Source organism: Doryrhamphus excisus, linkage group LG3 (genome assembly GCF_037039965.1).
Source record: "Doryrhamphus excisus strain RoL-2023G ecotype Guam linkage group LG3, RoL_Dexc_Guam_v1.1, whole genome shotgun sequence".
Lineage (NCBI taxonomy): Eukaryota > Metazoa > Chordata > Actinopteri > Syngnathiformes > Syngnathidae > Doryrhamphus > Doryrhamphus excisus.
This window is the reverse complement of record NC_136359.1, coordinates 18,583,431-18,655,012: the sequence shown is the minus strand read 5'-3', so window position 1 is coordinate 18,655,012 and position 71,582 is coordinate 18,583,431. Positions and strand designations below refer to the sequence as shown.

General features: G+C 40.6%; 4 protein-coding genes across 9 annotated transcripts; 1 reads left to right on the top strand and 3 right to left on the bottom strand.

Moving 5' to 3' along the window:
• Positions 1 to 29,043: 29,043 nt before the first annotated feature.
• On the bottom strand, positions 29,044 to 49,978 carry slc33a2 (solute carrier family 33 member 2). 2 transcript variants are annotated; one of them, XM_058071279.2, is made up of 6 exons: positions 49,746 to 49,976; positions 48,552 to 49,316; positions 37,522 to 37,669; positions 35,822 to 35,922; positions 34,156 to 34,265; positions 29,044 to 31,934 (listed from the first exon to the last, which is right to left on the bottom strand). In XM_058071279.2, the coding sequence occupies exons 2-6, from the start codon at positions 49,249 to 49,251 to the stop codon at positions 31,728 to 31,730; spliced, it is 1,266 nt and encodes a 421-aa protein (XP_057927262.1). In that variant the 5' UTR covers positions 49,252 to 49,316; positions 49,746 to 49,976; the 3' UTR covers positions 29,044 to 31,727. The 2 variants fall into 2 exon arrangements, with proteins under 2 accessions (XP_057927262.1, XP_057927264.1); XM_058071281.2 differs by lacking the exon at positions 29,044 to 31,934 and adding an exon at positions 32,565 to 33,109 and having other exon boundaries at positions 49,746 to 49,978.
• Positions 49,979 to 50,730: 752 nt separating this feature from the next.
• On the bottom strand, positions 50,731 to 56,714 carry anxa1a (annexin A1a). The gene is made up of 12 exons (XM_058071375.2): positions 56,360 to 56,714; positions 55,747 to 55,827; positions 54,213 to 54,303; positions 53,899 to 53,993; positions 53,709 to 53,822; positions 53,387 to 53,477; positions 52,746 to 52,825; positions 51,865 to 52,009; positions 51,690 to 51,785; positions 51,424 to 51,482; positions 51,213 to 51,335; positions 50,731 to 51,131 (listed from the first exon to the last, which is right to left on the bottom strand). Exons 2-12 carry the CDS (start codon positions 55,804 to 55,806, stop codon positions 51,072 to 51,074), a joined length of 1,014 nt encoding a protein of 337 aa, XP_057927358.2. The 5' UTR covers positions 55,807 to 55,827; positions 56,360 to 56,714; the 3' UTR covers positions 50,731 to 51,071.
• Positions 56,715 to 56,941: 227 nt separating this feature from the next.
• On the top strand, positions 56,942 to 59,248 carry LOC144898286 (uncharacterized). 3 transcript variants are annotated; one of them, XR_013627204.1, is made up of 4 exons: positions 56,942 to 57,094; positions 57,654 to 57,900; positions 58,639 to 58,806; positions 58,972 to 59,248. XR_013627204.1 is itself a non-coding variant. In XM_078789828.1 (4 exons), the coding sequence occupies exons 2-4, from the start codon at positions 57,933 to 57,935 to the stop codon at positions 58,998 to 59,000; spliced, it is 300 nt and encodes a 99-aa protein (XP_078645954.1). In that variant the 5' UTR covers positions 56,979 to 57,094; positions 57,654 to 57,932; the 3' UTR covers positions 59,001 to 59,248. The 3 variants fall into 3 exon arrangements, 2 of the variants coding, with proteins under 2 accessions (XP_078645954.1, XP_078645955.1); XM_078789828.1 differs by having other exon boundaries at positions 56,979 to 57,094; positions 57,654 to 58,035; XM_078789829.1 differs by lacking the exon at positions 56,942 to 57,094 and having other exon boundaries at positions 57,318 to 58,035.
• Positions 59,249 to 62,584: 3,336 nt separating this feature from the next.
• tmc2b (transmembrane channel-like 2b) lies at positions 62,585 to 71,137 on the bottom strand. Of its 3 annotated transcripts, XM_058070957.2 has the most exons (20): positions 71,042 to 71,137; positions 70,868 to 70,909; positions 69,056 to 69,461; positions 68,827 to 68,973; positions 68,340 to 68,430; positions 68,178 to 68,259; positions 67,992 to 68,098; positions 67,825 to 67,923; positions 67,565 to 67,707; positions 67,334 to 67,481; positions 66,990 to 67,184; positions 66,721 to 66,900; positions 65,777 to 65,935; positions 65,574 to 65,702; positions 64,244 to 64,311; positions 63,914 to 64,153; positions 63,727 to 63,852; positions 63,535 to 63,613; positions 63,315 to 63,444; positions 62,589 to 63,246 (listed from the first exon to the last, which is right to left on the bottom strand). In XM_058070957.2, the coding sequence occupies exons 1-20, from the start codon at positions 71,085 to 71,087 to the stop codon at positions 63,020 to 63,022; spliced, it is 2,844 nt and encodes a 947-aa protein (XP_057926940.2). In that variant the 5' UTR covers positions 71,088 to 71,137; the 3' UTR covers positions 62,589 to 63,019. The 3 variants fall into 3 exon arrangements, with proteins under 3 accessions (XP_057926939.2, XP_057926940.2, XP_078645953.1); XM_058070956.2 differs by lacking the exons at positions 70,868 to 70,909; positions 71,042 to 71,137 and adding an exon at positions 69,755 to 69,837 and having other exon boundaries at positions 62,585 to 63,246; XM_078789827.1 differs by lacking the exons at positions 62,589 to 63,246; positions 63,535 to 63,613 and having other exon boundaries at positions 63,357 to 63,488.
• Positions 71,138 to 71,582: the final 445 nt, after the last annotated feature.

Here is a 71,582-nt window from a genome sequence, read left to right as displayed (position 1 = left end):
GGATAACTCCAATCACTGGTTAAATGGGAGCGCACACACACACACACGCACTCACGCACGCACACACACAAAGCACATCTGAATTCTATGGCAATTATGACACATTTAAACTTGCATAAATCAACTTTAAATGCATCATCATGCTGCCATTCACCATATTTGAATGCTAAGACAAATGTATTTATTTGAAAAAATATATATTTATAATTCTTTAATTGAGATTTCAATTCTAAAATAATGACAAACAAACAATTCTCATGATCTCAAATTAAAAACTCAAATTAAATTAAATCAAACTATGTTTTAATTGATCTGCTTTCACTCTGTTTAGTTAAAGCTTCAGCTTTGTTACAATGGCACTATGACACAAAACACAAGAGGAATTATGGAATTTATTAGGGATAGTGGAGAGAATATGCCACCATATATCCTATGTGTGCCAGCTACACTTGCAAAGTTTTCTATAGGTTACAAAAGTACTCCATGACCTATACATTGTGTGTGTCTTGATAGCTTTAGTACCCGTTGCCGCTGATTCAAACTGCATGGAACATAGTAATAAATAATCCATGAAGTTGCGATGCTGTGCCTCGTGCCTAAATGCTAAGTGTGCATAGTATCTCACTTCATGGGGCGACGTACTTATCATTTCTCCAGAGGGGGGTCGCTGCAGGGATTTCATGAACACCTAATAGTCTAGTCCTTGAATATGAGATGATAGCTTATTAACTTAGACATGAACACTGAAATGAAGTGACAGGAAATAACTTCAATTTAGAGTTAATGTAAAAACAATTGAGCAAATACTTGAGCAACAGGGCTGAAGGTTTAAAAAAAAAAGTATGATGCATCCATTTGCTTTAACTGGTTGGTGTGAAAGTATGAGAGCCTATCCCAGTTGATTTGGACAAGAGGCGGGGTACACCCCGGACTGGTCGCCAGCTCACATTCATACCTATGGACAAGTTAGAGTCACCAAGTACCTAACATTCATGGTTTTGGAATGTGGAAGGAAACTGGAGTACCCAGAGAAAACCCACGCATGCACGGGGAGAACATGCAAACTCCACACAGAGATGCCCAAGCGGAGATTCGAACCCAGGTCGAACCCGATCTCCTGACAGTTTGGCCTACATGCCACTGTGAAACATAAACACATATTTCGTTTCCTTTTATGTGCATTATAACATTAGAAAATGTGTTAATTTCAGCTAGTTTACAATGAACATCATTGTTGTTTGATGTAAGCCGTGGTCAGGCATTAACCTGTACACTGATGATAACATGTAATAGCTGCAGTATCTTGCCGTAATTTGATGATTCAAAAACTACCCAAACTTATTTTCTCTGCGCATTGATACACATACTTATCACATACTACAGTATTAATTGGCCCTGTACCCTAGAAACCGCCCATGAATGATACGGGAAAAGGCCGAAATGATACTGTGTCAAAGCCCAGGGCAGTGATACTGATAAAATATAGAGTTTAACCATGTCCAGTATCAGCCCCCGTAGCTGTCCACTCAGAGCGCGCTGCTCTGGTATCGTGCCCATGAAACAATTGATAAGATAAGACTGTTGATAAAATATTATTGTTGAAATATTTTTGCAATTATTGTGTTTACACTGTTTAGATATAATACATGTAATGAACTGAAAATTTTCTGGAAACAAAATGGTCTTTTGATTAAATAGTACATGATAATAAGCTCATGATTAAATAGTATGCGATAATAAGATCATCACATGGTTTGTCTGGTATCAGGCCCAGTATCATGCCCTCGTGTGCCAGTATCAGCCCTCGACAAACCATGTGATAACCTATAATTATGCTAGTTCTGTCAACAACCTGCATGGGTGGATATGACCAGTCATTTTCAAAGCAGATCTGGCAGGATGAGACTGGAAGTTTGTTTTTTTTCTGTAAAGTGCTCCATCTGTCCTCTGAGGTGTCCTGAGTGCCTAGACCAGGGGTCAGCAACCTGCGGCTCCAGAGCCGCATGTGGCTCTTCAGCCTCTTTATTGTGGCTCCCTTTGCGATGCTTGAATATTTTTAACACCCGAGTGGGGAAAATGCACGTCTTTTGTAATGAGTTTTAAAAAATCCAACTTTGTCTGAGACCATGAATGCATCCTGAGTGAGTTCTGACTGCTATCCAGTTCAGTACATGAAGAAAAACAAGTAATACTTACCTACAAATCTAAAAAATAAATTCGAGATAATTTAAAAACAGCGGCATGGGAACTTGTTTTTACGTTTACAGTAGTTTACACATACATTTATGTAAGTTTATCTCCAAAACTAGCAAGAGTACTCCAACTCGTCTTTTCTTATCTGAACTACTTTGATACCCCCAAATTCCCTCCAATGTTGTTTTAAACATACTATATGTTTTGCGGCTCCAGGCTATTTTTCTTCAGTGGGCATTGGGTAAAATGGCTCTTTTCATAGTAAAGGTTGCCGACCCCTGGCCTAGACTAACCTACACATGAAGCTCATTCTTTGCTCTTATGTCAATGTTTCTCTCTCTCTGAGGCCCCCAACCTTCCTCTGTCTTGCAGGTCTACATAATACGGATGTAACCTATTCCATTCTATTTTACACACTAGGCACTACTGCACTTTGATGTGATCAAATTTAGATGAGAAACTAAATAGTCTTATTGGTATTAATAGCGATGCAGGTTAAGGGTTACAGTACAATAAAACACAAGCAAATGACACCAGCAGGCTCATATTTTATGGAATTAAAATGAGCTTAAAATGAATATTCAAAACATATAACTTTCACCTCTTCACTTATTCTTCCCTTCTTCATTGTGGTTGTTCATATTAGCCTGAGGCTGAATACCAAAACACTATCTACACCACAGCTGTCTACAAATGCACGCACGCATGCACACACACACACACACACACACACACACACACACACATATACATAATCCATTATCTTTTATTTGTGCAGCTCAGGAGATGTACAGTACATCCATCCATTTTCTATACCGCTTATCCTCACGAGGGTCGCAGGCGAGAGGCGGGGTACACCCTGGACTGGTCGCCAGCCAATCACAGGGCACATATAGACAAACAACCATTCACATTCACATTCATACCTATGGACAATTTGGAGTAGCCAATTAACCTAGCATGTTTTTGGAATGTGGGAGGAAACCGGAGTAACGGGAGAACACCCACACACGCACGGGGAGAACATGCAAACTCCACACAGAGATGGCCGAGCGGGGAATCAAACACAGTGAAAGTGAAGGTGATGAAGTAATGTGAGTGACTTGGGAGTTCATTTAGATATAATTTAGGTATCAATTTAGGTTCCAATTGACACTAAAACTCGACCGACATCACAGTATAGCAACGTAAGTCGAGGGCCGCCTGCATTTACAAATGTGTGATGTTGGCTTTGATCATATATGTTATGTCACACAGGAAGAAGTGTGTACATGTGGGTGTGTGTGTCTGTTAATGCGCATATGTCACAAACAGTGTTGTTTTTGTTTCACTTGTCCAATGTAATAGCGTCTTGCAGTGTCACACTGTGCATGTGAGGGTGGGTGTCCGTTTGTTGTATTTTTCTGTGTCACATTGAGTCATCAGTGCACTTCCCATTGCCATAGCGACGCTGGAATGACTTATCCTTGCTCACCGACTCCCTGTCTGACAAGTGCGGTACTGTGGTAAAATTCAAATGTTGGAACAAATCAAGTCTTCATTTTCTACCAATCAAATCATGTACGTGCCCATGAAGCAGAAAAAAACCTTGTGTTCCTTCAGAAAGAAGCTTAGTGAGAAAGAGACTGTTGGCATGATTTTCAAATATTTTTTTAAGAGTTTTTTTTAATGTGAGTTAATACTGTAATACAACAATGGTCACATGCAATAATAATATAATAATAATCACATGCAAGATCTCACCTAATGCGGTACGGATGACTCTGAGAAAAATCATGCATCAGACCAGAATTAATTACAAAGAGTTTGTAATTATGTCAAGGGAACTGGGACCACCAATTAAGAAAAGAATTAGTAAGAACACTGACTTACATCCTGAAATACTCAAGAAGACTCCTGTACAGGCCCGTCTTAAGTTTGCAAGTGAAGACCGGAATAGTTCAGAGAAGGCTGGTGAAAATGTAATGAGACCAAAATTTTGCTTTTTGCATCACCTTATTGTTTGGAGTTAAAGGAATTGAACATGACCCCAAGGACACCATACCTACTGCCAACAATCCTAGTGTGTCCCTATAGCAAGTCAGATAGACCTTAATCTTACAGAAAATCTGTAGAGGGTGCTGTAACTTTAAGTTGCCAAGCCACAGCCTCAAAATTTTCAGGATTTGAAGAGAATCTTGCAACAGAAATTGACCAAAAATACTACTGGAAACCAGAGGTGTAGACTCGAGTTATGTGACTTAGACTACAGTCAGACTTAAATGACATTTAGATGACGTCAGACTCATCTTGACAATATCATCAAAGACTTGACTTCAACTTCATTCATTTTCTACCGCTTTTTCCTCACAAGGGTCGCGGGGGATGCTGGAGCCTATCCCAGCTGTCTTCGGGCGAGAGGCGGGGTACACCCTGGACTGGTCACCAGCCAATCACAGGGCACATATAGACAAACAACCATTCACACTCACATTCATACCTATGGACAATTTGGAGTCGCCAATTAACCTAGCATGTTTTTGGAATGTGGAAGGAAACAGGAGTCCCTGGAGAAAACCCATGCAAACTCCACACAGAGATGGCCGAGGGTGGAATTGAACCCTGGTCTCCTAGCTGTGAGGTCTGCGTGCTAACCACTCCACCACCGTGCCGCCCTGACTTCAACTTAGAAACTTAAAATCCATCCATCCATTCATCCAGCTACAAACACTGACTTTCTCCCACCTCTGCTATGAGACCTCCACTATGGTTAAACGTGATAAAATTGTGGGAAAAAAGTGCAAAAATAATTGTATTAGCTCATACAGGTGTAGCGAATGTGGCCCATGGTTGCACATATAAAACAGTATGTCACATCAGCGTCACGCCTGCCTTTTACAAATCACAACAAAAAGCATCCTCGGTGACACAAAGAGTGTGTGCTGCTCTCTAATGGGAGGACAGACTGTGTAAAGAAACAAAATGTCACCAGGCGGTCTGCGCTCCCCTTCCAGCCATCTCCACACTCAGGGCATACTTAGCATTTAAAGCCTTCACCACCCCGCCCTGAAGAAGGCGTGCTAACATTTAGTGGTGGGGGAAGAGAAGCTATATGGATGCACAGACGGGCCTCTGCCAGGCAGGCAGCCGGCAGATTCCTCGGGCGCTGTAGAGGAGCCGTGGGGAAGTTTTTAATTCCTCCACCCTTATGGTTCATTTGTTCCGCAGATCCCCCCATGTGAGACTCGCCAGTGACCACTCATGTGTGCACTGCTGCTGAATTATTGACAAGAGATGGAAGGAAGGAAGGAGGTGAAGGGGAAGAGGAGATGGAGGTGAGAGGATGAGGAGGAAGTGTGGAGATGTAGAGGAGAGGTGAGAGGTGAGCTGAGGAAGAGAAGGGCCAAGAGAAGAAGGCGAGAAGAGCGATGGGAGGTTGGGGAGATATGGTGGCCGTATGAGACAAAGGAGGCAACCAGGACTGTAAAAAGCTTTTAAGATTTGTTTGGTAATATTGTAATTATTTCAAGCTTTGACTGCCATTGTGCTTTTGTTTTTATTTGCCAAATAAAAAGGGGACACATATGAGGCTTGGTTTACAGCAGGGGTCTCAAACTCGTGGCCCGCGGGCCAAATGCAGCCCGCGAGACGCTAGTTTGAGGCCCCCACCTTGACACCAAAGTTTAATGTTGAAATGACAGCTTAAAGCTGTGTGCACACCGGACACAATTAACATGATTTTGCCCCACCCTAACTTACCCCGCCCTGTTTTGCTTTGGATTAGCAATGAAGCTAAAGCTTATGACGCTGGGTACAAATAAATGCAGGAAATGATTTGGAATAAAACGGAAAATACACGTCAACATAAAGCATCTCATCAAACATGTTGTTAAAGTTACGACGCTGCTCCCAGATGGAACTGAGTACGATGCTAACTTGCTAATTGGGTCAAATGATTACGTTTCATTAATGTTCATGTTAAAGGTTAAATAACTGTTAATACTGTACATTTGAATCTGACAAAAATAATTTCTCTACCAACTGTATGTGGTTTCTAACGTTTTTCTTATTTGCTGTTTTATCATTATTTTACTTATTTATTACTGATTGATTGATTTATTGTCTTTATTCTTAATTTGTTTATTCATTTTTTTTATCTTATTTTGTGTATAGAAAAATAAAAATTAAAATATTTGAGAACAGTGGAATGTTTTATCAGATATTTTGGTGTGGAAAACCGGAACCAAAGTACTGAAAAAGTGTAGGGTATAGCAGAATCAAAAGCATTGAAGATAGTTTTTTTATTGATTTTTTTTCCAGTTTTTAATAAATGCATTTTGGGGTTTTTTTTGAAAACCTGATGCGGCCCGGCTTCACCCAGAACCTCGCTCTGGTGGCCCCCAGGTAAATTGAGTTTGAGACCCCTGGTTTACAACGTTCTGAGTAGGTGATTGATCAACAATGCTTTCATTGCAAAAACACGCTATTGTTGGCTAACCACGCCAAAACAACATCAGCAAACTCAAACTGTCCTCTCTCTAGACAGCCGTCCTCATGTCACAAAAACACTACACATAACTGGCAGGTTTCTGCTGTATCCTTGAGCATGTTAAAGGATCTGCTCCTATGATATTAACACTCATAACCAAGCAGTGTAGTTTTTTTGTTATTTCTGTTATGTTTAATTCTTGCATGTGTTCCATGGACACTGCGAGTGATGTGTTAATTTAGCTATGAGTCTTAGGCACCTGACGTACCACTGCAGTTTAAAAAACTCTAAACCTACTGGTAGATATAAAGCTAAGAAGAGATGTGTTTACAATTGCTATATAATAAAGACAATAGAGCATTGTGAGATATTTGCAGCTCTATAATAAGTAACAAGAACATATTCTTTTCCCTGATGTGTAACCAGAGTAATACATGTTGACCCAAATAAAACATTCCTTTTCCTGTGCAGGAATTGTATTATTTTGCCATGTTTAGCTATGTGAAAGGTGATACACTCAGTCACACAGTGACCCATTACTTTTCACTGTATTGTCTCATAGCAACCCCATTGTTACCGTGGGAGCCCGACACGTCACACAGATTCATTGTACTCCACTACTGTACTCTCAAAGAGGGCGGTGGGTCACAAGGATGCAATGTGACATCATCACTTACTAATAGTTATGTATGTGCCACACCCATACCTATACCAACCTGCTATGAATTTCCTACAGATTTGCAGTTCATGTGCATGTCGTATACACGTTTGTGTACAATTACGTCTGATTATCCCTACAATGATATCTTAGTACAAGGCAGATGAAGGAGGGTGATGATGAGTCTAGAAACGTGTGGGGGTGGCTATCATTCTAGAGAAGCCAAATAGTAGATCCCCCCCACCAAACACACACACGTACATACACACACGGTATCTTGGGAGCATGCTACAATAAGCCCAGGCGGATTTGAGAAAGCCCCGGATTGTTCATTAATAAAGAAAGAATGAAAACAGAGTAGTGTGTGTGTGTGTGTGTGTGTGTGTGTTGGGGGCAAAGAGAGTGAGAGATGGGAGGGAAAGAGGGGGGAAAGGGTTGCACAGTATTAGACTGTAATTAAATAATCATCTGTGTTGCTCTCGTTTATGCCCTCCCCTCTTTTTCCTCCGCCTTCTCCTGCAGCACTAGCGGCCACAACACCTGTCACAACCCATCACCCTCACACACACACGCAAACACACACATGCGCAAACACACATTTTTATTAAGTATATGTACGTATACATTACACAGACTGTTGCTTGTGTGTCTGCACATGCATGTGTTGATAAAACACAGAGGATTAATTGTATAGCATGTTTTTTTTTTTGTTAAGCGTTGAGATTTTGAACCTGGCAGTCCTTGAACACACCATATTTGTGTGCTGTGAGATGCACAAGTTAAACTCTTCATTTTAGCCTGACTGTCCTAATAGATCAGGGGTCTCAAACTCAATTTACCTGGGGGCCACTGGAGCTAGGGTCTGGGCAAGGCTGGGCCGCATCAGGTTTTCAAAAAAAAAAATGCATTTATTAAAAACAGAAAAATATACAAACTTTTTCAGTGCCTTGGTTCCGATTTTCTACAATAAAAGCTCTGATAAAACATTCCACTGTTATCAAATATCTTAATTTTATTTTTCTGCACAAAATAAGATGAAAAATAAATAAACAAATCAAGAATAAAGAAAATCAATCAATCAGTAATAAATAAAATTTATAATAATAATAAAACGGCAAATAATAAAAACTTAAGAAACCACATATAGTTGGTGGGTAGACAAATTATTTTTTTCAGATTAAAATGAACAAAGCATTATTAGAGCCCTGTAGACATGACAAAACACAACTATTGTCACATTTATACTTTTTTTATTTACAACATATTGCACAACTGCAGCGTCTTGAGACACATGCTAACTTGCAAACTCGAGAGGTAGCGACCTAAACGGTAGCCTTCAAGTTATTTCCTTTAAACTTAAATAGCCAAAGACTTACCACTTCCACACGGATAGGGAGGATAACTATTAACAGTTATTTAACCTTTAACATGAACATTAATGAAACGTAATAGTTTTTTCTGGGTACATGATACCATACAGCATCCATATCAAACTTGCGCGGGCCGCACTAACATTAAACTTTCATATCAAGGCGGGGGCCTCAAACTAGTGTCCTGCGGGCCACATTTGGGTTTGAGACCCCTGTAATAGATAATGGTCATAATCCAAAGTTGTGGTCCAGCATGAACAGAACACTATTGTTCTCACATCTTTCATTCTCTCTGTAAAAATAGCCTGAATATACATTTATAAAAGCTCAAATTATTTACCCAAATGCAAAGTGCATTATTATCTTTGCAAAAGACAGAATTTTTGCTACAGCTCTGGTGTCAAAGTTCCATCAATGTAGCAACCGTACCTAATACTGTGGCCAGTGTCAGATCTCACATTGTGTTCTTCAATCTCCATCCCGCTTTTGATTTACTCGTGATATCCTGTACTGGACAGCCAATCACTACATCCACACTGAAAGTCTGCAAGAAATATTATTACAGTCATAATATATGATGTGTAATTACAGCATAGAGCCATATAACATTCAATAGTGTTGCTGGGGATTCAGTGACTCATTCATCGATTCATTATTCTGCGTGCAGCCTCCCAGAGAGCCCTCCATGGCTGAGTTGTATGGCCATTTATTAATGGCCCTCAACAATGTGTGCTGCTGTACAGCAGGAGGTAAACAGGATTGTGATTAACATGTGCTGGGAATTACTCATTGATTTTGTCTCCTGTTTTTGTGGTGATTATAATGTTGCTGGAAACAATCAATCTGTCCTGTGCTGACATTAAAAGCCATAACAATTGGCACAGACAACTCTCACTCAAGAGCTTGTTGAAAATATCAAAATATAGAAAATACTGTATACTTTAAAACCATTTTCTGCTTTCGAGTCTATGGTGGGTCAGCCATATCCTCTTATAAGACAGAGAGGGCAGGGCAGAGCAGACAGGAAGGGACGTCAGGGGTGTGCATAGCCTCTCCCTGAAAGTCAGCTGTGATAGGTTCCAGCATACACTTCCAGAACTTCTGAAAAACCATGATAGAATAAAACCCAACATTTGTGGCAACAAAGTGGCAAGGGACAACTGTACTATTTAATAACCTGCATGGCGGTGGAGTGGTTAGGGCGCAGACCTCACAGCTAGGAGACCAGGGTTCAATTCCACCCTCGGCTATCTCTGTGTGGAGTTTGCATGTTCTCCCTGTGCATGCGTGGGTTTTCTCCGAGTACTCCGGTTTCCTCCCAGGGGAAATCTCTCGCCCTCTCAGCTGGGATAGGCTCCAGCACCCCCGCGATCCTCGTGAGGATAAGCGGTAGAAAATGAATGAATGATTAATAACAACATGGCGAGATTAACTGTGCTGTTCAAAAGTTTGAGGATGAGTAGACCGCAGACACCTAAAAAAAAACCCTTAAAAAAACCATTGCTATTATAAACTGAGAAGCAGAGCTTGGGGGAGGGCAGACCTAGAGCGTATCTGGCCTACAGCACACACCCATATAAGGAAGTCCAGCTCACTGTGCCATCACAGTGAGCTGTTAGAAAAAAAAAGTCTGAAACCGAGCGTTCAGGGCCATTCTAAACGTTTTTCAGGGGTCACTTCAAAATGCACAAACCTCATTATCTGAAACATTGGAATCATTTAACACAACAATCCAACATTCTAACTACATTTATAGGTCAGAAAAGTGGAAAAATCATAACAGATCCCTTTTAACATTATTACAGCCATCTCAACATGAAATAAGACCCCATAATCACTTTTACACCCAATATAGGACACGTAATCCGAGAAAATAAGCCATTTAAGACATAGATAAAAGTACTCATGTGTGCCGTAGAAAAAAATGCACCCTCATTACACTGGTATCGATTAGATTCCCTGGTTTCATTAATATTTACATTCGGATCGATCTGCCCTCTATTTTTTAGTTTCCCCAATGCAATTTGCTGCAATATATGATGTGATTTATAGTTTTAGGTTGCCACCCAGATTAGTGCGTATTGTGTTGCGTATACTATATTGCCACATAGATTAGTCTCATGTAAGAGTCTTTCCACTGTTACATATGCACACACACCTTCCTCAGAAGACAGAGAATTCCTCTCAGTTTACAATGGCTGCCTTGACCTTGTAGATGCCAGTGTTTGGTCAGCTCGCTAAAACATAATTAGTGGTGTTTAGGAATGTGATGCAGGATGGAAATATAAATAAAAATTAAAAGAATGGAAACACAGAAAGTGGATAATGTTAACTGTGAGAAAAGCCAGGACATGATTATTGGAAAGAATACGATTCTGCATCTATGTAACATAATGAAAAGGAAATATTCATATTAGGGGAAAACAAACTATTGAAAAGCTGCTCATTAAAGCTCATAAATAAATGTAAATCATCTTAATTAGTTCAAGGACCTTGGGTGCCTTTGAGCTTCTTCTCTCGCTTTTTTTTCCCTGTTGTTTGTTTTCTTGACGTTTTTGTTGTTGTTTTTGTGTTTCTTTTTTCCCCTCCATCTCCTCCTCTTCATTTCTGCCACCCCCACCCTTCTGGCTTGGTAGTTGGCCGTTGGGTCTGGTGCCACTTTCATCCTGCTAAAGTAGACCTGGCCTTCCCCCTCGTAGGATGCCTGCTGCTGGGGAGCGTAAGGGGGAAGTGTGGGGTGGGATAGTCAGCTTTTGGTGCGCTTTTTTGCTATCGCCTGAGTTAAAGCTAAGTCTCGCTTGCCATTGCAAACAATTGAAATGACCCCGAGGGTGCTTTAGGGGGTCATTTTAAGATTGCATTCATGGAGCTGGACCATGGGGCTTTATTAGGCACACCTTTCTGCAGTGACACATGCTGTTTGGAAAAGATGTAGATTAGACCCTTGTGTTGTCACTGTTCTACCTGTTGGTATTAGATTAGAGACACGTAATTGGTCTCTGGTCTATCTGGGATTCCATTCTCGAGCTCTAATAGGGCCTTTTGGTAGACAAGGACGTCGAGCAGTCTACCTAATTGGTCCTGAGGTGCCCCACGCACACGGCCACTGTATATGCTCAATTTGCAATTTACTGGGAGATGGCACACCTAGTCACAGCTATAAGGTGTCGTAAATCACTGTGCTCAGTGGGGAGAACCATGCAAGATGCAACAGACTTGTTGGTTCCATTGGCTGTTAAATGAAAATGAGTCAGACTAACAAATACCGGGCTGGTGAGCACTTCATCCTGTTGATTCCTAATGCTGTCTCCGTGGAATTTTATTGCTGAGAATGGGACCTCAGTGTTTGGACATATAAAAAAATATATACAGTACACACCGACCGACTGCAACACTATGGCCACTATACAAGAGCTGTATTCAAAATTCTGTATTTATTGAACAATATCTTTATTATTGTGGAGAAAAACTGCACTATTTCAAACCGAGAAGTGCTTGCAGGAGTATGTCACAGCAAAAGCAGAAATAGCCGAACCCAACATGAGAGTAGTGTTTGTACTGAGAATGTTTTGCCAGCAAAGCGTGCATTTGACACAATGACAATGTGTCCTGCAGAGAGGCATTATTTATTATATTTAGTGTCTTAACACATATAAACATGTGTAGTAATAAGAGTCAGGGATGTGTATTATGTCGATCGCAAGCTACTGGTCAACTGCCATTTGACGACCCTGCACCACCTGAAGCTCCGGTGTTCCATGATGGACACCCCTCCACTGTGCCGGATAGAAAACATTTCAGGTGGGATCTCCTTGTCATGCCAGTAATGTTGGAAGCTGTCAAGTTTTACATTTTTTGTCATCAGAGAATAAAACATTTTTCTACCTTTCAATGTCTCATGTTTGGTGCTACCTGGCAACATCTACACGGGCAGTTTTGTGGCATTGAAGGAGACATGGTCTTTGTAATAGTTTCTTGATTTTGAAACCGTTTTCCCGCAGATGCCGTCTGGGGGTTATTTCGCTGTAGTCGGCACCAGAAAAGACCTTCATTTGAGTCAAGGACCACCCTGTGTCTTGATGGACAGCCAATTGGATCCTCCGGTTCAGCGCAAGTGTAATTTTTTGGTGTCGACCACTTGACTTTTTTGTTCCGTAATGCTCAGGATCTGCATCCAACCTCAGCAGCAATATTACACTGCGAGAGGACTTCCTTATGCAGCTCAACGATCCAACCACGCTTTCTCAAGAAAATAAACCTTCTTAGCTTTAGCCATCAGGATGGCATGACCTTGTAAATGCCTGGCAGAAAATTTGAATTTTGAGCATATTTTGGCTTTTATAGCCTGTGGTCTTAAACTTCTGTCAGGTGAAAAACAACCTATTTCAGTTTATTCATATTTTTTTTCAATTACAACTTCCAAATGGTTCTCCCCGTGCATGCATGGTTTTTCCCCAGGTACTCTGGTTTCCAGAAACATGTTAGGATAATTGGCGACTCCAAATTGTCCATAGGTATGAATGTGAGTGGTTGTTTGTCTATACGTAGTATGTGTCCTGTGATTGGCTGGTGACTTCTCGGCTGAAGACAGCTGGGATAGGCTCCAGCATGCCCACTACCCTTGTGAGGATAAGTGGTATAGAAAATGAATGGATGAACTTCCAAATATTTTTGTCTCATTCCCCCTTCTTGCCTTTGCATATTATAGCTCTACTTTAAACCGCATTAAGTTCCAAATGTGCAAAATGCATATTCTAGCATTCTTAAGATTTTGATCAGGTCTGTATATTGGACCAAAAATCAACAAATTTGCAGGGTCATGAATGCTGAATCGTCATTATGTGGGGATATACTGTAATAAGATGAAAACAATCAAGGTCTGCATGCTTTGAAGACAAGGTGGAGAGAGTGGAGAACTGTGATGGGATCTCCGAAAGTCAATGTGTTATGCAACGCAATCACAGGGTGTGACCCCTGGTGTCGCTTACACTGGCCTACATGTTACATAGCACTGGCCACTGACACACATTGACACAGATAACACCCACTCAAAGGAAGTACAGGTGTTAAAAATGCATGCAAATTGTAGATAGATGGTGTTCACCTATCAGCCAATTGATTACATAAAGTTGCCTTTGTGAACATAAAAGAATGATTGGACTGAATGTGACTGACAGTGTGTGGGGTGTTGCTGGTTGCAGAGTAGCTGCATGCTGCAAAGTTATGATTATTTCAATGTTACAAAACACCCAGAGGAGGCCTAATTGGATTAAATGACCAATAAGTCAAACTTCTTAGTCACACCCCTCATAGACGGTCCTCTTCCTCCACGAGTTCCATGTTGTTATTCCCGTTACAATAAATTATTCAATATTTGCTTAAATTAATGAACATGAAAAAAATAGTCACGAAATGCTACAGTTAATTGAAATTAAAGGAAAAAAGTTTGAGCTTCTATTTTGTTGTTGTTGTGCTTCTTTTCTCTTGCACTCTCGCCTTTTATACTTTCTTGCATTGTACCATTGGACTTTTTCGTCTTTCATGTCAGTTCATTACATTTAATTTATTAATGTCCAATATTTAATGTGCCAAAAATGTCAGATTCAAACAGATGAAAATGGGGCATTTTCTCCTGGTACGGGGGATGCTCAAGCTGTTTGCTGCTTCTTGTTGTGACTCCAGGGGCTTGACGAGGGGTGGGAGGGGAAGAAAGAGAGAGACAGAGCGGCAGAGGGAGGGGACGAGAGCGAGGAAGAGTGAACTCTTCAGTCAGACCTGAAGTTTATCTTTAACTGAGCATCAAGCTCCCAAACCACAATGCTGCTTGGTGCCAAAAGGCACAACTTTACAGAAAGTAACCTCAAAACAAGGCTGGAGTTGGCGGGAGACACACACACACACACACACACACACACACACACACAACTTTAGAAACACAAACAAACCTCGCAACCTTACTGTAACTCCAAAAACAACAACTTTCGACAGATTAAACTCGCCGCTCATAACTACTCGACTTCTCAGAGATTCAACTCTTGTATCGGTGTGGAATCCATATTTAATAGACAAAGCGATGTCTTACACTCATTTTTATCATGAAACTTTTTATTTCATGAGCAGTCATGGCATCAAGAAGACTAACTCACACAGTGCGGTGGCAGGCATTGATCAACACACCCTGTGTCCTTGAGGTCTGTCCCACTGTCACTCTGTGATCGATGCCTCATCGACTCACTGGGATCACACACACACAAACACACACAAACACACACAAACACACATTAGCACCGAAGAGCATCAAGTGTTGAATGACTGAATGTGTGAGAGAGTGCTGCATCTTCCTTCCCAAATGTAATTTATTTGCTATTACAAGTATCATATATACTGACATATACTGACATATGACATATACACTGACATATACTGTATTTTGTCCAATGATGCATCAACAATAACTGACACACCAATGATGGCACATAAAGGTGTCACTTAAAGAAAAACTGCACTTTTGTCAATATCAACAACTTTAGATATTGACGGTAAGTTAATTACACATCATCACATGACCTTTTGTTTCGCTAGCAAAGTACCCAATGTACCCCATTTTGTTGAATTATTGAGTTGTAACCTAAATGTCAGATGAGCAAAGGTGGATATGCAACATTGCACTGACGTCTTTAATGTGAATAGAGCTTTTTAAATCTACGCGTGTAAAACGCCAACGCGGACGTGACATATACAATACGTGCCTGCTGTGAATTTGGGATAAGGGGCTATCCACACGGAAGTATTTTATGGTTTCAGCCTCTCATCCACATGGAAACGCTGTTGTGGGTGCCTTAAAACTGTTCATTCATTTTCTACCGCTTGTCCACACGAGGGTCGCGGGGGTGCTGGAGCCTATCCCAACTGTCTTCGGGTGACAGGCAGGGTACACCCTGGACTGGTCGCCAGCCAATCACAGGGCACATATAGACAAACAACCATTCACACTCACATTCATACCTATGGACAATTTGGAGTCGCCAATTAACCTAACATGTTTTTGGAATGCCTTAAAACTGTCTTCTTTGAAAATGTCTTCAAAGTGGGAAGATCTGAAACACGCCCCGTTGCCATCACATGACCAGAAGTGAGTTTTGACGACAAGCCAACATAATATTGGAATATTTTGACTCACCACAGTCGATATTCTCCTGGACTTCTCTTGTCTTATACTCCCAAAATGTAATGCCACTTTGTAGTCTAGACTTATGCGCATGTGTTCTTTCTTCTTCTATGGTTTGGTGTGTCACCCGCAAAAAAAAAAAACAGTGTTCCCATGTGGACAGGGCCTAAAATTGTAGCATCAGTTATACCTTATATTATTGGACTGCATTACATTCATGCAAGAGTGTGAGCAATTGACAGTAATTGAGTGGAAGTGAATATGAATATATAGCACGAGTGAGTGCTTGTGAGTTAGCAACTGACACAGCTAAGACACATTTACAGGACGGCTAGTGCATATGTGTGTATATATATGTGTGTGGTCAGCGATGATGCAACTGATGTGTGACTTGCAATGTGGAGGTTGAATAGGAGCATAGAAGAGTAGACACAAATTTAGACTTGTCATAATGACCACAGGCGAGCACAAAGTGTTCAAGAAGCGCTTTCTTCATTTGCCAATTTGGTTAATTATGTCTTTGTGCCCATGAATAGGCCCCTTGCCTTTTCCCCACCACCACCCTACCCCGCTACGGTCCTAACTCGGGCCTGAGTACGGCCAGCTGACACACACACTGACACACAATGTTTGGGGGGGGCTGGGTGCAGGATAACGGGGAGTGGGCGGCTGGAGGTAGGAACATAGTAGATAATGAGCCAGTGGCTGTCAGGAATGGTTAGGCGTCTGCGCATGGGTAGGCGGGGCTAGTGGACGGGTGGAGGTCTTCACACATCAGCACACACACAAACGCACATACAGACAAATAATGCTCAGAGTGATAACAAATGAGTTTGTTGTGCACAATTGAATAACTCTTATTAGGGATTTGATGACTTTTTCACTTGTATGCCAATTTATATCTTCGTCTTCATCTCATGTTCCTCATGCCTCTCAAACGCAACATTACATCATTTATCTTAAAAGATCACAAATGCTTGTATTCCAGAAGCCCTGTCCCACATTGCTGCTGCACCTTGTAATGTGGAGGCCTTCTCTTTGCCGCGTGTTGACAAGGTGCGTGCTTTAGTTCCAGTCAGCGAGTCCTGCTGTCCACTACATATGTTTGCCATGTTTCTCTGCCTCCATTACATGAATGTGCAAAGCAGCTCTCATACATTGACAACCATCTGTCAATAATACACACAAACATACCCCACCTTCTGAAACATTCAAAGCTCAGTCAGCAGAGGAAAAAAATCAATATGGTTCTGTCAGCGGCAAAGAGCCTGGGAGGAAGAGCAGCTGAAGGTTTCCGTTTGTGTCCAAACACTCCTGTCCATCATATGCCACAATAAAAGCGGTTGAAATACAGTGGAGCAAACACAAAACGCATGAAGCCTGATGGTGGCAGCATCAAGCTTTGGGGTTGTTGGAGGAAATTAGGAAAAGTTCCAGAAGCTGAAATGACCTTTTCATAGTCCAAAGGTTTGATCACAAATATCACTATATATACATGTTACACCTGCCACTAATTGACCTACGGGTATTCATATAGAAACCTGAACCCTGGTTTATGTAATGTAATGCACTAACATCTGACATACAATGTACACATGGAAAAGAAGAAGAATTGAACAAGAAAATGTGACTCTTTGAAACACCATAAGTGTTATTTTAAATAATATACAGTGAAATGTCACTGGAGCCTATCCCAGCTGTCTTTGGGCGACAGGCGGGGTACACCCTGGACTGGTCGCCAGCCAATCACAGGGCACATATAGACAAAAAAACACTCATACTTATGGACAATTTGGAGTCGGCAAATTAACCTAACATGCATTTGGAATGTGGGAGGAAAACCCACGCAAGCACAGGGAGAACATGCAAACTCCACACAGAAGGTGAAATTGAACTCGGGTCTCCTAGCTGTGAGGCCTGCACGCTAACCACTCGTGCAGCCCTACTTAGGTATAAGTTCTTGAATTAAATAGTTTTTCTCACCTTCTTTATCAGAGTGCTGCCACAACTTTCTTTGGCCCCATGGTTGGTTATTAAGCAGTCACACTCAATAAAAAAATCCCAGAGACTTGAGTCACCAACACTTGTTAAAAAGTGGAGTTCGGCAGTAATCCGGACGTCCTCAGGAGCACTTGAGCGTGTAACCAATCACAGCGGAGTCGACACTTTGTTCGAGTGTTCGATTCTGCATAATGATACGCAGGCAAATGTATGGTGCATGAAAACCAGAATGAAATTTAGTTGAAAACGCAAATCTTGTTTATCTTACATTCTTTCTGTTTTGTTATGTTTTATTCATATTCTATTATATTATATTTAAGAGGGTTTTTCTTTTTCTTCTGCAATTCTTTGCTCAAAGTCTAACTTTCATGTTGTTATAGGTTTGCATGGCATTTTTAAAGGCCTGTGTCAAATTTTTTTATAGCCACGTCAGTTTCTCATCTTTTTCATGAACTATTATTTGAAGTGCCTTCAGACAATGTATAAAGGGATTACTTTTTCTTTTGGGTGTATTTCCAAATGTAATTGCTCTTTCACCACCATAAACATGGATGCTTTGTGCACTAGGAGCGGACAGATGTGCTGTGAAGAATGTTTGTCCACAGAAGGATGGACCTCAGAGCACACTTGCACAGCTGAAATAAAGGCACAGATGTTATTAATTATCAAGGCCTCGCAGCCATCGAGTCTCTGGTCACGACCTCTTCTCTTTTTTAATTACAATTCTATCTCGTTTCTGGCACCCTTGCCTCATTAACAATTGGTATGTTTTCCTGTTTGTAGGTCCATATGCCTTTCATTGTCATTTCCTGATGATGCCCTTCAGCGACTTTCTCTATTTCTCTTCTTTTTCCTGTCTGTTCTAGTTCCACTGATGTGGGCAACATGATTCAGTGATGAATGTGTCAAGGTTTATTCAGTCTATTTTCTGCCTTTCTCATTTTTTTTCTTGGCAGCAGAGCAGCCTGTAAGTGATGGAAAGGGACTGTCCTTGTGCGAGAAATTCATGCCCACGCTTGAGGTTGTCAGGCGATTCTCATTCAGCTCTAGAAGATAGCATCATGGATGAACTTTACAACTGACCCTGACCTTTGAACTCTTACTATGGAAAAAAATTGTATCAAAATGACATGTCAGAAACCTGAGGATAATAGTGGACTAATGATGACACCGCTTGGTAAAACGTGAGAGTCCCTTGACTGGCAAGCAGGCCACAATGCTGATAAGGAGCCAGAAGATGATGGTGTGCCTATAGAGCCACAGAGGAAGTTGATGTCGGGAGTGGGCTGTCACTGAGACTCTGCTAATGATGTACAGATGGCCCGTGAGCCTCCCCTCCCCACACCAGTAATCTAATGAGGAGACGTGGATTACCGTTAACTCAGATTAATTTTTAACATGGTGGAGGACACGGTGGTGACAGCCATGATTATTGTCATTACCATAATCATTCCCACTTTGTCTGTCACTCAGTGAGTGTTGTCACGTGGGCTGGGTAAATACTGTACACTCGCTGGCACGAGGTTTTTAGGGAAGCTCATTCATTTGCATGGAGTCTAGACATGACATCACGTCATCATCCTTTTGTTTTTCATAAACAATATGCTATGACCCTCGGTCAGGACCGGGCAACATCTCAACATTTAAGAGCAGCAGGAAAACACAGCAAAACATAAAAGGCCTTTTGTTTTATGATGAGTACACGAGGAGGGGATGCAGGAAATGCATGCAGAAAACAGAATTCCCATCATGTTGCCTCTTGCAGAGGAGTATCATCATCCGATGTTAAGACTGCATGAGGAATGGAAGGAGAGGGAGATAATAACCTGAATGTTTTGTGGGGAAAATTAAATAGAACATTGGCAGGGCCGTGAACAGTGTTTCAGTGTGTTTCTTTACCGCGTATATAAAAATGATGCATTTTGAACACATGCATATGCAAGTCATTTCTGTTGGCAGGTCAATCTCTAACAAAATTTGCTCATATGTTCTTTACATTTCATGTCAGCATAAAATTGCAAAACACAAAAAAACTGGATGAAGGTGGGAGAAAATCTTACTTGCGTTGGGTTGCTGGTGTGTGTGTGTGTGTGTGTGAGACAGAGAGAGAGAGAGAGAGAGAGGTTGAAGGTTAGGCAGAGTCAGACAGTGTCTAATCCTCACATCCCTCTTTCTCTTAAAACAACAATAACACAGGATGAGACAAGATAAAAAAGTCTCAGTCATTGTTCAGACAATGAATGAAAGTGTTGTTCATTGTTTAACGGGAGCCTCACACAGGGCATGTGCCATATATACTAACTCTTTCTAATAATGGACTAGTATGGGACCACGTAGTGCAGTTGGTGAGTTCTCATCACCATTCCAGGAAATGCTTTGCAAAAGTGAAACTTAGATATCACAATCCAACTTCAAAACTTGCAGCAACTTGAATAAAAGTTAATATATGATCGTAGTAAGTCGCTACTGGAATTACAACAGGCAAATGGTGTCTCAGGGGTCTCAAACTCAATTTACCTGGGGGCCACTGGAGCTAGGGTCTGGGCAAGGCTGGGCCGCATCAGGTTTTCCAAAAAAAAAAAAAACGTATTTATTAAAAACAGAAAAATATACAAACTTTTTCAGTGCTTTGGTTCCGATTTTCTACAATAAAAGCTCTGATAAAACATTCCACTGTTCTCAAACATCTTAATTTTTATTTTTCTGCACAAAATAAGATGAAAAATAAATAAACAAATCAAGAATAAAGAAAATCAATCAATCAGTAATAAATAAATATAATAATAATAATAATAAAACGGCAAATAATAAAAACTTAAGAAACCACATATAGTTGGTGGGTAGACAAATTATTTTTTTCAGATTAAAATGAACAAAGCATTATTAGAGCCCTGTGGACATGACAAAACACGACTATAGTCACATTTATACTTTTTTTATTTACAACATATTGCGCAACTGCAGGGTCTTGAGACACATGCTAACTCGCAAACTAGAGAGCTTGCGACCTAAACGGTAGCCTTCAAGTTATTTCCTTTAAACTTAAATAGCCAAAAACTTACCACTTCCACACGGATAGGGAGGATAACTATTAACAGTTATTTAACCTTTAACATGAACATTAATCAAACGTAATAATTTTTTCTGGGTACATGATACCATACAGCATCCATATCAAACTTGCGTGGGCCGCACTAACATTAAACTTTCATGTCAAGGCGGGGGTCCTGCCGGCCACATTAGGCCCGCGGGCCGCGTGTTTGAGACCCCTGGTGTAGATTATGTAAGTAAAAGTGTCCTTCTCTGCCTATAATGCTGGTCTGGCGACCAGGTCAAAAGTTCATCGAACATCTTACATAAGTGATGAGTACCTATACATTGTATACTTTCAATGCCTTTAATCAGTGTGTGAGTCATATCTAGCGCTTAAACCTGAATTATGTCGTAAGTGAACAATGGCAATTGAAGAGACAAAGATACGGTTCAGGAGTTGAATGTAATGTAATAATTACAATAGTCACTTTTATTTCAAATTTATATCATAAATCTAAGAACGTCAACGTCAAGCTAGCGTTAAGAGTGGGGGGGCGGGTTCTGTCACATTTTTAATTGGCATATAATCAAATCTTTGCAGTTTTTCGCTATTCATGGTGGTACAACAAATTAAAGTCTTTTAACTTCAATTTGACAGGTTTTACAAAAATACGGCATATATACGGCAACAAATTGATCATAATATTTTTTTTGTCTTTGTCCATCTTTTCTTAAGGGAACAATTCTTTCTAAATCTAAACAAATCAAGAGGCCCGGAATGTAGATTTGTACCATCGGTTGTGAGTGCTGGTGTCTCATGCTGTCGTCTGGCTGTCACAACCTCCGTGCTGGGCCTGCTCTTTAGGAGAAAAGCTTGCATTGGGCAGATCCTATTTAGACAGATTAAAAAATCCATGTCCAGCTGTCTACATCAGTCCACACTGCCAGTTTTGATTGTCCCACCAGATACACCAACGCAGTGCACTCTCACTTCCATCTCTTTTTATCTGCGTACGATACCCTTTGCGTCGTTGCTTGTTCCCCCTGTCACCTTTACTTGCAATGTTGTTCCTTTGTAAGATGGTAATGTGGTGCTTGCAGCTACAAGGAGTTGCTGTCAGAGGGGTGGGGTGTTAGTGTTTGAATTAGATTAAGCAGAACACAACAAATGCTAGCGGGGATGAGTTGGCTTTTCTCTCCAGTGTTGCATTGTAAGCCTTTTCCCTCAAATACTGCACAGATGAACACATGATGTGGCTTTCAAGGTACTGTCTGAAAGGCTGAAATGTGTGGCTACACTTGCCACAATACATTTTGCACAGAACGACACTGCAGCGACGTATTCAGTATTTAGTATTGATTTGCATATGCAAACAAATGTTATTGCATTGGACTCTGGTTGTGCGTATAGTTTAGAAGTGTATTCAAATGTGTCTTTTTAGCTCTAAGCACTGGTGCATGCATGAATTCTTATCTCTACATGTAGTGTGCATTTTTTTCTGCGTGTGTGGCCCAGGGCTGATGATGTCAGACAGCATAGTAATGGTTCTATCTGCTTGACCTTCCTAAGCAGAACACTATGTTACAATAATATAGCAACTCAACATATAATAAGCATATATATTTCTCCTGTACACGTGTAGAGTAGTACCATGAACATTATTAGAGCTGCATGTCACTCTGCAATCAAAGTCAAGTCATCTTTGCAATAAAAATATATTAAACAATAAAGTAAGATGGGCACGGCGGTCGAGTTGTTAGCACGCAGACCTCACAGCTAGGAGACCAGGGTTCAATTCCACTCTCGGCCATCTGTGTGGAGTGTGCATGTTCTCCCCGTGCATGCGTGGGTTTTCTCCGGGTACTCCGGTTTCCTCCCACATTCCAAAAACATGCTAGGTTAATTGGTGACTCCAAATTGTCCATAGGTATGAATGTGAGTGTGAATGGTTGTTTGTCTATATGTGCCCTGTGATTGGCTGGCGACCAGTCCAGGGTGTACCCCGCCTCTCGCCCAAAGACAGCTGCGATAGGCTCCAGCACCCTGTGAGGAAAATCAGTAGAAAATGAATGAATGCATGAATAAAGTAAGATGCTTAAATGTTTTTTAATATGAAATGTATGGCCAGCCAACCAAAAGGCACAGCGATAACTCATCCAAAAGGTCACAAAAGACCTCACAACAACATCCAAAGAACTGCAGGCCTCACTAACCTCAGTTAAGGTCACGAGACAAATGTTAGACTTTTTGGAAGGTGTCCTATTACATCTAGCTTTAAAGTAACGGCGCATTTCAGAAAAAGAACATCATACCAACAGTAAAATATGGTGGTGGTAGTGCGATGGTACGTGGCTGTTTTGTCTTTCATTTTCAATTTACGTTTTGGCTGAAAAAAGACATAGTTTTTAATATAACAACTGCTTTTTGAAGTGAAAAAAATGATGTCATTAAGACACGGGTAATGATGCACGTATGTGATAGACAACAAGTCAAACATAAAATTCAAACCTTCTTGCATATTAGCCATGCAACATAACGTGTGTTATAGTCATCATTAATTACGTACATAGACTTCAAATTTCCCTGGGCACTCAACGTTTTATGAAGAAACTGACTAAAACTTTCAAGATAACGTAAGAATGTTTGAGTTTTGAAGTGATGAAAGTTGCTCTGTGGTCAAACAGTCTCTGCTATCCAGTCCCTCGATGACGGGCTGGAATGTGACAAGCTGCCAGCTCATATGGTGTTGAGCCTGAGTCACTTAGCCCTGGTCTGCCTCTGTCTTTAGGCTCACACCCTAACCCTGCTAGATCCCCACACTCTCTGTCCCACCACGCATATAACCACCCCCCCGCTCCATCACACCCACCTCCCCAGCCTCATTTGGACCATTAAGGCCAAGACAGGCGAAGCCTCGGTCTTGTGTGCACAGCCCACTTCTTCTCGTTCATTTCCAGTCTGTCTATTTCCTGGTGCCCTCTATTCCCTCATCTCATCTCTCTTCGGCCCTCACATGCAGACACGTCGTCTGGACGAGTTGTGGACAATGCTTTGTGGTGTTATTTCAAGGTCTGTCCATCTATCTGGCTGACTCCATGCCTCCTGGTGATGGAGCCTTTATGGGTCACTCTATCTCAATATCTCTCTATCTACAGTATCTATCTGTCTGTATGTCTGTCTGTCGCTCTATCCATATAACTGTGATAGCACGGGTCGGCAACCTGCGGCTCTGGAACTGTGTGGTGTGTCTCCTTTCGCAATGCAGAAATATTTTTTAATACCTGTGTGGGGAAAATACACATTTTTTAAATTAAAAATACACAGCTTTCTGTAAGACCGTGAATGCATCCTGGCTATGTTCTGATTGTTGATTGGATGAGCACAAGGTAGAAGTGCGGAGCTGATTTTTAACTGTCAGTGATTGTTTAAGTCCAGTGATTGATGGGCTCCACACACAGGAGGGGACGTCGTCCCGAGTCCATTCATTTTCAATGGCACCTGTGCAACAGTAAGATTATTGAGTCTCTGTCCTGCCAAGCAACAGGCAGAATTTGTGCATATTAAATTTTGTGCTCATGCATGGCATTGTGTATTCACTGGCTTGTGTTGTTCAATTTTCATATGTGTCGCCCAGACGGGCACCCATCAGTGTGAGTTTTCTTGACCGACCAAAACCAGTGTCATCCATCTAGAGTCTTTGGTTAGCATCATTAATCAGTTCCAGAAGGCCGCTTTTAACCGAGACAGACTATTAGGAAATCAATTTTCCCCTGAGAAATAATGTACAGTGAATCCAATTCCCGTAATCAGTTCCAGAAGACCAAATATGTTAACACAAAATTATTTTCAGTAAACCTATTTTAAAATGCAGGATGTGTTCAACCTGCAGATCTTGGTGTCTTATTGGAATATTCATGCCAATTAAAAGGCAGTGTCTAAAAATAGGCAACTATGATCATGTTGGCACGGAGCAGGGATCCTGTGTGAAAATTAGTTGTATTTTTCATGAAATGATTACCATAGTTATTTAATAAGGTTACGATTTGAGATGGTCTGATCACATTTCAGCCAAGAAAAAGTGGAAATGAAAGCTAGCAAACATTTTGATGAATATTAATAAATGATACAGTATATTAATAAAATGTCATGGTTTATTTGTTACATATGGGGCATTAAATATCAGTGGTTCGTCTAAAAATGTTAAGCAGGGGTGTCCAAACTTTTTCCACCAAGAGCCACATAATCAAAGAATACCTGGCCACTTTGAAATTTTTTTAAAACAACTTATGTAAATATGCTGAGACTTTTTTTTAAATTAAATAACATCCCACATTTCACGGAGGTATGCTGGAGCCTATCCCAGCTGACTTCAAGCGAGAGGAGGGGTACACGCTGGACTGGTCGCCAGCCAATCACAGGGCATATATAGACAAACAACCATTCACACTCACATTCATACCTATGGACAATTTGGAGTTGCCAATTAACCTAGCATGTTTTTGGAATGTGGGAGGAAACCGGAGTACCTGAGGAGAACGCACACATTGGGAGAACATACAAACTCAACACAGAGATGGCGAACGGAGATTCAAACTGTGTGGCCATCATGTTAACCACTAAACAAACCGTAGTGCGGTCTTGACCCAACTTAATTTTCCAAAAATGTTTTCTTTGTTTCTCATATTACATTTTTTTCTTGAATTTTTCAACGGTATGCTATTTTTTCTCTTAACATTCTCTATTTTCTCTTAATAATTTACGCTCTCAACTCAATTTTTTCAATTTTAACTAAATTTACCTTCATTATTGTTTTTTGTTTATTATTATCTTATTTGAGCCAAAGGTCAATAAAAAAAAAAAACCTTTGGACACGCCCCCTTCCTGAGCAAGTGGCGTGCTCTTCGGGCTCCTTCTTACTCTATAGAATTCTCTGAAGGCTAACCGACTGTATCTGTGTGCTCATTCCCACAGTGGTGAACAGATCATGTGATTTTCACAAAGGCGTGTGTTGTCACCAGGACAAATAACCTCCTGCCTCCAATGGAAGCGCAACGACACACTTCAAGGTAGTTCCAAGTCCTCACTGCATCATGGCAAACTCTCATCTCTCTCATTTTGCTGCTCTACCATTCAGCCCTGTTGGTGAAGGCAGTTTCATTCACTGGAAACTAGAGTGTGTGTATGTGTTTGTACCAAACTCCATCTATCCCTGTTGATTGAACATGGGGCAGGGTACACCTGGACAGTGCTTGCACCAAAGTCACAATTAACACCACAATTGACACCCGTTAATACACAATCAATTATTCAGGTTTTATTATAGAGGGTTTGACTGATGCATTCGCAAAATAAATAGAAGATGGCAAGAAAAAAACATATTCAGGTACCGTCATGTGAGCGGATGATTGAACTTAGTTGAGTTCATGTGAAGTAGGAAAAGGAAGAGAACGCTAATAGCCATTGCACTTGGGAGTGTGGATGGAGAAGGGGGTGTCCATGTCTTTCTTTCTGCAAATCAACAAAAAGTAAACACCGATGGAGGAAACTACTGTGCAACCCGATGCTGCTGATGGTTCCTCCACCTGCCCACTCAGGTTTCCCAGAAGGCCTTTCTCCCGGCCATGGGACAAAAGCAGTGCTAAAAGCCAACACCTCTACCCCCCTTAGGTGCAGGGAGACAAAGAAGGGGGGAAAAAGCGATACAACACCTTTGTTGCTGAGATTAAAACATGCTGCTTTCTCCCATCACTACTCCCAGCTCGTCCCCCCTCTTTCTCCCCGAGGTAAATCAGACTGTAGCTGTCAAATAACTCTCTCCATTTGGAAGATCAGGGAGATCATAAAATAAGCTTCATTGTTTATGTGTTCAATTGTTTCGGGGTTATTGTGGTACATCTTGTGATGTTGTGATCTGTGCATAAGCCCTGGCACAAGGTGAATGATCATGTATCTCACTTTTGTTCGATAAAAGCTTGTTAAACATGAGAAACTGAAGATATGAAATAATACAGTACCGTACTTTTATCCGGTTACAGCAAATGCCATGGTTGTGATCATCCCACAGTTCCAGTGAACATTCAACATGTGAGGCAATATTTACATCAAATCCAGTGGTTGTAACCATGGTGGGGGTGGTGGCCTTGAGACATGCATCTACTCCATGGGGGAGATCTGTCAATCTGGCAATCTCAGTGGGAGGTCTCAGTCTCATCAGCACTGTAGTATCCCTACCTCTTCTTCTCTTCTCTTGTCTGCACAGGCTTTAAAACAGAGATGGCAACTGATTTGCAGCCACAGTTGCCACACCTCTTAACTTACTTTCCATTTCCTTAGCAAAAAGTGCTTGTGTGGAATAAGATGGGCCGACTGGGAAAACTGATTACCAAGACTGACACAATTTAAATCACGCAACCGGCAATCAAAATGAACTTAAGGTCACTTAAGTCCCTCTACAGCAGGGGTCTCAAACACGCGGCCCACACTAGTTTGAGGCCCCCGCCTTGATATGAAAGTTTAATGTTGCGGCCCGCGCAAGTTTGATATGGATGCTGTATGGTATCATGTACCCAGAAAAAATTATTACGTTTGATTAATGTTCATGTTAAAGGTTAAATAACTGTTAATAGTTATCCTCCCTATCCGTGTGGAAGTGGTAAGTTTTTGGCTATTTAAGTTTAAAGGAAATAACTTGAAGGCTACCGTTTAGGTCGCTAGCTCTCTAGTTTGCGAGTTAGCATGTGTCTCAAGACGCTGCAGTTGTGCAATATGTTGTAAATAAAAAAAGTAATAATGTGACTATAGTCGTGTTTTGTCATGTCTACAGGGCTCTAATAATGCTTTGAATAAAATAATTTAATTAAAATAATTTGTCTACCCACCAACTATATGTGGTTTCTTAAGTTTTTTGCCGTTTTATTATTATTATTATATTTATTTATTACTGATTCATTGATTTTCTTTATTCTTGATTTGTTTATTTATTTTTCATCTTATTTTGTGCAGTAAAATAAAAATTAAGATATTTGAGAACAGTGGAATGTTTTATCAGAGCTTTTATTGTACAAAATCGGAACCAAAGCACTGAAAAAGTTTGTATATTTTTTAATAAATTAGTTGTTTTTTTGGGGGGGAAAACCTGATGCGGCCCAGCCTTGCCCAGACCCTAGCTCCAGTGGCCCCCAGGTAAATTGAGTTTGAGACCCCTGCTCTACAGTCATAGCAAACCTGTTTGAAAGCTTTGCTGAATGTCTCATTCCCCATTTGATTTATCTCATCAACGCTGTGCTGCATATAAACAATCCTCTTACATAGAGTAGTAGTCATCATTAGTAGTGCAGTCAGTCGTACTAGTCATGTACAGTCGTTAAACAAGATGTGACTTTTCAAAAGGAACCTAAGTAAACAGGCGCGTTGATCTGGTTGACTAAGAATGGCAGGTGAAGAAAGTATAAACCTCTTCTTTCAGAGTCCTCCCACTCAGTACTTGCATCACCTATCTTGCTACACAATCACATTTCCCAGATAATGAGGCTTGGTGAGTAAGCCTAAAGTGGAGGTGCATTGAAGTGCCATGTAAGCCTGCCTAATCCTCCTTCAAAACATTTGTTGTGTCATTAGAGGTGCATTGGATGTGGATACAGTGACACGGGACCTTTTCAGCTCTATAGCCCACAGCAAGCCACATTGTATAGAGAATACAGTCAGTCTTTACCCTTAAGACCACAGGATTACATCGCTGAGGTGAAAAGGCAAAAAATCAGAAGACCACACATACACAAACCCATAAAACTGCTAAATTTACCCAGCAGTTCAAACTTTTATTGTGTTCAAATCTCACAGTAGTTGAGATAAGACATGTGCTTTGAAAGAAGTCACAGGATGACCAACCGAAAGGCATTAATTACCGGGGTGATTGATGTCTGCAAAGGAGTATTATGGCCAAAGAGGGAAAAAAGGCCCAAGCACAACAATGGAAAAGTTTTTCAAATGAAGTCATAATATTATGACATGAAATGTACTATAGCAGCTGCATAGCGGACAAGTGGTTAGCACGCAGGCCTCACAGCTAGGAGACCGGAGTTCACTTCCACCCTCGAGTGTGAATGGTTGTTTGTCTATATGTGCCCTGTGATTGGCTGGCGACCAGGCAGGGTGTTTAATTTTATTTCTACATTGTGCTGAGGGCCAATAAGACAAGCAGAGCACCGCACTTTGGACACCCCATACCAAATATGATCCATCAATTTCTTTTTAAACCATTTATCCTGTCCAAGGTCACGGGTCAGCTGGAGCCTATCCCAGCTGAGTTCACTGGTCATTGGTCAATCACAGGACACATATAGACAAACAGTCACACCTTCTAGAGTCTCCAATTGACTTAACATGCATGTTTTGAGAACCGTGGGAGGGAACTGAAGCACCTGTAGAAAATCCATTTAAGCACACGAACATGCAACTCCACAAAAAGACAACCAAGTCGGAATTTAACCTAGAACCACTTGGCTGTGGGGCAGCCATGCTACCCACAGGCAACAGCGTGCTGCCCCTGCTTTATCCATGGGGTAAAACCACAAAATAATGGAATTGTTGTGTAGTTGTTCACACTGATTGCATCATTAAGTGTGTATGTTTATGCTTGTATTATGATGTGGTAAAACATTTTTGTAGTATATGTCAACTTTACTGTTGTAATTGCATAATCTGATTTAATATTTCCTTTCAGTGTAGCCTTAATACTCCTTTGTAGACACCTATTCACTTAGTATTCTCAAAGCAGGTGACTGTTAGAATGAATGCTGGCTTTAGAGCTAAGACTAACTTTCCTATAATACAGTACATTCATTTGCATGAGATTTAGAATCACAGCCTCGTGAAGAAAACATTCCACATAGGCTTGGCAAAATTGACATTGAAAACAGTACCATGGAGAGTTACAATATATGACAGTACATTTTGCATATTACAGTGTACTTATTTTTTACTTAACCTAAACCGACAAACTGGAATATGACATTGGTCTTTCAAGTTTCACAGAACAGGCTTATTGCAGAGATTATCGTGATGTCTACAAGATGACACCATGCAGTGTGTAAAGTTGAGCTGTGATGCAACTGTAGGTGTGCATACAACACTACGGCTAACCTATCAGTTTGTTTGTCTGTCAAGACAACCTCCTCCTCCAAAAACAATGCTGACTTTTAACATATAGACACTCAACTAACCCTCTCTGGTTACCAGTTGCTGCTTTGTTAACATTGTGTGCCAGTTACTTGAGACTACATGTACAGTACAGCTGCAAAGTTCACATTTTCTGTGTCATACCAACCATTTTTGATAGGAGGTAGCAAACCTATGTCTCAATTACAATAACCCATCAAAATTATACATTTAGTATATTGGTACAGCACATTAAGCATCAAAAGGAGGGTTTGTGATATTGCTTTTGGCTAAAACTCTAAGTGCTAGATTGTTCATATTAAAATGCCAAACATAATAAAACAGCTTTAATTTGCTAGATCACAGCTGTCCCCATAGTGAGTACAGTAAGACTACACACCACCGCTCAACACACAAATCGTCACACTTATCACAGATGTCGGCTCCTGGTTTTATCACAATACAGTGAAATTTAAGACTTTCAGTGTTAAGAAAATAAAATGTGTAATGCATATTTAAAAAATAGGAATCTAATTTTCACAATTTGTACCTTCTGTTTCTACATGAAAAATGTTCAATGTTCTATTTCATATTTGTGGTCATATGAGGACCAGCAGCCATGTTATTTCAAGACTTTTTCAGCATGACCATGTCCACAGACACGTATTTTGAAAAACAGATGTATGCATTCTGACCAAAGCTTTCACACAACTCCCGTCGGTATGACGACTTTTTTATGGCTTCTCCTTGCACTCCATTATCTTATTTATACGAAAGGCTTTCATTTTATTGCAGACATACCAATATGTACAAATTCATAGTACTCAACATGCAATTTAAATCTTGAATACACTTGTATGCTCGTTTTGTTGCATTTCCCTGGGTTCAGTTTCAAGTTCAATATGTACAGCACAAATGAATTAATAAATATTATCGCTTTCTCCAGTATTTCAAATGGGGGTGGGCGTGAAAAAATGTATGTCCTGGACATACATGGATAAAAACATGGATATAAACGATAACCCCTCATTTATCATGAATTCATCCCAGACCCAGCGTGATAAGTTAAAGTTAATTCTGTGAAGTACGATTCCTGTTTCTGACCTTCTAGATACGATTTTTTTTACATTATTGAAGCCTTCTAGACAATAAATAACGCCCCCACAGTCATCTTTACATTTCTATTTCTCACTATAGAACTATAGTAGACATAATAAGCTTTTAAGACATAAATAATACTAGTGCCTGTGTGTGTTACAATAAATGTGTTCCGGAAGTGTGGACAAGAAGTGACATTGTGTGTTCAGAGTTGGGTTTTAGTTGTAACACTGCCGCAACAGTAACCCATGTTATTTATCATGTTGTTATTGTTATGCAATAAAGGCCTGTCCGGCATACGTATCACCAACTAACACCAAGTGACCAGTGTACAATACTGTATATCACAATCTGTATGTGTCCTCTTACTGCCTTATATTTGTACTTTAGTTAATTCATTCATTTGTATGCTAGAAAATGCTTAAATGTGGTTAAATGTGCATACTTTTTGAAATAGTAGGTTGTATTCAACCAAGAAAAAGCATGATTTATCAATTAATATATTTAGACTACGATAAAGTGAAACCGCAAAATTGCGGGAGATACATTACATCATACAGTCAGAACCTAGATCTTGATATTCATTTGGGCTGCTCTTTGAGTTGGTGTTCCCTGAGAGCACCAGTGAAAGTTGCCGTCCATACGTGCAGGGCCGTTCCAGCAGAGAGGGTGAGGAAGAAGAGGAAGGCCACTTGGAAACCAAACCAATCCACCACACCCCCGGCCAGAGCACTGAACGTCAGCTTGCCCAGCACCTCCAGAGTGGCCAGGAAACTGTAGTGGGTTGCCTGAGGAGACGACAGCAGCACTGGGTAAAATATGGGTAAAAGATGCAATAGCAGGAATGGATGGGGATAATAAGTGATTACTCAATTGGTACAAAATTGTTGCACTAATTGCGGGAGAGAAGCAGTAAAACATGGACTGGTTGCCAGTTTTAGTTTTTCCCAAGAAAAGAGAAGGGGAGTGTGTGACTGGCCAATCACAGAGCAAGAAGAGTGAATACATAAGTAGTTATCTAATGAGGATTTTCCTTCAGCACGAGTAACGAGCTGTACTTGTTTCATGCTTGTACTCTGGAAAAATGCAATACTACTACTCCGCTCAGCATACTATGAATCACCTTAACCTTTACACCCCAACTCACACATCACAAACTGACAGGAGCTTATCAACCCACCTCACTCACTGCAATTAAATTATAACACAGCATGTGGAACACACACTGTACGTGTGTATCAAAATAAATGCTTAATACTTTATAATAATATACATTTACATACAATATACAATTACTAATACTACTGTACAATGCATGCTGGGAACCCACGCACACACTTCATTCCTTGTGGCTATAACCGCTAGTATTATTTTGCATGTATATTAGTGATTATTGTCTGTTATATAAAATCTATGTGTGTGGCAAAAAAGGGAAAAACTATATTTTTATACTTTAAACTCATTGTGTACTTACTCGTTAGTTCATCCAGAATATACAAATGTGTATTACAATATAGAGAAAAAACAAAACAGCTTGAGGGATAGTAAACAAATGTACAGTGTAAGGGAAACAGGACACAAATTGTTTGCAAAATTGGAAAAGAAAATTGAAATGAATATGTGAATTCATGACCTGAAATGATGGATGGAGGCCAACATAAGAAGAGGATCTGATCCCAGCCTGCAGGCTTTCAGGATGGATCGCGAATGAGAGGTATTACCTAATATCTTCAAGCTTCCTTTTCCTGCCTGAGAGCGCTGCATTCAGCAGGTAACTCCAGCAACACACAATACTGTCAAGGCAAAATGCCAATCAACAGTGAGTGTTTTATTAAAAAAATGTTCTGCCACAAAAAATAAATGTGAATAGGATTCTATTGTCGTTTTAAAACACTTAATCTCATGTAGAACAGTTCCAGTTGTCATCACTACATCACTGCAAAGGACATCACTCACCAGGAGACTGCGAATGAAATGGCTTGGATGAGTGACGGTGAGTTTGCACACCGAAGAGCCCGTGTGACCACATCTAAGTGGAGCTCCTTTATTCCGAGTAACTTGTTTCAGAGATTTGGTTTCTTTCTCCTGGGGATCGTTAACAAGCACTCACACGGTCAGCTTTCAGTCACTGGATAGCTCTACCTTCAATAACGCTCACATACTCGCTGCGTGCACAGCGCAGCAAATGCTTTCCACCTCCTGTGTGTATGCACACACACACACACGCACAAATACTGTACACTCACCCGTGTGTGTCATGAGAACCTCTCAAATTTACCATGGTTCACATCACAATTTTTAGCAGATAACACAATTCTTATGTCATTGCAGTTTATGATTTTTTTTCCTCTCTTATTAATTTTGCCTTTCTTGTTCGCTTTAAGATGACGGCAATTAAAATGATAATTTGCCACCTTGAGATTGACTGAGTGAATGGCTCGGCTATAACAACGATCACCTCCAGGCAATGATGGCCCAGTTACAACGGGGACAAAAGGAGTTATGTCAAAGAGGAGAAGACGAATGAGGAGAGGAAAAGTCAGAATGGAAAAGAGAGCACTTAAAGGGCTAGAGAATGACAAAGAAATAGAGTGAGGTGATGGGGTAGAGGGGACAATACCAGCTAGGAGGGGGGGCAAAACAAAAAAGGTGGTGGGTCAAAGCGGGAGCGATGAATAGAAAGTGGGTCTACGAGGACTTTTGAGATTTTCCAGGTGGAAACAGCTGATGAGAAGTGACAGGCAGCGTGGGTGGCAGGGGGGCTACATGGTGTTAGGTCTGTTGCTGTCTGGCAGGACCTGCCTGGCTGCTACAGGAAGTGACCTAACATCCTAAACCAGCACCATTAAAGTGACATCAAACAACGTGCAGAGGTACCAAAGGAGAGATCATATTGCAAATAGGAGATGACCTCACAGGAAAAACACTTAACAAAAAACAACAAAGGGTCAGGCAAGTAACACTGTTGCATAATCATAATCTGGGCCTCCAAAAGAATATGATTCTTACCTGTATGCTCTCCTCAGCCCTTTGAGTGCAATGCATCATGGTAGTGAAGGTGAGCGTGGTTATCAGACCACCCAGAAAGTGCTGAACGCTCATGCTCATGATGGCCATACCTGAAGGAGCAAACACACAACATAATGCACAGCAACTACAGAAAGATCTTTTTTTTTTCACCCGTTAGTGCTTGCTACACCACTCATCGTACACTAAGTGTGCTGCTGAAAAGTGTTTTCGCACTACTGACACCCCCCAACTCATCCCCAAAACACATGTAGTGTATTCTCCGAGGGGAACGTCTGAGCTGTGCTGGTGGGAGACACAGAAGAACCACAGAGCTGATCTGTCACTGCTCCTGCAAACGCTGAATTATTCACTCAAGCTGCCAGAGTTTGTGCACAATAAGACACTTCAATCACACAAGACACACACACACACACACACCCCGATCAGACTGGAGCTGTGGAAGTAGAAGGTTATCATGTAATATTGAAAATTCTGAAACTGAATGTTTTTCCTTTTTCTTGTATTTCTGCTTCCGTTTTCCCTGTCATTTTTGTTGTGGCTTTAAAGTGGAGGGGGAGAGGCCTTCACTTTCAGTCTGAGAGGTTTGAAATGGGGAACAGACAACTGGCAGAGATGAATGGCGTTCATCTGATTCCCAGATGCTTTGAGACGCGCTGCACGACAAAATCACGTGTCATTCAGGCAATAATGACTGAATGACTCTCTGGAGAAAGAACACCAACATCCTTGGAATAATTGATATTACTTTTTTTTGCTTCAGACCTCCGATCATTTGACTTTTGACAGTTTGCACTATAGACAAGTGATTCCTAATTTATCTTAAATAATGGATTATGGGCTGCACGGCGGACGATTGGTTAGCGCGCAGGCCACACAGCTATGGGACCAGAGTTCGATTCCACCCTCAGCCATCTCTGTGTGGAATTTGCATGTTCTCCCGGTGAATGCATGGGTTTTCTCTGGGTACAAAAACATGCTCAAACATGGTTGTTTGTCTAAATGTGCAGGGTCCAGGGTGTACCCCGCCTCTAAGGCAGCTGGGATAGGTTCCAGCACCCCTGCGACCATCGTGAGGACAAGCGGTAGAAAATGAATGAATGAATGAATAATGGATTATGACCCCCTTCAGATAATGAATAAATAATCAGTATTTCATTTAATAGCTAATATCTAATAGCTGATATCTGGCTATCATAACCAAAATCATTTATGTTCTTACATCGATTGCTCTGGCATTGTACTGCCAAAAAATTAACTCTTTTTATGTATTTTTGTTGTTAGCATGATGTTTGTCCACACAAATGTACCTTTAGTTGTACCAGGCATTTAAATGAACAAGAAACTGAATAAGCAAAGCTGGTCTAATGAGGTTTCCCATGACTGTACATGTGTCGTGCACCGACTCGCCACCTGATTGGGAACACCTGCATTCTGCTGATTACCAATGAATGAGCTGTATCAAAATTCAGTTTTGACAAAGATGATAGTGTTTAGTTTTGAAAGGCAGCATCTACACTGCCCTACTGAGAGGTGTTGCATTATTGCAATGATCCCTATGGGACTTTTTGATTGAGCTCCTGGCATCTACGGCACCTAATCAGACGGTGCAGTGTGCATGCTGTTGAAAAAAAGTACAGTGCCTCACCTTTCATGAGTGGCGATGGTTCCAGCACAGTGAGTAAAGAGCTCTGGCAGACCATGCTGATAGTCCTCAAGACAAAAACACGCCGCATCAGAGCGCCAATGCTATGGAGACACAAACAAGCAATCCAGACATCAGAAATACTTTGCGTTTTTTACTTTTTTGTGACTGTGACAGTTCAGAATTACTTTTGTATAGTGTAGACATTAGGCAGCACATTTCTCTTCATGTGCTGCACAAACATACGTACAGAGTACCACACACACACACGCAAGCACACGCAAAACCACGTACACGCAAGTGCTTAAGTAAACAAGTCCCCAGACACTAATTGATTCGCTGTTAGTGCAAGAAAATCATCCCCCTGTGGTTTTGGTTCATGACGTAATCAATAAGCTAACGAGAACCGCAGCATGAGGAGGATAATTAATCACTGTTAATATACACACACAAACAGGCACGCACATGAACCCACACTGTTTCCTGACATCAAGGATTAGCAATGCCAATCACTCAGGGTTTACCTGCCACTCAAAGAAACGTGTGTCTGTGTGTGTGTGTGTGCTTATGTGTATAAAAAACTATGTTAGTATATGTGCTAAAATCCAAAAGAAAATATTTTGCTGAGATGTAACCAAACTATTTTTTATGTGACAAAACAAAATACGCCTCAGTATGCCCTATTTGACCTTGCTTTGTGTTGAATTATTGATTCCAGTTTGGTTTAGGTTACTTTATAAACTATGTCTGCTAGGATACCAAATGTGTTTTGCAAGTATTTTTTGTAGAATACTGATGTTTCCAGTTCTACTTTGTTGTTTCGAAATCGGTGGAGGACATGTTCTGCACTTCCATCTCTCTCTCTGTCGAAAAAGTCCAGTCTGTTTCACAAAATAAGCCAAAGAAATTGAGCACAGTAGTCAAGTAGAAGGATTGAAAAAAAGATGTGGTCTAATTTACACAGATCCTCTGTTATATTAATCAAAAAGTCTAACATGGTTGTAACTGCAAATTCAACATTTGTGCGTGCGCACCCTGAGGAGGCTGTGTGTGTTGTGTGCATGTACGCTGATGTGTATGTGTGTAATAGATTTGCTGCTCATGCTGTTCTCACACCACACAACAGACACGGGGGGTGGGGTGGGAGGGTGGGGGGGATGGCGGTCCCTGAGCTCTCCAACAAGGCTGTGTTTACTTAAATTACTGAACACACTGAGCCAAGCATGCGCACACACACACATATACAGAGTGTAATGAAAAATAACACGGAAAAACAACCAGCATGCATTAGAGAGTAAGTTATGCCTATAAAAAACTTAAAGAAGGAAAAGCAGGAGGAGAGTGACAAAAACCTTTCATGTCATTCTGCAGAACTACTATCACTGTTGCAGCAGTGCATGTGTTTCCAGTCGTTTACACTGCATGCAACTATATAGTTTACTACACTGCTGTATTCATTTCATTACAATTACACAGCTATAGACGTTATACTGCTACAACAGTAACAACTGATGGAGGGTCTGCAGGGTGCAATTGTGTCTATCGTAATAACTAGGGCTGGAGTTGCAAAAACTCAACTCTGAACCCCTGATGTCACTTCCTGTCACTTAATTGTGATAGACGAAGGATTACTGTGTTGTCTTAAAGAAACAATGAGCTGACATTAAAGGGATACTACGAATGAATTTGTTAACGAAGGCTACCTGAACTGAGCCAGCAGCAAGCCTCCCAGTGACGACCCACAGATGGAAAAGCCCATGGCGATGACGCCGTTCCAGAAGCCAAGTTCCCTGGCAGTCATGTGGTGATCCAACAGAAACAAGGGAAACATAGTGACTGCGCCCTGCTCCCCTGGACACAAGGAAAGTGTGGACAGAGAAAAGTCAGTTCACAAACAGAGGGAGAAGAAAACAGAGAAAACAGAAAAGATGTGAAAAAACAAATGCTGCCAAGTGTGTATTATGTTGGCCCCACAATCGGGCATCCTGGGTTCAAATCTTTGTTAGAACATCTGTGTGGACTTTGATTAGCCTGTACACTCTGGCTTTTTCCCACATTCCACAAAGATGTACTACCTTCGGTTCACTGTAGACACAAAATACTGTTGTCCACAGGGGAAATCCTCTGTTAAAGAATATTCCTAATGCTAGAACATGTAATAAACAAAATGTGAATTACATCTAGCTACAGCAAACTTGCATTAAACCTGATTTCTTATCTTATGACTCATTATCATTTTAAAAGTCACAAGAAAAATATTGTGCTTATACAAATTCTAACTAAACAAATGTTGCTTACCCCAGGAATTTCTTGCTTTAAATAAGAAAAGTTGTCTTATTTTAAGATAGTTTGGACTTGTTTCGAGTATGGTTGTTTTTGCAGTGTTTCTTGCTGGTTTACAATGCAATGTAGACTAAGGTCATAACCAGACTGCTTTGCTTTGCTATTTTGCATGTAAATCCACTTGACATGTCACAAATTGTTACAGAGAATAGAGAACATGTCACAAATTCGTCAATGTCAGTTAAGAGAAATAAGGAAAGAAAAGAAAGCGAAGGATGAGGAAAATGCAGTCAACACTCGGTTTTGACATTGAAGCAATTACTGTTTACGCTGTACATGGTTCATATTTGATATCATCTATTTATTCTCCACATTATTATTTATTATTATACGGGAGCCAGGCAACGACATTTCGTACACCAGTGTACGAAATGTAATACAGCAGTGTGTCACCATGATAAATCATCACAATGTGTCTTAAAAAAAATACAGTTTTTTTGGCTCAATGTGTGGTTATTTCAGAGTGCATTTGCAAGATTTAAGGCCCTATCTGTAAATACTGGTAAGGATAAAGATAGGATCACAATAAGACATTTCAAGTACAGTAAACATGTAAAGACACCTCTTTTAAAGACCAGGCCTAATCCAACCAGTGGGTTGCACCGTGGATGTTACTCCGAAATGTTCAGCATGGAAGATGGAGAAAAAGGTTCTCTTGAGATGATGACTACAGAATCACATACCAGCATGTGGCGCACCTCAACCTATTCCTGGAAAGTGTCAATAATAGATGCCTGACAAGAAAAAGAATACCCTCAGTCACTCTATCAAACGGAGGCCTCACACTTTTCCTAATGCACAAAAAGGAAAACACAACAAAAACACCAGAACTTCCTAGATGAAACACACATCACACAGACCTTTCAGTCAAAATAAAGTTTCTGTCAGGCAGTGAGAGTTTCTCTGTGTGGTGTTGAGTGTGGGGGTAATGTTCTGCTGAACATTACAGTAAAATATTCAGTGGTGCCGACTACACGCCATTATTATATTAATGGAGACTGACTTCAGAAAGACAGAGGGACCAAGGAGCTGCATGAGTGACAGCTTGGCTCCCAGGTTGCTGTCAAAGACGCACAACACAACCAACGACTCGCTCACTCAGTCAGCCAGGAGACAAACAAAAATAGAGAAAAGGGAAGAGAGACAGATGAAACAGACTGCACAAAAAAAAAAATGTGAGACGCTCCCAATGATCGGGAGTGCAGGAGTAGAATGAGAGTGTCAATGCTGTAACAGTGGTGTGACAAACCAACAAAAAGAAATGTGGAGAAGGAAATGTGGATTTGCTGTGTTTGTAACACGTGTCTTTCTTTCACTTCTGTCACTCATGTTTCCCTGCTGGCAGTTTACACAGTTATCACAGCCACAAGTCACTATATGTATATATTCAAGTTAAAAAATAGAATGATTAGCCAACAAAACGGGTTTGTAGGGACCAAATCAGGATACCTGTGCAACAGACACGTGTTTTGAATGTGGAAAATAATCACTCCACAGACCTTGAGTGGAGACACACAGTGAAGATTGGACTGTTATGAAATATGGTAATGGTTTTGTTTATTTTGAATATGCTTAACAAAGCTATATTATAAATAACATCCCATTTACACTTGCACTAGTCAACATTCTATCCCAGAGTAGAAAGCATTTGATCCTATCCCTTCACCGAGTCTCAGCAATTCCTGCTAGTCTGTTCACTTCCGGTGTTTACAATTTTCACGCCTAATTTTATATAAAGGAAAAAAAGAACAGGAAAGTATGATAGAATTTATAATTTTGTGGATAGCGCATTCAGCAATCAAAGAAGAAATCGAATAAATAAAAAATTACAATTGCGAGTTAATTGAAATTGCAATTAGAATCTTACATAGTACTCAGACAGCCATTTATGCGAACTCAAGTCAGAGTGGACCTCACCAACAATCTCCACTAGTAAGCATCATCGGTATTCGTCAGGAAGGGCATCCGGAATATAAGGGCTCAAGCCAAAAAATCAGTATGTAGATCCAAAAGATCCGTTGTGGCGATCCCATAATTGGGGGGGGGGGGGGCTGAAAGATAGAAACAAATAAACTAATAAAACAATAAAATGCATTTGACACACTCACACAAACTCCCTATAATTGATTTCAAATGTATTATTTTTAGATAGAGATAAATAGAACTATAGTCTTTCCTGTACAGTTACCTCCCATTTTGTAATGTGTGTAATATAAAATGTATTGGAAAAAAATGAAAAATTCAACAAAAACAGGAAATTTTTTAACCTTATTGTTTGTTAGTAGATGGCCATCGATCATCCATGTCTGCCATGTGTGGGACTGTCTTTGTGAGAGTGATATAAGTATCGGTATCAGTCAATTCCGCTCATGAATTATCAGGATCGGTATCGGCAGCATAAAAACCTAATCAAAACATCCTTATCCCTTACCCCAAAATATATTAATCTGATCATATGTACTGTATCTTAAAGGGGACCTATTATGCTTTTTCCACTTTGACCTATAAATGTTAGAAGGTTGCATTCTGGTGTTAGTTTCCCCTTTTAATAATTGTTTGAAATTGTTATGTGATTGTCAATTTAATGACCAGATAAAACTCATCGTGGATTGAAAACAATGATATGTTCACCCACACATCATGCATTGTCTACATTCAAATGTTAATAATTCTAAGAACCAAAAAGTGCTGTGACTCACATCGACTGTACATTAAGGCTAATAAAGCAGCAGTACCCATGCCGGCAGAGTTGTTTGCCTGTTGTTTAGCTCAGCGCTTCCACCGTCCTGCATTCAACTAATTATTTCTTTAAAGAGGGGTGTTGTGGGGATATGCAGACAAACACAGCAAGGCTGATTATTCCTGTCTATAAATACTCTCAAAGCAACAATTGTCCATTTCAGCAGGGATTTCATTAGACATGTGCAAAGATTAAACAAGCAGAGCAGAGGGGAAGGGAAGGGAAGGGAAAGGGGGGGGGGGCTGGAATCAAGGAGGAGAGGACAGGAACAAAGTGGGAAGGGAAAAAAGGAAAAAGGTAAAAATAAAATGGGGAAAGAGACCATGGGAAAGGCAGTCACAAGGAGAGAAATGAAAAGAAACAGACAAGTGGGTGTAAAGGGACAGGAGAAGCTGATTAAAAAAAAAGAAAATCATGACATAGTATATATTTTTTTTAATCCAAGTTAAATATGACTAGAGCAATGACAGCAATCGGAAAGAGCAGTTAAAGACTGCAGACTTCATATGAACATGGGGGCACAACAACAGACATTGTTACGAGGTTAGTGAAGAGGAAACAGAGGAGGATGTCAAGCTGTAAGAAAATGTACTGTTTGTGTTTACATTAGAGACAGGCGGCACAAAAACGACTCAGAGACAGACACAACGATTTAATATCAAGATGGTTAGTGACATACAGAGGGAAGGCGGTTTGTGCATTTCTGTTTCTTGAGATTGCTCATTCAAGTGGCATTTATTTCAGCACAGTTTTAGTGCTTTTTTGACACCCTTGCCCACAATTTTGTGGCAAACTGCACTAAATGATTTCAGCTCCAAAAGGGGGTTTATTGAATTGTTAAATGTATTATTATTAAATTTGGACTGCACGGCGGTCGTGTGGTTTAAGCGGTAGAAAATGAATGAATGATTACATTTAGCATGTCAGTTTGTGTACATTACTTCCAGTGTGTTTACATTTGCTGGACTGACTCTTAGGATGTGGTCACACTCCTAATTAGTGATACTTCTGTCCTATAAATGATGTTAGAATGTTGTATTCTCGTGTTAAATGAGGTATGTGCATTTGGAAGTGAGCCCTAAAAGAGGTTTGGTATGGTTTCAGCCTTTTTTTGTGATGTCACAGTGAGCCGGCCTTGCTTATGTGGGTGGGTCCGTGTATAAGGTGTAGGCTAGGCCTCCCCCCTGCTCTGCAAAGATTTCACCGTGTTAGCTAAAGAGGCAAGAATCAGGGAAAAGTGGTTGCAGTTTCAGATGCTCAATGAAGAGAAAAATATGGGAGTGATTTGCGACCATGGGTGAAGCTGGACTATCCGCCAAACTGTTGCTGAAGTGCCTTTCCAACGTTACTCTGTCATGTTGATAGTTGAGTCCAAAGCAGGGTGCAAATTACAAGCTCACTGATGTCTGGAGTTGCTAATTGTGAAAGTGGGTTTTCGGCAGTAGTCCGGAAGTCATATGGAGCACTTGGAAGTGTGACCAATCACAGAGGAGTGGGCATGTCCGGAGGCGCGCCGTGAGTGCAATAAATTAAAGAGACCGTTTTGGAAATCCACTGAAATACAGCTGGAACGGGTGCAGATTCTGAAAGCTTTCTGTGCACGTTGACATGTGTAGCTGCTCTATAGGAGTTCACAACTCAATACAAAGGGCCCAATACAAGCATAATAGATCCTCTCCACCGGACCACAAATGACACCCTTAGTAGACTGCATTCTTGTTGCCATATATGTTCTAATCTCTCAACCCGGAACCAGTGCACTCTATTTTGTTATTGTTTCATGTAAAAGAGGTATGGTTGGTTTATATTTATACAACTATAGCTATTTTTATTACAGTAAAGTGAAATTAATGCTGAATACATGTTCAACTGAAACCTAATTTCTAATTTGCAAAAATGCCATCTACCACTTCTTTTCACACATCTTTTCTTCAGCAAATATTTACATCATTCCATACACCATTATTGATCCTCAATGGGACACCCTGTAGCTTATTTCGAAAGCACAAAAGTCAATACTCATTCAGGAGTCACCATAACAGAAAAAGAACAGTTTTATAACACATAAAATAGTACACAGAGGAGGAAGTGCGCTTCCTGTGATTACTTTGTTAGTCGGTGTTCATAAGACAAATTATTACCACAGAACATTTCTTTGCCAATGGCAGCCACAACAAGGTCCATACAACTCTGGGATTATAGCAGTGCTGGCCTGTGCTGACAAAATCACTGTTCATTTCTACTGCACATCTATAAATAACACGATTGGTTTGTTCTATTTATCACAGTCTTTGACCCCTGTGAAAACCTTACAGACCTTTAAGAAGACATCTGCCTCTATCAAAGTTCCATAATTAAACATTTACATTACAAAACTGCCTCAAGCATCTATACTGTTCAAGTGCTTATATACAAGCTGTTTAGGTACAGTACATCTGCACTGTCTAATGCGAGGGTGCTCATTACGTCGATCGCAAACTACCAGTAGATCGCCAAGGTAGTTTGGGTCGATCACGTAAACGTCACTTTGTAGATGTCATATGACATCAGTCAGCAGACATTAAGCTCCCTTGCCGATTCGGTCTTGCTCACCCGCGGCGTTTCAAGCGACTGTACACACGGAGATGCAACTTTCATCTCTATTATTCATATCAGGGATAAACTAACTCAGTGATAAGATCCTTATATCAATAACAAAAGTTGCCAGGTCACTTGTAGTGGGACGCAACATTACAAAAAAGTATTTAAAAATTGTTAAAAACTTTTTAAAAAATAAATAAATACACTTATTGGTACCAGATCGGCAAGACTACAAAAAAAATCGTCTTGGAAAAAAATGTGTTGGATAGGGACTTATAGGAATTGTATCTGAACTATCTAATTGAAAAAAAGCAAACATCATTAGTCATTTGTCTCAGTTGAAAAGTATGAAAAGCTGGTAATTATACACTGACTTTAAAAAACGCTACACCAAAGCGTTATTCCAAGTGGTTTGATAAGAAATGTCGTGTGGGCATGTGTTTGTACATTATATGTGTAACACATGGGGGGTTGGGATGTTATACATAGGGATCAGGGTGACATGTGGGTGAGAGGTGAATGAGGACAGTGAGGTCAAACCCTCACGTCCACAATGCAGCTTAGACAAAAGAGCTGGCAGAGCAGCAGATATCACTAAGGACATTCTGTCACTATTACTACACAATATTATCCTCCTTGCCCACAGCTTATAGTAAACAAACATTAGGTTCATGCATACTACATGTTTGAGTACAATGCATATTTCACTCCTTCGCCTCTGAAAGGAATCACAAACCTTTGCATGCACACCACTTTCACAATATCCTATGCATATCAGTCTGTTGACACAAATATCCACAAAGACATGAGGAATCTCTGCAGATTTGTGCAGATGTCAATGAGTTCTCTGTGGCCCTCAGGGCTCAAAAACATGGGAAAAAACACTCTATTGTCTGAGATGTTTTGTCACCTATTATCAGCCTTTAAGTCAAGCAAAGAAGCAAAACTGACATTTTTTTCTGGTGAACAATTAAAAGTCCATCATCGCTGTGTCTGAGTGTGATGTATTCATTTGTGTCTGACATTTATAATGAATTAGTACACACTCTTGTTTTGTTTCACCAAAGCCTATGGAATGCTTAAACTTTGTATCTTTTACAAAACAGACAATTATTATAAGCCAGTGTTATCAAATCCTAATTGCATCCTAATCCTAACCCATTTATCCGGGTTTAGGTCCATGAGGTCCTATTCAAGGTTTGGTATTTACGGACTACAGTTCGAATTTCGCTGCTTCAATCTATATATATATATATATATATATATATATATATATATATATATATATATATTCAAACATATATTAATTAATAAATCATGCCGTTTTGTGCTTGAATAAGGTCCAAATTGTAAATTACCCATTTTCAAGCAATATAAATTCTACATTGGTCACTAGGGGTCAGTAATTATTCAGTGAGACAAGCACCAAACATGATTATGATTAGCTTTTTAATACAGATCTGATCAAAATCTTAAGACCAACTAGAATTGACCTTTTGCGCATTTGGATCTTAAAAGGGAACTGCACTTTTTGGGAATTTTGCCCATCATTCACAATCCTTATGTGAAACATGAACACATATATCCCTTTTCTGTGCATTAAAGCATGACAAAACTAGTTAATATGAGTTTGCTAACAATGTACATCATTGGGACACACCTATTTCGACTATGAAGCCCTCTAAAAACGTTGCATCATTTGATATACATCCTGTGATCAGGCATCAACACGTACACTGATGATAACAAGTAATAGTTGTAGTATCTTGCTGTAGTTTGATGATTAAAAACACTACCAAAAACTTATTTTCTCGGTGCAGGATACACATACTTGGGCTAGTTCCATCACCAACAGCAGCATAGATGCAGCAACAACACTTACAATGTCCGCTCTCATTGGGATGGCCGTGTGTTCCAGTCATCAGGTAAAAAATCTTGTTGTGTCATTGTAGCGACATTGAGAGCTACGTATGTATGCACGCTGAGACAAGCAGTTAATAAGGCGTTGTGTTAGTCCGCCAGATAAATATAGTTTTACAAGTGCGACAACAATATCGCTGTAGCTTGGTTAATATACAAGTGAGTTACTGTATGTAAATTGGAACACTGTTGGTGTTTGAGGGTTTTTTTGTGAGGGCTTTAGCATCAAAATAGGTAATTCCCATGACGTCCCGTTGTTAGCTATATTTCAAGCTCTTTTTCTCATGCTAGAACACTAGAAAGCACAGAAAAGGGAAATAAATATGTGTTCACGTTTCACAAAAGGATTGTGAATGATGGGCAAAATTAAAAAAAAACTGCAGTTCATCTTTAAGGCACACATCATTTTTATGTATGTGGTCAATGAAGTAAAGATGCCATGCACCAACACAGTAATGATTCTACATGGCTAAAAGTGTTTATTTCTATGCTCATGTTGCTCTGTCCCTCTCAGGGCACCATGTGGTGCTTGTTCATTAATTCATCCCCTCCATCAGCCTCCCATCCCTGCAAGTCCTTTTACCCTCTGGAAAATATCCTCCTGTCGCCATAAGTTTCCCTCCTCCCCCATTGCCATCCTCAAGTAATGCATGTCTGTTAAAAAAAAAAAGTCTGGACTACTATTTGATACCATTCATTTGGAGTGGGAAGTTTGAGTTGTTTAAAATAAATTAAATTACAAATGTAATTAATTTACTAATTAATGTAATTGGTTAAATATACTTTTCAGAAAATCTTTCAAATGAAGAACAGAAACTATGTCACAGTCATGTACTATGAATAACTGCAACATAATGTATATTGCCCACAATTAGACTGCAAAGATTGCAAATGAACACTTGCAAAAGCAGTCTCTAGTGAATGCACTTTGAGTGGAACGTTTTTTTTCAGTGCCAATTGCTAAAATACGGCGCTCTGGAATTTTTTGGTGCACTTCTGGGTGGATATTTCTGCACCTATGTTTAAAAAGGAATTACACAATATAAGTGAGCAATACTCACCGTGGGGTAATGCAGAAAATAAAGATTTGACAAGACCAAGCATTAAGTTAAAAATGTAATTAAATCAACATGAAGTGCTGCCTCACTATGCGCATCTTCTTAAGGTCATGTTGCAACATCCCACATGCTCCCATCATGTCTGTAGTCACCGGTGGCATGGGGGTTAGAAATGGCCAACCTCAAGAGTTCATTAGGGAGAGATGAGAACAGGGGGTATTAGCCCCTATTTGTGTCTCAACAAAGACAATGGGGGGTTGGTCCAGACTGGCAGATCATGCTCTCACACAAACACCCACTTTACTGCAACAAAAACAAAACGGTCTCACATTGGATATTACACCTGTACGTTGAAGGCTGAGAGGTTTCAAAATCAATGTTTCCATACAAAGTTAAGAAATACTGATGGTTGCATTACGGGAAATTCAAACAAGTGATATGGCTGTCACTAACCCAACTACACAAGGTAGCAATGCTGAAAACACATCAATTATAACTAGTTGAGTGCACCCATGGGCTCATGTGACAGAGAGAGTGCTATGGGGATGGGGGTTGCTCCCTAGACAGATTAGGGGCTCCAGCCAGCCTTCATATTTTGTCTAGTAGTGTTGTCTGTTGGGGCTCATCCGATTACGGAACCACCCCAAACACTCTCTCGAAAACACACACATGACTTAAAAACAAAAGGTCTATGCATTCTCGCACATGCATAAGTGAATGTTATGCAAATCTGCACAGACAATTGCATTTCCTCCACCCACATGAAGACACATCAGAAAGATGCGCTGTCTTCCATTTCAGTTTGTGAACGCTATAGACACAAAGACACTTAATCCTTACATAATCCCCCTCTGCTACCAAAGTCATAGACTATAAACTCTCTCTCCCACACACACTCACTGAAAGGATTCTCAACGTGAATTCTGACTTTATTTTGTTTTCTCTCAGGAACTTACACGCATTCAATTAAGTATGGCTTCACCGATAGTATTGTTTTACCTTGAAAATGTATTCCTTGGAATTCAACTGAAATACCCCACTGCAAAGTCACATCGGGTCCGCCGTTTTCTTTGGAGTCATTACTTAACAAACTTGTACTGTATAGTAGCGTGTGTTGACTGAACTCGTAGCCATACCAACAGCGACATCTAGCGACGGGTTTGAGCACAGCATGCAAACAGAAAATGAAAAAGTAGGCCTACACTAGTTACTCAAACATGGAAACCAGAAACATTTCATTTCATTGCTTGACTGAAATGCATCATTTAAAACAATGAAAGAAAAAGACCTTCAATAAAGACTGATTTTTTGCTGCACCATAAATATAGCAAGTAAATATACTAAGTTCATTTGTAAAATGGCTATACTTCTTGGTTATATTATTGTTGCGATTCACTGAAGTATGATTTTTTTCATTAGGTACATTCATTCATTCATTTTCTACCGCTTATCCTCACAAGGGTCGCCTAGCCCAGCTGTTCTTGTGTGAGAGGTGGGGTACACCCTGAACTGGTCGCCAGCCAATCACAGGGCACATATAGACAACCATTCACACTCACATTCGTACCTATGGACAATTTGGAGTCACCAATTAACCTAGCATGTTTTTGGAATGTGGGAGGAAGCCGGAGTACCCGGAGAAAACCCACGCATGCACGGGGAGAACATGCAAACTCCACACAGAGATGGCCGAGGGTGGGCTTGAACTCCGGCCTCCTAGCTGTGAGGTCTGCGTGCTTCATTAGGTACAATTTACAGAAATAAGAGCCAATTTGAGAGTTGTACTAGCAGATAATAATGTTATTTTTCACTGACATTGTCAATGAGGTATTAATTCATTAGTTGCTGCAGTGGTGCAGAACTGCTTGCATCACACTGTGGTGTAATATACTGTAATATTTTGTCCAGCTAAATAATAACCATAACAACAATCTACTTCGAGGAGTGTCAATCAATCTATTAATGGCCATACAAGTCATGTATTGGACCCCACTGTATATTGCAGGTGTACCTAATGCTGCAGCTAGTGTTTTTATCACAGCTATGCATTATTTATTTTCACGTACACATGGTTTTTATCATTTGGACTCACCCAGTTTGTATGTGAGCACATAGAGGACTGTCCAAGGGGTGCCTGGGACTGCCAGCATCTTCCTCCACACACTCCACGGCCTCAAACCATCAACTCCTTGTCCTCCCCTTTTGCCGACATCCATCTGCTGGCACCTCACAGTTTCCTCATCCAACACAGGAGCTCCCCACACAAAAAGAGCCACACCTGCGTACACAAAAGTTAACAGCAAAAACATCCATCTCCATCCGGCCACGTCAATCACGGCCAGCAGCCCGCCTCCAGCAAAGACCGATCCAGCTTTATAGCCCACAACTTGGGCTGTGTTACCCAATCCAAGCTCCCCACGGCCTTTCAACAGTCCCACTGCTGCTCCATCTACTGCGATATCTTGAACAGAAGCCAGGGTGTTCATGGCTAGCAGAGTTCCTGCTACTCCCCAAATGTGCATCTCTGGGCCCAGAGCAGAACTGAAGAGACATGTCACCGCCAGTCCAGATACTGTCCCCACCAGCCAGCGACGCTTTGTGCCAATCCTGTCAACCAAAGGAGCCCAGAGCACCTTGAGGACCCATGGGAAATAGAGAATCTTGGTGAAGCCAATGCGTGTCAGGGAATGGCCAGCTCCGCGCAGGTAGACAGGAAGCAGGGAGGATTGGAGACCATAGGGGATACCCTGGACAAAGTACAGCAGGCCCAAGAACACTAGTTTGTCATTCATGATCTGGCTCCAAACTTGCAGCGGTCCATTGGTCAGGTTGTTGTATTGTTTAGGTTACAGAGGACCTGAAATTAAAACAGACATGATATTCATGACATCATGATATTCATGGCTCGCTGACCTCAGTGAGCCACAATGCTGTCCATGAGAGAATGACGCTAAAGTGAAACAGTATTTCACCAAGCTCAACAGAACAGTCGCTGTCAAAGTCAAATCATAGATATATATTGTTGCGTGAAATGGTGATGTCATATTTTAATCAAACAGCATTTTTTGGATGCTTTACCTGTGCCGATTTGACCGTATCATTTTCTTAGCCACCATTAGCTAGCAATGCAGTCTGGCATGCGAAACCGGTATGCCTATGGAGTTAAAACACACACATACAGCTAAGTAAAATACTATAGTAGTTTTAGCTGCACCGGTTGTTATGTATCAAACATCGATGGACATACAGACAAACATAAAGGTTGGTTAGCGTAGCCTTAGCTCACCGTAGTGAATGCTCTGCTGTTTACAGAAGTGGTGTGTGGATCGATCCTAATACCAATCTGAACGTTGGTATCAACTGCACCTGTTTCATTCAAGATACAACCCGGTTGTGTGAAAAACCCATGCTACTTGAACCAAGTGGAGTGTATCATTTTGTTTTTTTAAAAAGGAAAAAGCACAGAGAAGTGTAATGTTCTCAAGTGATTTGGTGTTTCAGAAAAAAATTTATTGTAGATTTACTTTTAAACTATGCACATTTTTCTTTAATTTTAACTAATTAATAATCTAAAACGCAAATAACAATTCATTCAGATTTAGATTGATTCATGATTGATGTGTCCGACTTAATTTTAAAAGTATCGGCAACACAAGCCCTATATTTACTTGGTATCGAATTGATACTAAATGTAGCAGTATCGTACACCACAAGTTTACAGTGTTGGTGGATCAGGTTGCCAGGTGGGGGACTTATTGCTCCCCTTCTCGACGTAAAAAAAAACGGCGTCGTGTTCCATATGTTGTTTCAAGTCTGGCAACCCTGATAATTTGCCATTTAAAAAATTCACATTTGATAAAGCAGGGTGGTTGCTCTGTGACTTATATTCACAAGGAATGTATTGAGAAAACGTTTTTGATCATTAAAAAAATATTAACTGTTGTTTTTACAAAACTGCTGACATAGTATTTTTTAACTTATGGGTGATTTCTGGTCAGCACAGTGTTTGCGGTTAACATATCTACATCTCAGATCCAGGTTATTTCTGTTCTTGTTCTTCCAAAAACATGCATATATGTTAAGCATTTAGGCGTGAATACATGTGTGAGTGGTTGTCTGTCTATGTGTGCTCTGTGATTGGCTGGCACCCAGTCCGATGTATACATTGCCTCACATTTGAAATCAGCTGGGATAGGCTCCAGCTCACATGTATGGATGATTGATTTGCATCTGACAGATTTCATGTTAGTGTGTTAAAAAGATAGACCACATAGAAAAAAAGCTTTTATTTGCAGGATGTCAAAGCTCCTTCGGTTACAAGCACCAGTTGCACCAATTATGTCACTCCACCTAACCAACACAATCTGCACGTCCATCTGATGGCTAAATCAAATGAATGTATGGTGAGGTAACAGTGTTTTGGGTTTAAAATGAAATTCAAAGAAAATGTGCTGAAGCAATGCTAAATTGGTGTTAGTCTTTGCTCTTTGCTGTTGTTATCGACTACTTATCATGGCAGTAGGTTACATATTTGACACAGCTGGGCATTGGACGCAATTGTTCAGTTACATGACCTTATCGGCTGTATGTGAGCTCATAGTCAGATGAGAAATCAGTTCTCACTCCCACAGAGAGCCAGCAGAATCTTCTCATAGTCTCCTTTAGTGTCATCCTGAAAAAAAGTCAATATAGTTTAAAAAGAGGTATAATACAGTATATAGTAGGTGCTTTTAAAACTCTCAGGTTATCTCACCAGAATATCTTGGTACAGTGTTTTGCCGTATTTCTTCTTGTACTCATCCTTGATTAGTTTCAAGTCTTTTTCGGAGCGGCTCACCATGATACGGGTAAGAATGTTTTTGCGGGTTCCGGATCCCTGAAGATCAGACAAAAGTCAATAAGGCTCTGAGACAATGAGAAGATGGTGCAATATCTTTTATGGTTCGTGGTATGGGCTACAACACCTTCATGGCCAAGTAGAGCTTCTCAGCAAAAAAAGCAGGCCTGCTCCCAGCACACTTGACTAAAATGATCCAAAATAAAACAGATATACATTAAATATATTTCATCCATCCATCTATTTTCTATGCAGCTCATCCTCGCTGAGATGGCGGGGGGCTGCTGGAGATTATCCCAGCTGATTTCGGGAAGAGGAAGGGTACATTGTGGACTGGTCGCCAGCCAATCGCAGTACAGGTAATTATGTTTCAGCATAAGATTGTGTCTTTACCTACTGCTGTGAGGCAATTCTCAATATCGCCCTTCATCTCCAGGTCAATTGCTTTGGCCACATCCACCTTGCTGTACTTTGAGTACCTCTCAAACACTGAATGATAAGAGAGGCGGAGCATGAGACGTGCACTAAGAAGACAGACACTGCAGAAGAGGGTGACAACGTAGCTGACCTTGACGGAGATGAGGGGCGCTCCTGCTGGTGAGGATTTCAATAAAGACGGAGCAGTCTTTGCCTTTCCTGCCCTCACCAGCCTCATACAGAGACCTGGCATCACTGTCAATCAGCTGATCACACACTACCTCGGTGCGGTTAGCCTGTGATAAACAAAAACCTTACAGAGCTCAGAATACATACAGCATCCTACAGCATGAAATACTTAACTTTAGTTCCAGACAATAGATGGTCATACAAGATAACTAATTAAGTGGGGGTGTCACAAGCTCTCGTGACACAATATCTTGCCAGAATAAAACGTGACAAGATTCTTCATTCAGAAAAAACGGCCTCTCTGTAATAAACAAGTTAAAGTACCTGTGTCCTGTATTGGGTTGACAAGGACGTCACTTATTACCGTGAGAATGGAAAAATAGTCTGTGAAATGTGGAGTGAATTGAGCCTGTCGATGCCAGCATTGCGATTGCTTACTTTTGAGTCATATTGAAGTTGGACTATTCTACCACCTTTGTTTACACATTTTGCCTCCACTGTCTCTCTGGCAACAGCTACCTAGCGATAGTTAAGGCCTAGTCTCTGGTCCACAGACTCCAAATTGTGTAAAAATTAAATCATAAAAAAAATGTTACTGCAATGCAAAGTATTATTTTGTACAATTACATATAGTGACATATGAATGTGGAGTGCTACTATTTGCATGTGTGGAATTTATGTCAAGAACCCATCACTATAGTTGTAACAACAAGGGAGTGTTATGTTTCTTTAACTTAAGACCATCCTAGAGCTTTTAAAGAAAGGCTTAATGAACAAGATCCGCCTCACACATCCTGTAACAAAAATAAAGAGTGACTACAGTACACGTGGACTCACACGTACCTTGCAGAGCGTAAGGAGTGCAGTTCTGAACTCGCCACTGGTGTCAGATCTGATGTCTTCCTCCAGGTCCTTCTTGTAATCTTTTAGGGGACACAAACATTTGTAAGTATGTGTTTCGTAATGTTGCAACCAATATTTCCTGTAGTTTTTCAAGTGTCTGAGCATGCACAAAAACGACCTGAGCATTCCTGCGGTCTCAGAAGTTGAGGTAGTCCAACTTCAATTCTGTGGTATTTTGTATACGAGTGGGTTCAAAAGGACAGTAAACCAGGTACAGTGCACAATTGCGCATGCACGCAGTTTAGAGGGAACATTGGTTGTAAGCTATTCCCATACAGTATACTTGCGAAAGCCTAAAGCTACCGTTCAACTTGTTTTAGCAATATTGTAATGACCCTCTATGGGAAAACTACAACTATGTTAATATTCATTCATGGATGAGAACTCTACCAAAATTTAAAAGGTTGTTAATTGGCCCATGCACCCACTCTCCACTAAGTTTCATGGAAAATGGTTATGTATTTATTCGGTTCTGTGAAAAAAAGTAATTAAATAACTAAGCTAGTGGTGAGATATACTGTATGGTGTATTTCCAATCAAAAATGGAACGAAACCGAAGACTGCTGTTTGACACAACACACCTTCTTTGTAGGCCTTCTTTATATCCAGAATCTCTGTATTGGTTCGGGAGGCTAAAATCTCAACCAGGGTGTCCTCATCAGTCCCCATGCCCTAAAACAATCAATCAAGTATAAAGGGGTTAATGCAGAAGTACTATAATTTCATCAACAGCCATCCTACTGGGACGAGCCAACATGAATACATGGAAGTGGGTGGAGATGGCTGTGAGCCAGACTAAAAATCAGTGTTGACCTCCAAAGTGCAACAACAGCAGTTTCCCTCCGCTAAATGACTATGTGGAAGGGTGTGGTGCAGTGTGTACACACATGTGTGCACATGTACCTTCATGGCCATTTTCAGCAGCTGGGCATCATACTGGGCTGGTGTTTTTAGCAGAGCCATGACCACGTCTTCCAAATCTCCCTTCAAAGCCTTCTTCAGTGCTGCCTCCAGAGGCTTCAATGTAAACAGAAGGCAAACAAAAAGTCATTGCGTGTGTAATTCTGTGTGTACTTTACCACCATTTCCTTACCTTTCCATTGGCCTGTTGGTACGCTTCTTTAATCTTCTGCCTCTGCTCATTGCTCCTCTTCACCAGGATTTCAATAATAGTGTTCTCGTCAACACCTGCACAGATGATATCAAGTAAAATACAAACACAACATAACAAAATACAACACAACTTGTGCAGCATTTCTCTGACAAAGTTGTAGTTATGAATATCTGCCAGCAGGGTGTGCTAAACACTGAAAACAAAAAGGTAGCCCTTCTTTCTCCAAGATGTCACATTTCTATGACAGGACAAGTTGGTGCAGGCCTTCCTTTTGGGACCCAAAGCATTCTCACCTTTTGCCTTGATTGCCTGGTCCATGACTGCTGCATCGCCACTGGCACTGAAGTCACGTGCTGCCTTCACTGTCCCCTCATTCTTTAATACCTGTGACACAACACAGATTTGTGTTTGACAGTGTCTTCCAGTCAGTGGCGAATGCTTACTTGCTTACTTCTGGGAATTATTACATCCCTACTGAGTATAGGCGGCATATCTAGAAAATGGATGGAATCTCCAAGCTAACCTGCTATTGGTGAAACTGTTATTTGTCTACACACTTAGGAGGAGGTTTGATGAGGTCATCTTTTGTGCGGCGCAAATACAGAACCCCATTTTTTCAGAGCTGCTGGAAATATCAATTTCTCTTAGAGAGTAATAAACTATGTGTGTGTGTGTGTGTGTGTATGTATGTATGTGTGTTTGTAGTGGAATTAACACCGCCACCAAGAGTGGCTGCCGTTCAAGCAGCTCAGTTTGTTTATTCAAGCACATTTTTACGTGCCGTGAGCACAAGTTGGCAAAAATGTCAACAACTTCAAATTATGCTTTACTAAATGGCTAAGAGCGGCTTCACTGCAGTTAGAGCATCCAGGAACACAAAGGAGGCGGGTTTGCACTGAGGTGTCATCCTGGTCAACATTAATGTTCATCTATTCAGCATTTCAATATTGGCTTTCATTTTTGGGACTAAATCTGATACAGAGGTCATATTTCTATGCTGATATTGGGCCAATATATTGGTGGCCCAATATTGTCAGCCATCTTTAATTCATACCTATGGACAATTTTTTGTCCATGTTTTTGGAATGCGGGAGGAAACTGTAGTACCCGGAGAAAATCCATGCATGCGCGGGGAGAACATGCAAACTCCACACAGAGATGCTCAAGCGGAGATTCAAACCCAGTTTCCCACTTTCCTGAGGCCAACATGTCCCGACTGTGGTCAATGTGCAATAAAATGGACAATAAAAACATGGCTGCCGGGATACACTTTGGGCACCCCTGGCACATATTATGTTCCTTCTTGGAACTGTCTTGTGACTGTCTTGTCCTTTATCTCCATATCACTAGAATGTAAACACGATGGTTTTTAATATGCAAGTCTTGCATTAAAGTATAAGAGAAGTAAAGTATCTTGGTAAAATAACAAAATTCCACCTTGAGCAACCGTCCAAGCAGGAGAATGGTGAGCAGCATTTCATGGTTTGTGGAGTTTAGAAAGGGAGGGGCTCAAATTCCAGCTCTGATGAGTCACACATTCACAAGACATACAAATGCTATTTTTTTTTTTACTTTTGGGGAGTGAAAATAGTCCTGATCTGTCATGTTCCTATATGTAATCATTTCTCCTTGCTCTGCCTCACCACTCCCTTCCCGAGCTAAACTTTACAGTAACTCCTGGCTATCTTGTGAAATGTTCCCTCCTGTTTCTTTGCTCTAAACTCTGCCAAGAAAATTTCCACCACGAGAGCATACCACAGGAAGAGAAAAAAGGGAACAAACAGGGTGGTTGGCCTTAGCAACTGGAACAGAACCACAGCGACTTACTGACTCATCTGGCATGCCGAGATAAACCGTCTGCATCATGAACTCTCTGATGAAAGACATGGTGGGGCTGGATGCAGGATTCTATTAGGAGAGAGTCAAATGTCTTAGGAGAGACATGTATGGAACAAATAGAATAAAAAACAATAGTCTACAGGCTTATTATTGAATAAAAGATGTGTGTTGTGAAAGGAGGACAATGTAAAATCTATATATATATATATATATACATATACATATATACAAAGATATATAGGACAATGTGCTGGCTTTGGCTGTGCACATTTACAGTAGGTTTACATAATGTGGTTTTCCATGATGGCAATCATATGGAGGGTGCCTGGCCACACCCACGTCCAACACTAACACGGATATAAGTTGTGCGTGGATTCTATGACACATTCCGTGTAGTTTAAAGTAAAATTCATCAACATAATAAGTGAGTGTTACTTACGTGTATATTATACATAAAAAGTAAAGATCCAGGCGTCTCTTTAGTCACACCCACATAAGATGAACGTAAGTGCTTAAATCTCACAAACAAACCGCAAACATGCATTTAAATGTCAAAGAAAGAATCTAGACAACAGTGTTGACATTGTTTCTTGGAACTTACCGTGCCGTAACAAAAGGGAGACGTTTAGGTGTGACTGAGTTTGCAGGGGCGGCAGCAAAGCAGAGAAAGATCATTTATACGCATGATAAACTCCACCTAGAACCGAGCCCGGCCCACAGTCCCTCCTAACTTGGACTTAAACACCGCCTACCATTACTGAGTTTCAGTGACTGTGAAATATTTGGTTTGTTTGGTTTGTTTTGACTGAATAGGGACTCGTCTCCATTCACCGCGAGCAAACTTCAAAAAAGGAAATCAGGTAACATGCCATTAATTGTGCTAGTGCTACTTTAACTGCATATGTATGAAAGTATTAGCCTGGTGGAAAGACCACAAATCTGGTCCTAACCTAAAATCAACTCTGTTTCCCACCTCCCTGCCGGAGCTGCATCTCGGGGACTCTGATTCAAAGATTCGACTTTCTCTCAAGAGGGCCGGCCAAGTATCTAACAGGTCGCGTTCTGCACATGCGCTTTGTGAGGGAGTTGAGTACCCGATTCACTTCAGTGAGTGACTCATAAGAACTCGAGTCTGCAAAAGGAATCGAGTTTGCCATCACGACTGTGAAACCTATTAGGTTTAACATGTGTGCACTTAAAGTGCAACACATTTGTTGACGTTAAACGTTCATACCTACCACAAGTTGAATGGCTATGAAAATTTTGCTCATGCTAGCTTTTACCAAAACAGTACTCCGGTTTCTTCCCACATTCCAATAACATGTTAGATTAATTGGTGACTCTATATTGTCCATAAGTATGCATGTGAGTGTAAATGATTGTTTGTCTATATGTGCCCTGTGATTGGCTGGCAACCAGTCCAGGGTGTCCCCCGCCTCTCCCCTGAAGTCAGCTGGGATAGGCTCCAGCATACTTGTGACCCGAGTGAGGATAAGCGGCATAGAAAACAGATGGATAGATGACTCTTTTAGCCAAAATAGCTTCTGAATTTTTAGGGTATCAAAATTTTAGGTGAACCGAAATCCCACCTGAGCCACCAACTACCAAACTACCAAAGACTCCCCTGGAAAATCTTTGGTCTCATGTTATAATGAGTTCATCAGAGCTTTATCAGATTGTGAAAAAAGACATCTAGAAATTCTGTCAGTAATAAAATATGACAGTATCCATCACTAAAATATACAATTTCAACAGAAAGTGATATTAACACAAACTAAAAAGTTAGTGTTCCACTACTATGGCAGTTACATTGTGGCATGACAATATACAGTGTTGTAAAGATTTGTGTTGAGTTGTGTGTTTAACATAGGTGTGTGTGTGTGTGCCTGGGACAGAGATGGCACGGTTGATTTACCCACATGTAACCTGACGACTATGAGCGGCTTCCTCTCACACACGATCAAACTGTGGGATTAAGGCCACTACGGAGTGAAACTTCATCTCCAGGGGTTTAATATTTAAAGACTGTGGAGAGTTTGGTTCCACTGTCAGACAATCAGATCAGATCTTGCTCCTCCTCCGGGTCAGCACCCAGGCACCACAACTGAAGCACACAAGGGATCAGAACTGCTCGGAGAACAGGTAATCACCATCAGCAACACAATTTTTAAAAAATGTATGTAAACTCTCCTGGATCTGAAACTGGATCCTTCACACTGACCTTCCTGGGAAAGAAAGTAGGGAGACATCACTCTGTGGCCCCTGCAGGCAAGAAATGTGAGTACTAAACAATCAACAAAACATGGACGCATACCCAGAATGTACTGCTTTATGCATTCAATTGCATTATGTGCATTTCTATAAATAAAAACAATTGGCATTTCAGGAAGCTAATCAAAAGCTCAGTGATAGCTCGGTCATCTGGAAAGATGACACTCGCAACACTCTCTTCTGAGAGTGTTGCCCCAGCAACCCAGACCCACATAAGCAGAAGAAAATTGTGTCCCAATACTTTTGCTGTGTTATGTATATGCACGTGACAGCTAGATGGCTGTCAAGTATGCAAGATTGGAGTGCTCATTGAAATATAAACAAATATAATGTTCCAGCAGGTTCTGGTTGATTCAGAGGCCCCTACAAAAGGGTGCAGGCAAAAACTAGTAGAGACTAATACCAGTTTTGCCCTCATGTTTTCACAAGGAACTCGTACAAACTGCCTGTTTGTTCTTAGGATTACATAAAACGCTGATCTCATGCCAAAAACATGAGCTTCCATTCAAAGACCTTAATCTTGTTTTTAGTCCTGCAATAAAACATTAGATTACTTCCATTATTTGGCCTTTTTGCTCCTCATCTAAACTGATATCATATTTCAATAAGGTGCCTGGATGATTGATAACTCATCCACTTGCCCAGAGGACCCTGCCATGTCCACACAGTCGACATCGGACTCTGTGATGACATACGAGCTGGATTTACCAGGAAGCGTACCACAGTCTCCAGACGAGAGGTCACATCAAGTAAACGGGAATAGGAACAACACATCAGGTCAGACTACCCATATTCAAGCACACTAAATAACTTGAATTTAAATGAGCCAAAAGATGACGTATCAACTATATTAACTGTAAAAAAAAACTCACTCATGTGATGATTCACAATGTCTTATCATTTTTTTACGCTGAATAAGAATCTCTGTGTCTCCCCTGAAAGGTGCTTCTGAGAAGGCAGTGACATTGTGACGACACACCCACATTCCTGTTTGAGAAAACACAGATGAGGGGGAGGGATGGAAATGTTACAGACAAATTTGAGGAGGCCTTTGATGCCACTGATCAATACCTTCAATAAGATAAGCCACAATGGTGGATTATTTTCAAAGAATAAAAATAAACAGATCAATATCATCTATTCAGTGCTTCAGCCCCAGACAATTTACTTTGTTTCTGTATATACACAACAAACTGTATAATAAACATGCATCATAAAACTGGAAAAACATTGCTATGAAGCTGTGTCTCATTTTCCCCATCACATTTTAAATGGTTCAGACCAGACATTAAATAAGACATTTAATACCTAATAAACATTTAGCAGAACACGTTTACTGATTCTCCAAAAACAAACTAAATGACACAATGATGAATCAGGTTGCAACACGGGTGATTTTATCCGAATGTTGTGCAATTTGCCAGATTGACAAATTATTCAGAACTTATGTGTATTATAGTTCTATAATCAGGGTAAACATTCTGGTAATGTGTGCACCATAGTTCTATTATTAGTGTGAACTATGTTTATTTTGTAGGCTTTTCCCTACAGTCTAATTTACTGCATATCCCTGACATTTAGCAGTACTGAACAATCAATATGAACAATGCATATAATAAAGTGATTTTTTTGTCAGTAAACAAGTCACAATATCTGTGTTTTATTTACAGTAAAATTAATAGTTATGCATACTACACTGCATATGCTCAGTAAAGTACATATGACAGTAGAGCACATTTTGGGGAAAAAAATTGAATAATTGAATATTCTAGGGCTGCACGGTCGCCGAGTGGTTAGAGTGCAGGCCTCACAGCTAGGAGACCCAAGTTAAATTCCACCCTCAACCATCTCTGTGTGGAGTTTGCATGTTCTCCCCATCCATGCTTGGGTTTTCTCCGGTTACTCCGGCTTCCTCCCACATTCCAAAAACATGCTAGGTTAATTGGCGACTCCAAATTGTCCATAGGTATGAATGTGAGTGTGAATGGTTGTTTGTCTATATGTGCCCTGTGATTGGCTGGCGACCAGTCCAGGGTGTACCGAAAGACAGCTGGGATAGGCTCCAGCACCCCCGCTACCATTGTGAGGATAAGTGGTAGAAAATGAATGAATGAATACTCTGGGTCTGTTATGAACCGTGTTCATTGTACAAACAATGGTTGTACTGTTGTGTTCCTGCTCATACTCACATGGCTACCCTGATGCTGTTTTTGTGGCCTGCTGTGATATTTCTTACCAGGTTATGCCACTTACTATTCCATGCATATAGAGGCAGTTTACTTAGAAAAAAACAATCACAAAGTGCAAAGCAAAGAGGATTTCCACATTAGAAGAAAACACTGGTTTGAGGCTGTACAAGTATGTACGCACACACCAGTAATGCAGTTCTTAATGGAATATGCTGATGTGTACTCTGTGTAGAGGATGGATCAAATATCATTACCAGTTCAAGATGAACACTCTGAAAGCAATCCTAGACATCTACCAAAAGAAGATGGAGAGGAAGAGTGCTGACTGGAAGAGGACATGAATTAACCACAGAAGGGCATTTGTATATCTTTTGGATATACTTTCCTCACCATGTATTTGTACACTGCCACCATCCAGATGTGACTGCATTAGTTTCAATTCAAACGCTGCATAGTTAAAAACAATATATTTGTATTTGTGTGAAAAGGCACAGTTAAGAGGAGGAGCTGAAATGACATGATGTTCTTGGACCTGCCTAATGACTTCTTTGACCTGGCCACAGCACCACCTTGGGACACTGTGCTGTACTTATATATAACTCTGAGAGTAACTATTTCATAATATGTCTAAAAGTTATGAGTTTTGTTTAGTTTTTTGAGTTGTTCAAGTTCTAATTCCTTTAAACTGCTATGTCTTTTCTGCTGTTCGCTCCTTTTATATTTATGTTCCAATTTTAGTGGTTCCAACTTGAGTTTCATTTCTAATTGTTTTAATGGAACATCCTCAGCAAGGTCAGTTTCACCTTCTTCATCACTATCCTCTGATTTTGCCTCAGAGTCATCAGGGAGAACGTGCTTCTCCAACAAATAAGAAACCAGCCTCTTTAATGTCATTCTTACTGCTGCTTGGCTTGACTGTGATGCCATACTGAACAGTAATTATCGACATATCTGCCTTCTTACAAAGGTTGAGTACCTCCTAAGTGGGGGTTGCAACTAAGGACTCCAAATTGAGGTCCATTGTACATGCAGTGTTCAATTTTCAGAACTTTAGAGCAACCAAATGTTTGCCCTCCCAAGTAGAACACAAACTGGTGAAATTAAAGGTTGCTATGGGGGAACCTAACCTAAACTATATTGATAATATATCAATATCAATAATATATCAATATCAATTCTTCCTGCTACCCACTAAGTCTGTCAAAATGAACCCCAAAAAAACCCAGTTAAAGAAAAGAGTGGAAATCAGTGGACCAGGGGAAGGCCAAAACACAAAATCCCACACAGCACAGTTTATTCTCACTAAATACTAAGAGAGTCAACTGAGGGTGTTGACTCTCACACACTCACAAAAAAGAAGCAAAAAAAAACTGCATCAGGGCACGTTTTTCAGGATTGACCCTGTATGCAGGTTGTTTTTACGGGTTTGGTATCACCAACATCAATATCATGGCGAGCACACTTGTCTCAGAGGGAACATCAGAAAAAAATAATTCATGCAGCATATTCACCATGTTTGATTTTAGTGATATTTAGTGAGAATAAACTGTGCTGTGTGGGATTTTGTGTTTTGGCCTTCCTTGGTCCACTGATTTCCACTCTTTTCTTTAACTGTTTTTTTTTGTTCTATGATTTTGATAGTCTTAGTGGGTGTCAGGAAGAATTGATATTCCCATGCCACCTTTTACAACCTGAGACCCAGTTTTGATTTACATGCAATTTAGGTTAGGTTCCCCCTTAGCAACCTTTATTTCATCAGTTTGTGTTCTACTTGGGAGGGGAAACATAACACCAGTATATTTTGTTAGTCGCTAGAGACTAGTATTTGTGTAATAAATTATGAAACATTTCATAATTTGGGTTTTGGCACTTTTTCACCTGACTAAAGTTGCAATCTTCCTTGCCTGTAGTGAGCCAAGCTGCCGCTGGAGGTCACTAAAAGCTAAAGTAGCGTCAACGGTATTTCAACTGTTGAGGCACATATTTGACTACAAGTAATAAATAAATGACAACTAAAACTTTAAGCCTTTGAAACTCATGGAGAAGAAAACAGATATGTAGGATATACATTCACTTTAATATCTATCTGCTTCGTGATGACCAGGGGTGGCCGTGACCACCCCATCTGCACATTTCAGGTATCAACTTATTGCCACTCCTATGTGAGTAATGGTCTCACCTTGGCCCCCCAAATGAAGAAATTCTGGTTCTGCCAGAAATTTTTGGAAATATAATTTAGATGGTGCTATTTAGATGGTGATAAAGTAGCCTTCATTTGGACCACACCATAACCATACACCAGTGAAAGACATTTGATGCGGAATAGAATACTTTTAATAGTGGTTATTTTAAAAAAGTATTTACAAACTTACTATTTACACAGATTTCCAAACGAAATCAACACATATGCTTCTCCATATCCACAACCAGTGACCACTCTTCAGATGTGTTGTAAAACCATTTTTTTTCTTGCTTTGTATAAATATATATTTACTGATTTAATCACAGATGGCCATTCTTAATCTATTCTAATTATAATTTGTTCATTAATTTTCTTCTCCTTAGCTTCTTCATGGTCTCAAGGAAGCTGGAGCCTATCCCAGCTCACTAGACTGCCAGTCAGTGACAACATACATGTACCCTGAGTACCATGCAAGAACAAGGACAACATACAACAACATCCACACAGACAGAACATAGAATTAAATTATGAACCTTCTTTCTGCAAGTCAGACATACTAACCAAATGTTCCACCATGCTCGCCCTGACTCTTTAATGTCTATCAATGGACTTTGGACTTCTATTGTCTTGGAGGCCTGCCTCGGCCTCTTCCTCCACCAGGTCCTGGTTGAGGCCCCCTTGCATTTCCTGGAGGTCTTCCTCTTGGTCCAGGGGCCCGGGTCACTGGCCCTCTGGGATTGGAAGCAGCCAATGAAACATCTCTTTGAAGGTTAACCCCTTTCCCGTTGGCTGCTGCTCCACCTGGCTTCATTTTTGGAGACTTGGTGCCCTTCTCAATGACAACATCTGAGAGGGAAAAAATGATGACATAGTAGAGAAAGTTATGTGCATGTGTGTGTTTATACTGAACATACCAGGCGGGGGTGGCTCTTCCTCAGTCGGAGGTGGTATCAAAGATTTGTCTGGCAGCAGGTCCTCCAAGTCTTTCATGACTTGATTAGTGCTATCCTTGTTGTTCCTGCGATTCTTTTCCTCATCTCGAGCCTAAAGTGTAAACCCAGTTGTTGAGAATAATTTGCGTGCGTCAGCTGGAAAGAAACAATTTAAACATAGTAAGAGAATGTTGATGCTCGCCATTTGCATCTTCCTTTTAAGGTCCGTATTTGCTTGTTGGTATCCCTTTGATACAGCGTTCAGATAATAGATAGCCAGCCTGTTGCATAGAGTAAAATGTTTCAAATGAAGCATTGTGTGATAAATTCAAACAAACAAATCAAAAACAATGAATAAGTGTATCAATATTTAGTGAGTGCTATTTATACGTACACCATAAGAAGAACAGCAGGCATGATGAGACCCGGGTTGGTGGCATAATTGAATATGGTGCCAATGAAGGAGGGAAGATCCTGTTCTATAGTCTCCATGACAACATCATACATCTTCTCTTGGCCGCTGCGGGTCAAATTATTATTGATCATTATTGCTCCTTTACAGCTTGCTATCCATCACTGACCTGAAAGGCCCACAATCAAACGATGGTGACAAGGTCATTATTGTGTAGACCACAGGCAACAGGCTGAGGAAGAGCACAAGGAGCAGCAGACCCATGTAGAAGTTATTGGAGCGTGAGGCCTTGAAGACTCGCTCATGGGGAACATTACAGGCCATCACAGCCCAACATTGGTAGTACATCGAGCACAGGAGACGTAAAACGTTCAGACCCACCAGCCCTGGAGCATAAAAAGCTCCCATCCTGAAAGAAAAAACAGCTTTTCACAGTAAATGTTCATTGACGTGGTGTAGTTTTGTGCGCCTCATAGAGATCATGCAAAGAGAAATGTACCATATCATTCCTTGATTGAAGATAAGGCCCAGCACATTGCCACTGATGTCAAATTCTCCATATGAAGGCTGGAAACACACACAAAATTAAATTAACATGACAACATTTAAATTATAAAAAGTAGGGGTGCTCTGATTGATCGTCCACAGTATCGATATTGGCCGATACTTGCTTAAAAACGCAGATTCCCTCCAGAAATCAGCTCCACCCCCGCTGCAGGATTCAGAACAAGCATGTCTGCGTATGTGGGATTTCCTGCTTTTGTGAGAGTTATTTAAGTTTTGCACCCGGCAAAACATGCCTCAATATATGTCTCACTGGGGTGAGGTGCAGTATTTGGGGGCAAGCGGGTGTGTTGAGTTTGAGGCTTGTGATGTGATGATCCGTCAGGCGGCTACTTAACCCCGGTCCCAACCCGCTGTGCTTGCAATTGTAGGCAAAATTTGGAGATGAGTCCCACCTCAGTACACATTTAGCAGCATGCAGACACTATGTAGCCTTTCTGGTGCAGGAAGAGGCGCCTGAAGAGGCGCCTGAAGAGGCGGTCGGCTGCATTTGCGGTTCAGAAGGCAGCGGATGTGGCTGGAGGGACCCAGCAGAGGTGGGCAAACTTGCTTTTCATTCAGGTTTTCAGTTAATAATGTGAGAAGAGTAGAAATAAATGCACAGTAAAAAAAACAAAACATGAGTTGTGGAGCATTTTGTTAATGTTGTGGTAAAACAAGCATATTGGCTTTGTTTGGCTATGAAAATAAATGTTACAGAAATTAGTCGCTCTTGGCCATTTTTTTTCACATTTTGTAAAAGTAGCTCTCACAAGGAAAAACCTCGGTGACCCCTATGCCAATATCGGTATCGGTATCAGTATCAGTCGATTCACTCATGGACGATCCGGATCGGTATTGGTATTGGCTGATTTCACTGATGGACGATGGGGATTGCTATTGGCTGCATGAAACCCTGATCCAAACATCCCTAATAAAAACGCATGCAAGAGTACTCTTCCCAATTGATTTTGTTTCTTTCTCTTCCTGTAATTAAGTTTGGACTGGAGTGCAATGTTTCACTCACTACTGGGATCATCTGTCTTGACACGACGTAGGAAGGTGTCAGGTGAACCTCAGGCTTTGTACTCACACAAGCCTCAATAACACGCTGCACTAATTGTATAAACATAGTATATTTAAATCACGTTTAAGATTAACTGATTAATAACTTACCGTTATTAATCATGAATTACTTACAAACCATAAGGGTTTGATGGATAATTCTGAATAGAAAAATACATCTTTTTGCCAGTAGCCTACAAGGAGGCGCTGAGAGCACTTACAAATCCAGCCTCCAGGTCCCAACACCAGCAATAGTTAAGGAAGCGGACAATGACAGCTCGCAGAAAGTCCCCAATCAGGATGGTCAAGTAGGTCACTTGGATGTCCGACACAATCAGCTTCACAAATTCCTGAAAAAAAAAAATCCACAAACACTTTTTCAGATAAGTGTGTTACTACTACTACATTTATTACTTCTACTGACAATGCCAACGGCAGTCTCCCAACAGGGTCCCCTGATAACGTCCGCTGGATGCACATCTGGAGGAGGCACGTCTGTGGTGTTGAAGTGGGTACTGTAGTTAGCACGGTACTCATTTAACGCCCATTCAGTGGCATTCTTGATCAACTTCTCACTCTCCAACTAAAGAATAAAAAATGCAAGCAAATCATAAGTAGAATGTTTATTAGTCCTGCAGAGGCATTCTTGAACACACACAGAAGCCAACTAGAGACACATGGACCAAAACTAATGAAGATGTGTCTAAATCTAGCTGGGATTCCCTAAGAACTTGCTGAAGGGAACGTAAGTAGTTCTTGGAACAGGCCCATCAGCAACCAGTCCCACATTTCTAACCTACAGTGGTATGAAAAGTTTAGGCACCCCTGATAATTTTCAAGATTTTCCTTTATAAATCACTAGTTTTTGGGATCAGCTATTTCAGTTAAATATATCATACAGCAGACGAACACACTGATAGATGAGAAGTGAAATGAAGTTTCTCAGATTTACAGTAAGGGCAATATTATTTTTTTAAGTACACAGGTGCCAAGTTAAAACACCCAGAAAAGGGAGTGTCTACAGGAAGGGGGTCAGCAAGGTTTACTATTAACAGGACAATTGCTGGTAAATTATTGTTTGATTTAAAATAATGAACGTAGTAAAAAACCAAACAATCTTAAAGGGCAAATATTCTGGCTTGAACCACTCAGTCATTTCAAAAACTGTAGCATAATGGTTTCATATAACCCGTATATATTTCAGTACAGTTGTTTTTGGATGGGAACCACAGGTAAATGTGAAACATGGGAGTGTGTTGTAAGAGCATCACAAGCTCTTTGAGGGACAATGATGCCTGGCCATTTTGTACTTTGTAGTAGGTAGAATCCATAGTAAAACTAAACTGTTAGTGTTGCTGTTTGTCTTACCTTAGCAGTGACCTCATCGAAAAGGGCGAAAAGGAAGGTGTAAAGGTTTCCCAGGAAAAGGGCAAAGATGCGTCCCAGTTGCCACTTGAGAGCAATACGAGGGTGATAGTCTTCTAGTTCAGCGATGGTTTCAAAAAGAGGGGGACACACCAGCCCCAGGAGAGACATGACAAACTCCACCTGATTGATGATTTGATAGTTAGTCAGTTAACAATCTCCCTTACTATTAAAACCACAATGTCTACACAAATTGCTCTGTGTTAACCTGCCTCATTTTTTTCAAACCAGGAAAGTTCATCATTATCCATATCAGCAAACTCCTGGGAGCGCTTGACCACAAAGTAAATGAGGTAACCGCTACCTCCAAGACTGCACAGGATGAGAACATTGGCGAGAACCCTGAGGAAACGACGGAGGTGGATGTTCTCATCCTTCTGGTTCTCCTGTTCATCTACAATGGATTCCTGCACAGTAAATATTATTTTTTAGCATCCCTTTGTGACATCCCAGAATACATTTAATGAGATTATATGAAATACATGCACAGCAAGTATATTTAAATTTTTTATTGATTCAAAAAGAAAACACTGTATCGGTCTCATTTCAGTCTCACCTTGAAGCTGGTGGTAATGGAGGCATACTTATTGTCTGCTGTCTCTGGGTTTCCTATCAGATAGTCCCAGCTGGTGAACATCTTCCAGCTGAAAGTAAACTCTCCCTCTTCTGCACCATCACCTCCTTCATTAGAGTTACGGGCCATCCTGAAAATGAAATGAAAAAACAAATATGTAAGGCCATTCATTTCTATCTGAATGGCGTGCCCCTACGTGTGTGTATTGCCTACGTTCTAATGACAACCATCAGGCTGTATCCGAAGATGCCGACGCCCACCAGAAGGTATGACAGAGGAAGTCTGAACTGCAGCACACCAATTGTTCGCTCATTGTTGTAGAATCCATAGAATAAAAAAGAGTATTTGCAGTATCCCTGTTGGTGGCATTTATACAGTAGTTTGTTTCTGTGTTTCTTACATATCAAACTAAGTATTACTGATTTAATACTTGGACATCAAAGTGAGCAGATAAATATCATAGGGATCCTCACACCAAACTCAAAGAGCACTGAGAAGTCCATAGCTTTCTCCTGCTCCTCCCGGGGTACAGTTTTCCTGGGAATGGCCCCATAAGGAAGACCCATGAGAATCTAATACACAAGATAAGCAGGTCAACAATAGCATCTGATCATCAATCAATGAAATGAAATGATTGTACCTCAGGCAGGACCACCAAGCCAAACATGAACCCAAATAGAACCAGGTTGAGTCCATACATCCACCTTAGAAATATGAAGTAGGATGCCACAGAAGATCCAAAGTGACCTACAAGCAGAGAAATGGATGAAAATCAGATGTTGATTTGCATTATACTAAGACGAGAATGTCTCGTCATGATACCAACTTTCTACTTCCTTGATCTTCCTCTCCCAGGGTATACAGGCTGTTTTGAAGTTCTCAAAGTCACGTTTGAACTTGATGAATTTCTAGGAGAAAATGAATTATTGTGAGATTATCTCCAACTATTGTGTTGCTGCCAATATCAGTAAAGAAAAATGTTGACTACCTTGGTCATCATGACTTTGAATGCATATAGCCTCCTGCCTTTTCCTTTGCCAAGAGCACCTTCAAACCTTTCAACAAACTCCTGCGCCTCCCTATTGGACAAACCCAAAGTTAGTCGCTGGCATTGAGAACAATGCAACAGCAAATCCACCTCCGAATGACTGAAGAAAAACAAAAAACGACTTTGGAGTGGCTTAGTCAAAGTATTGACCTGAATCCTATTGAGATGCTGCGGCATGACCTTAAAAATGCTTGAAAACCCTCCAATGTGGTGAAATTACAACAAATCTCCAAAGATGAGTGGGCCAAAATTCCTCCACAGTCCAGTAAGAGACTCATTGCAGGTCATAGCAAATGCTTGATTGAAATGAAATGATGAAACAAGTCAAAAGAGAACAAAGGCACACATTTAAAAAGGCAGAGATGGTGAAAAAGTAAGGAGAGGCTGATAGTTAAAGTTAGGCGCCTTGTTCATTTGCATCCTTTACTTAAGCACGACAAGTCTCCTCTTCATACGCCATGGTTTATTCCTTAATGTGGCAATGAGTTTCTTCTTCTCCTCTACCTCTTCCTTCAAGATCGCCATCTCGCCCTCCGACAGAGACTCTTCACTAGAGTCAGAGGAGGATGAAGAGCTGTTGAAAGGGGAAAAAGTGATGATGTGCCATGGCTTTTCCAAGATGCTACAAATTGCTAGAATCTCTGAGAATACTGCACCTGCTCAAGGTCCTCTTCTTCTTCTTTTTGTCCTTCTCACCATCATTATCATTCCCTCTTTTCCCTTTACCATTCCCTTTCTTCTCTTTATTCTGTTCTTCCTTGTCCTTTTTGGGCACGGATTTACCCCCCTTTTTCTTCCTCCTGTGGTCTTCTTCGCTCTCATCTTCGCTCTCCTCCTGCGTCGCTTTCTTCCTAGAAGCTTTGGAGGCTTTCCTTTTCACACTCCTCTTATCTTCCTCGTCATCTTCATCGCTGTCCCTGAGTTTAGCTTTCTTCCTTTTTCCTCTCTTCCTCGGTGCCTCATCCTCATCGTCATCCTCCTCTTCTTCCTCTTCATCACTGAAGTGCTTGGCTTTACGCTGTGGTTTTGTTCTTCTGTTTTTACTTCTTTTCCTGGCCTCATCTAAAACAAAGACATTCATTTTTAGATGTTTTTTTTGTTTGTTTTTGACAGTTTGATGGAGTAATTCAACCATGAAAAAGTAAATAGACATGTTCCCCATATGGTCACAACACAAGGCACACCTGTACAATCTAATACATATGGTAACAAAAAAACATGGATTTAAGTAAGTAAATTGTTAAGAATCTCTGAATGTTTTTCAACTAAGGCATATAACCCCAACTCTATGTGTTCATTTGAATTTGAATATACAGTAAGGAAAATGTTTCAGAAAATACAGAAAATGCTTCTACCTTCCCCAACAAAACAAAAAAGGGTAATTGTGGGGAATGTCGCTCGGGCATTTCGGTGTGGAGTTTGCATGTTCTCCCTGTGTGTGTGTTTTCTCCAGTTACTCCGGTTTCCTCCCACATTCCAAAAACATGCGAGGTTAATTGGCGACTTTAAATTGCCCATAGGTATGAATGTGAGTGTGAATGGTTGTTTGTCTAAATGTGCCCTGTCATTGGCTGGCGACCAGTCCAGGGTGTATCCCGCCTCTCGCGTCAAGACAGCTGGGATAGGCTCCAGCATGCCTGCCACCCTCATGAGGGTAAACAGTATAGAAACTGAATGGGGAATGTGAATAAAAACTTGTCACAGTGTGACTACAGTGGTGTCTGAAAGCCTAAATAACACTCAAGAGTTATGCAGTGCACTTGAATGTGTCATCATGTGAACAGCGCCTGCATAGCACAGACAGGACTGCAGACACAAAGTTGTTCTTTGCTCTGTGTAAATTATACATACAAATAGGAACGTTTGATGACTATGATGTGCATTAAGAGTATTTACTCTTAAAGATTCCATTCATATTGTGTGCTCAATAAGAGCCATTCTTCTAATGTGGTGCTGTAACAATTGCATTGTTTTGAACTATGAGCCCATAATTTCTTAAACTAGTGCAGTTGAAAAAATAAGGCAGAAGCAATTACAAGTTTTTTGGAGAAGCAATTAATGCCAGAAAAAACTATACTGACGATACCTTCATCAAACAAGACTGTTTATCAACACAACAATGACATGTCATAAGATGTTTTTAAAAAGCTAGAAGTACGAGCCAGTGGATTTTTACACACTACAGCTGGACGATTCAAAAGATATAGCCGGTCTGGCACATGTCCTGGTGTAGAGTATGTGCATACATTCATGAAGTTGTAGAAATGCCACAGTGAACGCTTGCTATGATCACAGCTAAATGCGATTCAACAAAATATTGACCTTTTTTTGGCTAGAGAAGAAGAGTGATTCCAAAATACTGTATGAAAATTCTGTCTTGGCACTCATAATAACATCGGTTTGGATTGATGCTCTCAGGGAAGGCAGACTGACGTTAAGGCCAGAAAAAACTAACACTGACGACTCACCTTCACTTCCACTGTCTATTACAGCATCCACCTCCAGCCCAACTGGAATAATAAATACAAAATAATAAATTAGCCGCAAAATAGTCACATAGAAATAATACACCATTCAAGGAATATTTGAAGTTTGAATATTTGCGGAAGTATTCGAAAAACTGTTCCAAAGATCATACTCACCATCTTCAACATATATTTTTGTGTCATTCCTCTTCTTAGGAGGCATTCTTCATCAGTGATTAATACTTTTTTCTTATTCCTTAGTTATTCCTCTTCCCATGAGCAAAGGATACTGATCCATCAATGAAGGCAAAAACACAAGACACACATACACAGACACATGGGATGGGTGGGATGGGGTGGGGTGGAGAGGTGGGGTGAGGTGAGAGTGTCCGCCTATTTGGACTGCTCCTTGACAACCTTCCACGACACAAGGATCATTCGAGGACGACAGGTTAAAAACAGAATTGACCAACACTTAAACAGACAATGGTCATGTCAATCAAAATGACAAACAATGACTTAACTTTTACTTTCACATAATTAATAATAATAATACCATGCATTGAGATGCATGTTGACTTCTGGAAAATGAAAGTGGCTTTGACACAAATAAACAATTGTAAACAATGGTCGCTTATACAAATAATTAACCTGAGGCCACATGTCATCCTACAGTACCTGAAGTCTTGGAATGACAATCACAGCTAGAATAAAGTGG

Bases quoted from the DNA above. Each gene is read 5' to 3' on its own strand.
- slc33a2 (XM_058071279.2), bottom strand. From the start codon at position 49,251: ATGAATGACAAACTAGTGTTCTTGGGCCTGCTGTACTTTGTCCAGGGT. The intron at 37,670-48,551 runs GTGAGTCCAAAT...CCTTGTGTCCAG, and splicing joins TGTGCTCACATACAAACTGG to GGGAGCAGGGCGCAGTCACT. The intron at 34,266-35,821 runs GTGAGGCACTGT...TTGCTCCTTCAG, and splicing joins ACCATCGCCACTCATGAAAG to GTATGGCCATCATGAGCATG.
- anxa1a (XM_058071375.2), bottom strand. From the start codon at position 55,806: ATGTCTTTCATCAGAGAGTTCATGATGCAGACGGTTTATCTCGGCATG. The intron at 53,478-53,708 runs GTACATGTGCAC...TGATTGTTTTAG, and splicing joins TGCTGAAAATGGCCATGAAG to GGCATGGGGACTGATGAGGA. The intron at 51,336-51,423 runs GTGTTGTAGCCC...TCTGATCTTCAG, and splicing joins AGCTCTACTTGGCCATGAAG to GGATCCGGAACCCGCAAAAA.
- LOC144898286 (XM_078789828.1), top strand. From the start codon at position 57,933: ATGTATGTAAACTCTCCTGGATCTGAAACTGGATCCTTCACACTGACC. The intron at 58,036-58,638 runs GTGAGTACTAAA...TATTTCAATAAG, and splicing joins GGCCCCTGCAGGCAAGAAAT to GTGCCTGGATGATTGATAAC. The intron at 58,807-58,971 runs GTCAGACTACCC...CTCCCCTGAAAG, and splicing joins GAATAGGAACAACACATCAG to GTGCTTCTGAGAAGGCAGTG.
- tmc2b (XM_058070957.2), bottom strand. From the start codon at position 71,087: ATGCCTCCTAAGAAGAGGAATGACACAAAAATATATGTTGAAGATG. The intron at 67,185-67,333 runs GTGAGACTGAAA...TTTACTGTGCAG, and splicing joins CCATTACCACCAGCTTCAAG to GAATCCATTGTAGATGAACA. The intron at 66,901-66,989 runs GCAGGTTAACAC...ATCATCAATCAG, and splicing joins CCTGGTTTGAAAAAAATGAG to GTGGAGTTTGTCATGTCTCT.